The following is a 72089-nucleotide window of genomic DNA, read 5'->3' on the forward strand; positions in this document are numbered from 1 at the left end:
TACGACTTTGCCCTCGGATTTTGCGTTTGCTGCTTTTAGTCTTACCGCTCATCAACTGACCTATCTGGCATGTTAGAACCTTGGGGAACGATTGTTCCAGCCAGTATAGCTTGGTTGGTTCATTAAGATAGGCAAGCCCGACCACCACGTCAAGGTAGCAGCAACGGTCAGCCTTTAAACAGTAGAGGTCCAACACAGAAAACTATGTCATCGAAACGCGCCAACATAACAATATAAAATTTCAGTCCAAAAACCATGAAACAGTTGATAAGCACTAATACTCATGTGATGAAAACCCAGGGAGCAAAACACAATGTGATCTATACGTGGAACAACATTAACAAAAAATAGCCTAAATTTCAACGACATTAAAGGATATGTAGCACTTGATAATTTTAATTTTCAACTATAAACTAACCTTTCGATGATCGATTGTAAAGTATACATCACTTAGAAATTGATTGAGAACCGATTTTGCACCAGACACTAAGGATTGTCCGTACGAGGAGCTAACACGACAGCTCCATGAAATACCACGAACTCTGAAAAATTATTCGTTCTGAGTGAGTGAATTAAGAAGCATTTGAAAAATTTAATTCATCGTGGGAGATTGATCTAATTCAAACCAGTAGACAGTGAGCTTGCTAAATTTACATTCAGACATGGATGTTTCAAACTAGTTTTACAATGTATCCTGTTTCACAAGACATTTACAGGAATCCTGGTGATATAAGGTACCCAAAATATGCGCAACACAAATGAGGCGACGATTTGTGAAATGGTGGAAGATGAGATGTAACGAAGAAAGGAGCAGAAATTGTATTCGGTAGAAAATCTAGTTCCGCTAGAAATACAGTCAAAAATTATTCCTTACAGTTACGGTCAGCTTGTATAACTATTATGAAGTATCCCGAAAAGCTACAGCAGGATCACCAATGGTTTCCATTCTCAGTCATTTTCGATAACATCTAAAGCCATTAAGTTGCGCTATCTCTAGAGTCAAAATCACCGAGTTGGAAAAAATTCAACAGATGCCCTCGGAAGCAGATGGGTGGAAATAGGAAATCGCTGGACATCAGCTCAAAAGGACCAGGCTAGAAAAATATATTATTTAACCAAAAGAAACTAAAATTCCTTGTCTTTAAAAGCCAGCATACAAATAAAATAAACCTTTGACAATCTTATAAGTACATCAGGTTTGCCAGTGTTAAAATGATAACCTGAACCAGTGTTAATTTATGCACTGATTGAGTAGTGACAATTTCATGGGAACCATAGAAAATACTCATAAGACTGATCTGTTTAAATATGGATGGGATCCGAGTACGTGGTTTGACTTGATGATTGAGTACTGAGAACTGAGGAAATACGGAATAAAAATTACAAGAAAATGAGAGTACTCAGTAGTTGATAGAGTTAAAATCAACATTCGGACAGGAACAAATATATGTTGAACCAAGTTTCTATTCCAAATCAACACCATTAGCTAAAGCTAATATGTATGACATACACATGGGTTATGTACATTCAACATAAAACCATTCTAACACCTTAGTGCATAATTTATGCACATTACAGATAGAGTTGGTTAAACGCCAAGATGTTTTAGTTATAGCCGATTTAGGAAATATGAGGAAGTTAGGGACAACAGATTGAAATTATTCAGATTGAATAACGGAATCACTACAGTGAACACTTAAAGAAACCTCGTACCTACCTATAAACTTTTCCAACATCAATCTTGTCAATAGGAACAACTCCACTACAAGGCCTGGAAGAAAACAACACTTCACCCCCGCCACCAGGATATACACCACGTTTCTGAATATCGATTTTTGTTGAGGCGCCAGCACTTAAACCAATAGAGCTGCGGTAGATAGGTAACCACGAATGTACGATCATGTCTACAGACGGATCATAAGGAACATTCGAAACCCCGACTAGTGTTGCTTCAATAGGAGTTTTACAAAACGGTGCAACCATGAGCAGGAATTCCAAATAATAACCGATACCTCGATCATTTGAACATTCGAGGCTGAAACTGCCTCCAATCAGAGTCCCCGGGGAAACAGACACAATAGTACCTATTTAAAACTGAAAAGGCAACTGTAGAAAAAACCTGTATCGTTAATTTTGATTGCTGTCCCATTCGATATTTTGTCGGCAAGCTTCAATAAGCAGACCTCAGCATTATCGACTCCTGGACTATCGTTTTTGTGACGAATACGTTTTAAAACAAGTTTTTTACAGCTGATTAGACTGAGCGCTATCTTCACCCTAAAATTACCATGCCCTTCCAGGAGTATGGTGGAAACCATGAGACCAAATCTGCCTCCACGACCTTGAGTGGATTTGTTCAAGCCCAGCATCCCGTATCTGAAGTGCAGGAGGTTTGTTGGGTTTGTGTTATGTTGTATCAGTTGTTACTGTTCGCACAAGGAAGTAGTCCTTTGACGTATGTAAACCAAATAATGTCGTTCAAAATCATTAAAAGGTGTTATACTTCTCTTTTAGTGAAGCAACTTGTTTCTGAATAATTGTCTATTGGGAACATGCCGTTATACCCGCTTCCTTGAAAATCGTATTAGTTTCTAAAAATGACTTGGCGATAATAAATCCAGTGACATGCAATTCTAGGGGTTGTTTATTTATGTTGGCAGGGAGATGCTCGATGCTATTTGTCGAGATCATAATTCACACCTTCAGAGAAAATTTAAATTTTGCCCAGAATTAGAACTTTTTCTTCAGTATTTACCCAGTGTTATTCTAAAATCCCCTTTTTCGGCTACTTGCACAATCTTTCACTTCCTGAAATATTTCGTTTGATGTAAGTGAACAGTTAAGGTGACTGATATCGAACAGACATTTTTAATGCTTTATTGCGTTTGGTGGCTTTAAAAGATGAATATGAACATATTTCTATCAGTTTACAAACTACGCATCCACAATACATTCAAGTAGAGAGATTGCGGATAGGTAAGTAATTAGATTACAGGCTTCCTCGTGATATCGACCTGAATAATTCATAGAGCGTGTATAATTACGCGCTCCCAATGAGAGGGAGAATATTGCCCACCTAAATCTTCATCCACTGTTAAAAAAATTGCAATCATGCTGTTTTGTCATTCATGTCCAGGACTTGTGACACTTCGGGTACTTTGTGTATTGTGTGAAACTATCAGATAAACTCTTATTCTTCCATAGCTTATTGAGGACAGTTGCGATTCAGAGTTTGTCTCCATACAATTTGTTCGTCATCCTTATCAAAACTTTTGTTGCTTGTCTATTGACGTGGTCTATGATATCGATCTCTCTCCTCAGAATGAGTGCATAACAACGTTTTAACTTTGGGATGAGACTGTGATTACGTCCAACAGTGTTCAAAACAGTTCTCTGTGATGAAACCAAACTGCCTTCATATGAAGTGCAGACTAATGAGATACGATTTTAATGAGGTAAGTCTTTTTGGGCTTAATCTTCATGTGACATTTTGACAGATTATGTACGAAGCCGTTCTCAACTGCCATTTTTCTCTCATTATAAAGATTATCTGATTTTCCAGACTAACTAAGGAACAGGCATCCAAGATTTGGGACAGTAAGACCCATTTTCATCCTTTTCACTTTCAATGGGGTTTCGTCCTGTGAGTTAGACACTGTTCCGTGAAGACTTCGTTATTCTTCTGAACAACATAATTCACATAAACTTCAGGTGGAAGTTTGGTATCCAGCCTTATCTACAAACGATGAACAGATTGTGCCTTCAATCTTGGTCTTAACTGGTTACGGCTGATCTTTAACTTGTCGAACTCTGCATATTTACTTTGATTGTCTTCACTTTCGAAGTGATTCTTGATCCTCTATTTGTCAGTGATTTTTCTGGTTGTTGAATGAATTAAGTTGATTTCCATGTTTCGTTGATTATAAGTGAACCGAGTGCCTAACCTGCAAAATGATTCTATGATCCCCTGTTGTTTCCCTTCATTCAGAATTGCAATGTTTTTCCTATTGATTGCACGAGTACATGGTTGTCCATGACACTGATATAATCAAAAATACATCCTATCGTATGACAACTAGTCAGTGTTCATGCAGAGGAAAATGAACACGGTCCCCGCTTTGCCTAATGAAGTGTTTCCCGTAGTTGCGACTGTTTGTTCTGCAAATGGTGTTCGAATTTTTTCTCAGTTATTTTATTCTTGTGTATGTCTAACACTGACTGTAGTGATTTGGCTGGCATATGTGCTGTAGTCATATTAGTATTATTATAATTTTTAATATGCAACTTATATATACAGGGTGTCCTGCTTGTTGATTCCCACCACTAATTTCTTGATTGCTGATGAATTTGACTGATGTTCATTAATGAGCTTTCAATAATAGCCGTGCTTTATAAAATCTCAATCATACCATTTCGGATTTCAATGCCATAGGCGTGCTGAAGCATTTCATTGCCCATTCGGGAAAAGTAATTAAGCAGCAGAGTTGGTGATTCCCAGTGCAATTGATGTAGTAGTTCGGAATTTGATAAGAGTGAGATGGTCCCACCCATAGACCAACTACAGTTACTAACGGTCCAATGAACAGATAAAGAGGGAGGGTTGGGTAAGGGGTAAACAGCCTCATCATGTCGTAAAAGCATTCTCTCTAAAAAAACTAACCAGAAGAAAATTTTAAGCAATTCAAACTCTGACATTTAAGTCGATGGATATTCATGTAGAAAACATTTGATGCCCCATGGTAAATGCCGAGATTTTTCGGATGTCACGAGGCCGATGCCCTCGTAACGAACAGAGCAACAATTAGGTGGGTACCTGAAATGTCTGGATAATGTGAGAGACTAGAAAGACAAGTTAAATAGCTGCGGTTCTAAGAATCAGTGAAACCAATTAGACTCAAACTGGACAGAAAAGACAAGATTCGGGGGATATGCTGTTGTACTTTGGTCATAAAAAAGAAAATACTTTACACAAAAGAGTTGTACTGATTCTGTCTCAAATAGCACGAAGAACACTTAAAAGATGGGAATCTCATGGAACTAGAATCATCGGGGCATCTCGCAAATCAAGAAGTAGGGGATCACAATGAGTGTTATCCGATATTATGCACCGACTAACGATAGCAATAAACACTATGAAGACCGGTAATATGATAGGATGCAGTCGGCGGTGAGACGTGCTCAGGAAAGGATTCAACCATCCAGATGGGATACATAAACGCCATGGTTGTCAGAACCTTCAGTATGAACGTCAGGATAGTTCTACTGTATGGAACTGAAACTTGGAAAAAATATTACAACCATCATCAAAATGGTACAAGTATTTGTAAACAATTGTCTATGCAGGAGACTCAATGTTCGTTGGCCGGATACCATCAGCTGGGACATTTGTAGTACATGTTCAAGCCATAGAAATTGGCGTTTCAAGATTATGACTCCTGTTCAATTATCAACACTGTCCCCGAACGTCCGTATTACCACTATGATGTTTACTACAACCATTATCAAAAAGGTACAATTGTTTACACAGGGTACACAATGTTCGTTGGCTGGACACCATCAGTAACAGCCTACTGTGGGAGGAGGAAATTAGGATAAAGTTCCGGAGATGTAAATGGCTTATTGCGAGAGTTATCCAGCTTCATTAAGAGGCAAACCCTGAAGTGGAGTCCGAAAGAAGAAAAGACACTTTGTATCGGTAATCGGAGGCGAACTTCTGAAGAATGAATAGCAGTTTTTAAAAATTCGGAAAGGATTCCCCAGGACGGAGTCGATTTTAGAATCCTGGCGAGTGGCCTATGCTCCTTCACGATAGGTAAATTTTCAAGTAGGTAAGTAATTAGGTGTTCGCTCCCGATACTCTCTAGTCTTCAAGTTTTGTGTTAGTTCTGGTTATCGACACATAACTATGATGGCTTATCCGGGCTTATCTGTTTCAGTGAACCCTATGTTGCTGTGGACGTTGTTCATAAAACCTTATGCATTTTATCCATCACTTTTGATGATGATGATTATGAGGTTCTTATTTTCTACCTGGTCACCAATTTATAGATTTCCGTTTGGTTATGAATGCTACTAAATATTGTGAATTGATCCGAACAACAAGACATCGTTTCAAGCATCATATGACAGTCATCCTGGTTCATTTTTCAGTACTCCCCGATAACTTTCTTGCAGCATGAGTATTCCCAACATGATTGGTTCAAATATCTATTTGCAGAGATTCCAGCAACCTCTCCGAGCAGATAATCAAAGGTTAGCAGTCATACGCCGAACAACATCATAAGTTTTGGTTTAGTCAAACACGACCTTATTGTCGATAGTCCAGAAACATACAACAGAAAAATTGAGTAACGAAAGGTAAGTTTCTAACCGAAGTCACATAATGAAAGCTTGAACGAGGAAGACTGAAGAACATGAAGTGCGGTTAGAAGAGATCTGGATGAAGGTTAAGACACACGCTTTCACACAGCTACGCGTATATAGCATCTGCCAGGGAAGTCCTATTCACTGCCTTCTCGTGGCGGGAGTGTTGTTTACGAAACTGAGAAGACGGAAAGCGAATGTCTGGCGCTTTAATCGAGTTGGTGGACACGGCAAGCCCACCTAGGGGAGTTGGAAAACCCTCATTCCAAACAAATGGTGCATATGGGCTCCAGGATCCTGAGGGGACAAATGGCATATGAATCAATCGTTCGTCACCGGCTACCATGGGACTACATCTCCTCACGATGCTCCACTGCCTTTTGAACCAGACCTTTAGGTCAAAGGCTCCGGATGTGGGCCCTAAGAAAACCACCTGTTTCAGTTTGGGCACCTGGGCAGTATCATAGCCCTCACACAAATCTCATTTGATCTGTGTGGCGCATATATATCTGGTGCCCCTTTGTACTAATATTTATGTTTAAATAAATAAATAATGTCACCAGAAATAGCATACACAGGAGAAAGTTTCCAGTCATATTGACCACGGCAAACTTGAATATAAATCCGCGCATGCTCTTCATTATGAAAAAAACGACTAGTCCACACATCATCAGTACTTTGTATCCGTATTAAGACGATGATAACCAAATATATCACTTAGCAGGCGACTAACACTATCAGACGACCGATAATAGGGTAGTATTTACATAAAGCGGGAATGTTTTCCGAAGCATCCTTCAAGTACTGTTGGATGAAAGACCGGAAAACAATTATTCTATGTGTGGAATGCTGGATGAAAGTAACATATCTGTCAGTGAAATCCTAAACTTTATTCATATAGGACAGTTATACGACCTGCAACGAATTTTCAGCCCCAACCTATTTTGAAGCGTGACGCTGGTTAACATACGGACATACTGGAAACATGTGATTAGGTCAAAATACGCTAAAAGTTAACAATTACTGGTCCGAGCTATGTAGGAAAATGCGTGCCTTTTACTTGAAAACTGCAAAAAAAAACAATCATTACGAAAGCCTGGGAACTTTTTGTGATAGGGTTCAAAATCGATTTTAATGTAACGGATACCTTCATTTGTCATGATCTTTTCTTAATTTTTATACAGCGAATTTTTGTTTTATCACTAATTCTGGCACTATGATTTCCAATAGTCTGAATTTTTATTGTGTTACAGATTTTCTTCAGGTATTGAATTATGTATTTATCTCTAAACCGTAAACCTAGATTATGGGACATCTAGATGAACAAATATTCCTGATTCTACGTTGTTTACGAATGACTGACTGTCGAAATAATTGACTAAGTCCAATTTAAATATTCGCACTATCCGAGAATTTAAGGGAATAAAAATGTCCACTTATTTTCTAATCAAATATTATTATTAGGTCATAGAACAAATGACTAAAAATCGAAAGTACTTGTCATGAAAAAAATTAGGATTGTTATTGACTAAACAAAGTCGAAACAAAAGGAAGATAAGTATAAAAAACGTCCTTTGAATTCTTCATTTGACTGAATTCTGTTTATTCATGTAACTAAATACACAGATAATAAATTCCAATTAACCTCATATTTATTTGTCATTACTTCCTTGATGAAGTAAGTCTTGACGTGAGCTCAACACTAGCGCCTGTAAAACGAGAATTAAAATGTAAAGCTTTTCAATAAAAAAGATTCGGTTAGAAAACAAATTATACGATTCATGAAGTGAAAAGTGCTTATGAATGCTGGAAATTATTTCAGTGTCATAGAGTTCCTTAGAGCACCTAATACATACATGTGATCTTTTCGATTATTCCATTTTAAGTGTGTTAAGCTGCTTAAAATAATGGAGCATGGAACGTAACATATTTTAACTGAAAATCGGGCTGTATAATAATCTCTAGAAGTTATTGAAATACTACAGATACTTTTTTATTTATCAGGTACCAGTTGGTGCTGTTGTTTATTGATATAGAAAGAAAATTCTCTTCCAAATTTTTTATAACTTAAATGAATGTAACATATACCTATTTTTGTGTTAAGTGAGAATAACACAGTTCATTGAACCAACAATACTGACTCATTATTGATTGAACCCCTCTCCGATTTATCAAGCAATGAATAGAATCAGTGCATTAAATTCAACTTAGTAAGTTGAAACTCATTCTTTAAATCATACTAAGTCAATTCAATTTTCAATTGTTTTAGAAATTTATTGATGCAATTAGTAATATCACTACTATAAGCCACATCATTTACATCAGGCCTAGCGATACAATCCAGTTGGTCAAACTAAACTAGAAGCAGTAACGTCAAGATTTGAGATCCAATGGTTGAAAGATGATCACCTTAATTAATAAGCCAATGAATCACACTCAAACTTTAAAATAATTGGTATTACTAGACTTCATAAACAGTGTGATTCAAAACCAGGTACATGAACATGTACTTGGTCAATGAATTAGATAAGCCAATCTTGAGATAATGACGGAGTGTTTTGTTTGTAGAATTGGTAGAGATTATTCTAAGGAGACTACTCTCTAAACGTTGATGACACAACTGCTGCAAAAAATTATTGGTTCCCGAACGATTTCATGGTGGAATGACTACAAATAACTTCTACTTCAAATAAGTGTGCTTTCATGACAGCATCACACACGTAAAACATAACATCTGTTTATCGGCCACCGATAACAGATAACTAATACAAGTTTAAATGAGAAAATAACAACAATTAAAATAGATAACACCTTATCCGACCTGTGCTCAAACTGTATCTTACACTTTCGAATTTATATAACAGTGTGTTGACAATGGTTGAATATCAAACATTAATAATGGTTCTCATTAGTAGTATCTTCACACTCAAGGCATATGGATTCCATGACATAGTTTTTATTGATGCAAATACATTTTACGGTTATTTATAACCTTTGTGTAGACAGCTCAATTTAGTACGGACTCAGTGTTCAAAGTCTGTCAGTGTGTATTGAGTTCGTGTCTGGCGGATGATGCTGACTGTAATCTTATATGGCAATATTGAATAGTTCAAAACATACTGTTCAAATTTTTTTAGACAAACAAAATTAGACAAATTGTTTAACACTGTGGTATAAAATGAAGCGTCACTAATATCTAGTCAAGTGACACAAAAAAGATAAGTCTGTGAAAAAAAAATCAAATTACCTTATTTGCTTCAATAGTTTTTGTCCAGTCACAAGCACCAATCAATCTCACAGCTTCTAATAAGATTTCCCTAACTTGACCAACACTTTTACGAAACTGTTCCAAAACCATATCAACACAGACCTGGTAAAAACGGAATAATACATCAAAAATGAGTTTGTTGGTATCAATGCTAAGGCTGTACTTGATAGTTTCAAATAAATTGAGCATTGTGTGGACAGTAATTAATATACATGTAAACCGAAAAAATGATTTGTCTCATATTCAATAAAACTAACCTTTAGATGGTTATAGAGGTTTTATGATCGTCGGAAATCAAGGTCATCCATTGGTGAATGTGAATTGTTTGATTGACGGATAATTTTTTTTCCTAGTTTTGCTTAATTATCCATTACATAACAGACTGTATCCAATTTTATCCTTGAGAAAACATTTTTTTTACTAAAAGTAATAATTTTATTCTATTCAGTGAAATAAACTAGAAATCAGTTCCTAGTTCGTCAACTACGTTTAGTAATTATTTAGTTTTTAGTTTTTTAAAGTTTCATTAGTTCAATGCAACATGAAAACATCAAGAGATCAGTAACATATAATGAATAAAAAGCATTGTTATAACAGATTTAGTTAATAGTCCCACAAACGTGGCCTAATTCTATGCTTAAATTATTATCCATCAATCAAACAGGAAACATGAATGACAATGGTTCCAGTCAAAAAGAAACCAGCTAATCATGTCATCCAATTTCTATCAGAAATTAAACTACAATACCGATTGGTTATCCATTTATTTAGTGAAAACATTGGTGTTTGGTTGATTAGTCAACAATAAGAATTGTAATATGTTTCATGTGTTAAGTAAATGGTTAAATACTCGGATTTGCGTCACACCATTTTGTGGAAGGAATAGTAATACTACCTAACTGACCAGACAGAAATAAGTAGAGTTCGATTTGGATCTGAATCTAATGGTTGAAAAAACTGAGTGTCTTAATTAATAAATCATAGAAATTCCTAGGTTTTTTTTCTACTAAGTAAAAATTAATAACGATCATGCTTTAGTTTAGGACTTCCTAGAAATGCAATGTTTAAGAATGAATAAATATCCTCAAATTCAAAGCCGAATACAATCACAATTCCACTGCAATTCACAACCCTATACTAAAAATATAACAAAATTATTGGACATCCTTATGTGTGTATCCATAAAATACTATTCAAAAATAGGCAGTAAATATAACTTTCTCACATGTTCCTCATCTGCTTTCCAACAATCGAAATCTGTAACAATTGCTATAGAAGCATAACTTAAACCAGCTTCGCGAGCCAATGAAACCTCAGGAACTAATGTCATATTGATCAAATCGAAACCCCATTTTTGAAATAACAATGATTCGCAACGAGTTGAGAAACGTGGACCATTAATAGTAATTACAGAACCTTCAGTATGCACACACGGATGATTGCTAATTGTATCTGAACTACACGTTTTATCACGAATAGTTAGTGATAGATTTTTAGCTGCTTTGATTAAAACCTGGAAAAATAAAGCATACAAGAAGTTGGTGTTGAACTCCCGAATAAGTTAATTAAAACAAAACTTTACCATTTACAGTCTCAGTCTGGACTTATCGCCATACCTCAGATAAAAAGTCAGTGATTTTATGGACTGATGACACGTCTTGAGTTGGCTGCCCATAGTTTTGTCCCAAATTACTCCTACACCATTCAACATTGTATGTTGAAGTAGGAGGTGGTTGGGAATATGTAATATATGTTCTAACCGTCTCAGCTGATGATTCACTACCCCATCAACCTATTTTCCATCTTTGTTTAGTACTCTATGTTTAACTTTAGAACTCATTCAGTCCTTCTAGGATATGTGAGTAATGCTATGAAAATACCTATGATAAGAAACTAGTTGTCTATGCATGTCTTCGACTTGCAAAGATCATAATTTACAGCCTTAAGATACAAAGAAAAGTGTTGTACAGTATACACGCACTTTGGTTAACAGACGGACATTTCACATATACCATGAGTGACTAACGTTTGCAAAGGCCAACTGAGCTTTACGAATCCGTACCGAGATTTCCTCAGACACTAAACCACAAAGGCTGATGAGATTTAAAAGATGAGTGGAGTAGTCAGTATACTCAACAACTACACTACCTACTATCGTATTTAGCGTTGATGCAAACTAATCCTGAAGCAACATTTATAATTTTGAAGGATAGAAACTCATCACGAACATGCTTATGTTGTTGTCCAAGGCAATCAACAGATTTTGAATTTTGTCAGCGTCTTTACCCAATAGTACAATATCATCAGTGTATTTTAACTCGATAAGTACACCTTATAGTAGCACATTGATCCCGTCAATCATCTTTTGTGTAATGTTTCATAACTCTGGTGTCTCCTCATTGCGGATAAATCTTTCGCATTTTACTAAAGATTTCCGTAGGAAGGCAAAACACAATGAGTCTTATCTCATCCTTTCCAACTCAGTCTTCGCACGGAGTAAAAATAATTTGCCCCCGAATGCATTGGTACGGCCGAGAGTGGGAAGGGTCCGCTCTCCCTCTCGAAACGCTCTCTCACAGCTACGCGTATATAGCATCTGCCAGGGAAGTCCTATTCACTGCCTTCTCGTGGCGGGTGTTGTTTACGAAACTGAGAAGACGGAAAGCGAATGTCTGGCGCTTTAATCGAGTTGGTGGACACGGCAAGTCCACCTAGGGGAGTTGGAAAACCCTCATTCCAAACCAATGGTGTACATGGGCTCCAGTATCGTGAGGGAACAAATGGCGTATGAACAAATCGTTGATCACCCACTACCATGGGACTGAATCTCCTCACGATGCTCCACTGCCTTTTGAATCAGACCTTTAGGTCAAAGGCTCCGGATGTGGGCCCTAAGAAAACCACCTGTTTCAGTTTGGGCACCTGGGCAGTATCATGGCTTTCACAAAAATCTAATGAGATGGCAACTACTTCACGGAATACGATGCTCTCTCCAATCAGAATTCAGACAATTCCCATTCACTTGATAACACTCATTTTTATTATTATTACAATTATCATTTTTTTTAATATGCTACGTCACTTATCTTCCTCTATCCCCACTTCATGTACACCCATTTTTCAACTTATACAGCAGCTCGCCCATGGTGGAAACTCTGTTCTATCTAAACGATCTCCAGTCACTGTCTGGTCGAAAGTGAATGCTTCCACTGAATACGTATAGGGCTGGCTATGTCTTTAGAAAGTCTTAATATCGATGTTTGTTGTCTATCCGAGACCCGTATTCAAGACTTTGGTGAAGTACTATACATTCGCTCTCCATCTGTCGCTCAAAAAGGCTTGTTTTACGTGCGTTTATCCGGGAACCCTGTAGTATTTTTATCTGGCTTTGCTGGCATTGGTGTTGCACTAAGCGCTAGAACTGAGGCAGCATTAATCGATTGGATCCCCATTAACAGTCGGTTATGTGCTGTTATATTAGAAAGCTCTATCAAAGTGAGGAGAAATCGGCGTGAGAAACGATGTCTATTCGTCATCTCCGCCTATGCCCCGACAGATTTCAGCCCGGATGCAATCAAGGACAAATTCTACCACCAATTAACAGTTCTTCAGAAAGGGCGTTCGACAGATATTGTAGTAATAGCCGGAAACTTAAATCCACCTGTAGCTCCTGGAGCTACTGCCGGTCCCAAGCCCGGATAAAGGAGGAGGGTTGGACATGGGGTTAGCGACCTCATCCCGTAGAAAGCTAACTCGCTAAAAAAACGCTGACCAGAAAAACTAATTCAAACTATTTAAATCCTACCCTGGGAGTTAGATCTTCATTTAGAAGAGTTATGACGTCCCATGATGAAAGCCGAGTTCCTTCAGAAGTCACGTTGATGCACCTTCTGACAACCAGAGCAACCATTTATTTAAGTACATGGAATTGCTTGTACGATGTGGGAGACCAGAAGAGTCTTCCAAATTGCTGCAGAAATGAGGAAATACAACCTAAAGGTGTTTGGGATCAGTGAAACACATTGGACGCAGGTTGGACAACAACGACCATCTTCAGGTGAGCTCCTGTTATACTCCGACCACGAAGAACAAAATGCCCCACATACACAAGGAGTTGCATTGATGCTGTCCAAACAAGCACAAAATGCACTTAAAGAATGGGAATCTCGTGGACCAAGGATCATCAAAGCCTCATTCAAAACGAAGAAAGAGGGCATTACAATGAACGTCATAAAATGCTATACGCCTACCAACGACTACGATGAAGACGTTAAAGACCAATTCTACGATAGGTTGCAGTCGATCTTCGAGAAATGCCCAACAAAGGACCTGACTATTCTGATGGGGGATTTAAATGCCAAGGTTGGAATGGACAACACAGGATTCGAAAACATCACGGGACGACATGGACTGGGAGAAAGGAACGAAAATGGTGAGAGATTTGCAAACCTATGTGCTTTCAATAAACTGGTCATAGGCGGCACTATATTCCCACATAAACGCATTCACAGAACCACATGGACTTCACCGGATCACACAACGCAGGGCCAAATCGACCATATCTGCATCAACAAAACGTTCAGGAGTACGATGGAGAATGTGAGAACCAGGAGAGGAGCTGATATAGCATCAGATCATCACTTGCTGGTCAACAAGATGAAATTAAAACTTAAGAAGCATTGGACAACAGGACGGACAACATCACAAAAGTTTAATACGGCTTTTCTTCGGGATACTGACAAACTCAATGAACTCAAGATAGCCCTCAACAATAAGTTCCAGGCCTTTCATGATCTACTCAATGGAGAGGGAACTACTATGTAGAGCAACTGGAAAGGGATAAAAGAGGCAATCACTCCAACATATCAGGAGGTTCTGGGCCACAAAGAACACAACCACAAGGAATGGATCACTGTTTATACACTGGATAAGATTGAAGAAAGGAGGAACAAGAAGGTAGCAATCAATACCAGACGAAAAAGAGCAGAAAAAGCCAAGGTAAGAGTCGAATACACAGAAGCGAACAAGCAAGTAAAGAGGAGCATCAGAACCAACAAACGTAAATATGTGGAAGATTTAGTAATGACGGTGGAAAAGGCTGCAAGAGAAGGAAACACAAGACAACTGTATGACACAACAAAGAAACTTGCTGGAAATTACTTTGAACCAGAACGACCAGTGAAAAGCAAAGAAGGCAAGGTAATCACCAACATTGAAGAACAACGGAACAGGTGGGTAGAACACTTCGAAAAACTCTTGAATCGATCAGCTCCACTGAACCCACCCAACATCGGAGTAGCACCCACGGACCCCCAATAGATGTTGGCCCACCAACAATTGAAGAGATCAGCATGGCCGTCAGTCAAATCAAGAACGGCAAAGCAGCAGAACCAGTCAACATTCCGGCAGAGGCACTGAAAGCAAATGTAGCAGCAACTGCGAAGATACTCCACATTCTCTTCAATAAGATTTGGGATGAAAAACAAGTACTAACAGAGTGGGAAAGAAAGACTTCTGATCAAAATACCAAAGAAACACGATCTCAGCAAGTGTGATAACTACAGAGACATCACTCTTCTCTCAATACCAGGAAAAGTCCTAAACAGGGTTTTGTTAAACAGAATGAGAGACTCCGTTGACGTCCAACTTCGAGACCAACAGGCTGAATTCAGTAAAGATTGATCGTGTACAGACCAAATCGCAACTCTACGGATCATTGTGGAACAATCAACCGAATGGAATTCATCACTTTACATCGACTTCATTGACTACGAGAAAGCTTCTAATAGCGTGGACAGGACAACACTATGGAGGCTTCTTCGACACTACGGCGTGCCTGAGAAGATAGTCAATATCATACAGAACTCCTATGATGGACTAAACTGCCAAATCGTCCACGGAGGACAACTCACCGACTCGTTTGAAGTAAAGACCGGTGTTAGACAAGGTTGCTTACTCTCACCCTTTCTCTTTCTCCTGGTGATCGACTGGATCATGAAGACGTCAACATCTGGACGAAAGCATGGGATACAGTTGACAGGCAGGATGCAGCTTGACGATTTAGACTTCGCGGATGGTCTGGCTCTTCTATCACAAACGCAACAACAAATGCAGGAGAAAATGACCAGTGTAGCAGCAGCCGCAGCAGCAGTAGGTCTCAATATACACAAAAGGAAAAGCAAGATTCTCCGATACAACACAACATGTACCAATCGAATCACACTTGACGGAGAAGCTTTGGAGGATGTAAAAACCTTTACATATCTGGGCAGCATCATTGATGAACACGGTGGATCTGTTGCACATGTGAAGGTGAGAATCAGAAAAGCAAGAGCAGCATATTTACAATTGAAGAACATCTGGGACTCAAAACAATTGTCAACCAACACCAAGATCAGAATTTTTAATACAAATGTCAAGACAGTTCTACTGTATGGAGCGGAAACCTGGAGAACTACGAAAGCCATCATCCAAAAGATACATGTGTTTATTAACAGTCGTTTACACAAAATACTTCAGATTCGTTGGCCAGACAGCATCAGCAGCAACCTACTGTGGGAGAGAACAAACCAGATTTAAAGCGGAGGAAGAAATGCTAGAAGTGGATAGGACACACATTGAAGAAAGCACCCAACGGCGTTACAAGGCAAGCCCTCACATGGAATCCTGAGGGCCAAAGGAAAAGAGGAATACCAAAGAACACATTACACCGAGAAATGAAGACATGCATGACAAAAATGAACAAAAGTTAAATAGAACTAGAAAGGAAGGCCCAGGACAGAATGGGTTGGAGAATGCTGGTCGGCGGCCTATGCTCCATTGGGGGTAACAGGAGTACGTAACAGTAAGTAAACGCAAGTTTTCGTATTGTCTGCTCTTAGTTTCGTTTTTGGTTGTTGATTAACTGTTTTCAAGGCCAGACACAGCAATTATCTGTCGTTTGCACTATCTTATGTTGCAGGAAGCCCTTTATATTTCAGACTTTCAGACGCACGAAGCGCCACAGATATACGTATATTACTCAATAGAGAATCGCTTTTCAAACAAATCGCTGTTTTGTGAAACTTGATTTCGTGTATACCTTAATCGTGTGATTAGACGCTTCGATAGGTTTAGCAACTGTCAAAACATTTGAAGATTGTTTAACATTTTCAATCCAAACAGAAAAACCATCAACACGTGAGATCTTGTGACATAAATATTAAAAAAGCATCACTGAAGACAAACCAAACAAAGTTGTGGAATTTTGAAGCATAGTGCCAAAGCACTAAAAACTGTCTTGACCAAACAGCTAACATCTCCAAGTGAATTACGTTACCTCTTGACTAAAAACACGAAACAGGTCTCCCTAGTTAATTATCCGAAAACTCACCTGACGTGTTTCTTCACAAAATGGGTCTGCCATCGGCATATGTAAGACTCCTTTCAGTGAGCCAGGCCCACTTCCATAAAACGTAAGCTCTCGATTTTGAGTATTATCGTAAAACTGGTTAAGAACAACGAAATCACCAGGTTTTTTGTCTTTCTGCAGACTACCACAAGCGTTAGTGGCTAATATGTGAGTACACCCAAGTTCTTTTAACGCCCAAATGTTGGCCCGATAATTGATCTCGCTTGGCAGCAGTAAATGTTCCTTTCCATGCCTGCAAGACAAAAATGATCAAGTCATTCATAACCCATGTCAGTGTTATTGAACAGAGTAATCCTTAGCCTTCATCACGCACAAAAGTACGTATACAGTATGAACTAAAATTCATTTCAATAACATGTAGATTAAGGTGAAAATATTTTTAAAAGTTTGTGCAAAGTTTCAGAGATCCAATACAGATAGTTGTTGCACTCAGCTCCAAAAATACCTTTGTAATTATGTATGAATGATCACAATGACTTATACGTCCAGCGTTTGAAGATGTTGATGTAATTATCTGTAGAAATATTTCTCTGGATTAGACCATTTAGCTAACTTTTCCAAAACTGTTTGGTATTAAGTTGTGGATAGTTAGTTTTTAATAAATCGAAAACAGTATGATGTAACAGAAACTTATTCAAAAATGAAACATTGGTTTGGGTGATGAATATCTAGCAAATATTGAAAATAGATCCCCTTGTTCAAATACCACGAATTATGTTGGACTGAAACCATTCAGTTGACGCTTGATGGTCATACATACAGACAGTTTATTTAAAGGGAGATCCAATAACTAGTCAAGTCAGTATACATATTACATACCGAATTCAGTACAAAAGTTAACAGCTTCTTAGTTAGACACTAACCAAGGTCACTAAGTATTCACGTGGCCAATCTTACTAACATCAATCTTTCTGAAAAATTTAAACATTTATAGTCAGTCGTCAAAGTCAATTCATTTACAACTAAATGTGCACGAATATTAATGTATACCAGTTCATTAAACAATTAAAATGGTGAAAGCATTTTGACCTAATAGTTTTACAAATTCAAACAGACTTATAATATTTTTTTTAACTGAAATGAAAATATTTGCCACTTAAGTTACACATAACCAATTCTTAACTAATATTCAGATTCACTTTTTATTCATGTAAAGTGCTTCTATAAGACTGGTAAGAGTTTCTGTGAATAATTGTCACATATGTATATACTCACGTGAGAAATGAGATGAAAAAAATCAGTTACATGTACCAGCAGCCAAAATTATTCATAGCGAATCGCGCAACCTTTGGTGCTGTCAAGCGATTAGTCTCGCAGCAAAACGTTGTCGTGCGAGTAGTTCTGCCCAACCTTTGTTAAACACGGTATTTTCGAGCTGAAGATGTTGGAATAATCGGCTAACTTACAGCATGCTACCGAACCAATGAGAAACGGGATAAGTTGTGGAACAACTATCAAAATAGGGTTAGGAATGTGTTATGAATTAGAATTGAGTGTCAGGGTTGAGGTTTTCATCACAAACTGACATAAACCGCAATGCATGAACCCTAAAAACATATTCTATTCATTGCATAATAAGTCATTCATTAATCTTCGGCATCTACTAAATGGCCGAATCGGTTAGCACCTCAAGGTCGTTCGACAGTATACTTCAGGTTTACCGAATACTGTTTGTACTGACCATTGATGTACTTACAGGATTGTTCACATTCAAAAGGAATACCGTATAATTAATGCAAAGGTTTGGTAACTTTTTTTGGACAAAGTCAAGATCTGACGAATTCACATATTGTGAATTAAAATATATATAAGCAAGCAATACTGTTTTCAATTAGATCCTCTTCAGGCTTTACTCTAATATACAGCAATATTTATATACATATGCGAAATCAGTAAACCAATCACGGTAGTTTATGAGTCAGTGATATCAGTCGAATAGATTACATAAATAATCATAATAAGTGGAAAGTACAGATTGATAGTGTGATGACAGTTGTACTAGCTGTGATAAGAATAATAAAGGCTTGAATCCATGTTTCATAGTAGGAAATAGGTCAATGATATCTATACACACTGAAATAACATTAATAAAAATTATGATTACGCATTAAGATGATTGAACAATGAAGCGATTATAAAAAATAGGTGGGAGGGGTGGAGAAAAATAAACGAACATAGAGCATGGAAAATAACAATCCAGCTGACAAGTCCCAAATAGGAGGAAACCCGCGTCCTGCATTCCACTGCTAGCCACTATCCATCTTTGCTTATAATGCTTGCGACTTAAGGCACTATCGAGGCAATCCGCACAGGATGCACATTTATGCCAATAAGAGACCGATCAATTGTAGACCTAAACATCAATGGGAAGATTCAAACAAACAATACAAAATGAATTTAAAATCATCTATTGTTTACTAGTACACCTGTCGCCAGACTATCAATTTGTATTTTTCAATTAATGTTTATTTATATAATCTATTCCACTGTTATCACTGAATCATAAACTACCTTGATTAGTTTAATAAGTTCGTATATCTATATAAATATTACTGTATATTAAAGTAAAGCCTGATGAGGATATAATCGAAAACAATATTGTTCGCTTATATATGTTGTTCCAAAGTCAAGATCATTACTTTACGCGTAGTAATATTTCAAAACACCATTCTTGATGACTTTAATAAATCTCTACACATGATAACTCAAACGTTTTCGTATAAAGCACTGTATAGCTACCACTAGGACTGATTGAGAAAAGAGATGATCAGTAGCCAATTTCATGTTTTCCATAAACTGTAAAGTTACTTCGATAGTGGTGTAAATTGCATAGCACCCTTTTATTCCTTTTTTTTATTTTTTTTTACCCCCACATGAAAATGTTGTCACTTTGTTTTGTGTGGCATATTTCCTGACTATTAATAATGCCGAGCCTTTTAGCATAATACGTAGACATTATAGATAAATATTTACCATGATTTCTAACCATTAGTTTTTCCGACTTGAAAGTTGGTCACTCAGGCTTCCAGCCATTACTTTGATTTAAAACCCAGACCAAGCGTAAAACTGACAACAAAAAATGATACACGAATGAATATGCGGGTCTAAAAGGTAGTAAGAAAATGTAGATAGGTACAAATCGGTTAAAGATGTCCTATAACTAGATAAGGCCAACATCTGATCACTTAGAAAAATAGCCTAGAAAACTATGAGGAGTGGATAATGGACTATAACAATAAGTTATTTTAGTGTTTGTACGCAATCGTAATTGATTTGTACATGACAAAACGTTTAATTCTAGTTCTGATACAATTAACACATGTACGTCTGTGGTTTTCTCAACCTTATTCCCTGGTCCAATGACAGCTACCAGAGTACGTTTAGGACAGATCTTGGAATCGATATATTATTTTTATTATTTATTATTTGAACATAAATGTTGGTACAAAGGGGCACCAGATATATATGCGCCACACAGATCAAATGAGATTTGTGTGAGGGCTATGATACTGCCCAGGTGCCCAAACTGAAACAGGTGGTTTTCTTAGGGCCCACATCCGGAGCCTTTGACCTAAAGGTCTGGTTCAAAAGGCAGTGGAGCATCGTGAGGAGATGTAGTCCCATGGTAGCCGGTGACGAACGATTGATTCATATGCCATTTGTTCCCTCAGGATCCTGGAGCCCATATGCACCATTTGTTTGGAATGAGGGTTTTCCAACTCCCCTAGGTGGGCTTGCCGTGTCCACCAACTCGATTAAAGCGCCAGACATTCGCTTTCCGTCTTCTCAGTTTCGTAAACAACACTCCCGCCACGAGAAGGCAGTGAATAGGACTTCCCTGGCAGATGCTATATACGCGTAGCTGTGAGAGAGCGTTTCGAGAGGGAGAGCGGACCCTTCCCACTCTCGGCCGTACCAGGGCTTTGGGGGCTATATCATAAAATGGATTCAATACAACAGCTTATTCTAGTCAAATGAATAGATGTGTCACAAACGAATCACTTTTGTGAAAGATGATTACCTGGGAAGCACAACACACGGGACACCTTTAACAAAACCTTCAGTAAGAACACCTGATGGATTTCCGAATGGAGTAGTTACAGTCCGAACTTTTGCGTTTTTTAATAGATCTGGATCGTCGAATCCAGAACCTCCAATAATTCCAACCTAATATGTAAACAGTAAGGATAACCACATTTTAGATAGGGTGTGTCTGAAGCTTTATTAAACATATTTGAAAATAAATTAACATAGCCGTATATAATGATGAATTATAAAACTACGAATTGTGGGGATTTGTTAAAACTAAATATTTATTGTTCACACAACCATGAGCTTTTAAGGAAATATGTAAACATAAAATGTTTTAACAAAGACGTAAAAATATGTCAAAGTTCAATAACTAATTTAAATGAGACAGTTTACCCAATAATAACCATTTTTCGAACTTACCATAGACCTGGTGAAAAATGTAAATGAAAACTCCACAGAAAACGGTGAATATCAGTTCGGCAACCGATCGATTTCCAAACCTTTCGAAGAATATGATACTAACTTTACCAAAATATAAAAGTTTTTTTAAAATATGGTTCACCCAATTGCTTGTTTGAAAATGTAACCCATTAGAAACCAATCCTACATAAATTCATCAAACTTTACATCCGTCCAAATATTTGTTTCGAGATTTTATTGAAACTACTTTCAAGTAACGATACCAAACGTCTCTAGAAACTAGGCAGCTGTTTAGCTGACTGTGACAGGATATGGTAGTATTTAGTTAGTTTCAGATATAAATAGTATCTAGTGTTGTGTTTCCACAAACAGGGAAGCGTAGAATTGTAAACCGTAAAACAGTCCACACGGTGCTCCACGGACTTCTGATGCCAACCTTAAGGTGAAATGAACTCCGCGGAAACAACCTCATAAAGACGCGTGGCCAGCCTCAAGCAACAGTAACCGGTAAGTCCAATCATAAAAATTTAATGGCAAGTAAGACTTCATTCGTATTTTATGTTAAATTTTACATTCCTAATGAATGCCTAAGATTTATTATATCCAAAACCCAGTAAAACCAGGTCCTTTAGGTGTCATTGAGGCTTCGACACGCTGTTTCAATATGCCACTGTGTAACAGACATAGTGGTGACGCCTCAGATGCTACAATAATTTTCGCAGTAAATTTCAGTAACCTTTCAACTCAAAGTTGAGTTCAATTTAGAAACCAATTTTTTATTTGTATGCTAGGTTTTGAGCCAGAGTTGTGTAAGTTAATGACAATACCTGGTTGTATCAAACATTTGATATTTGACCCACAGACAGCTACAACTATACATTCCAAATTATTCTTAAATTTTTCGATTTTTCTCTAAACCAGTAACACCCTACTCCATTGGAAGAGTCTGGAGAACCAAATACTTTAATGTATTCCCCTGTTGCTTTTCTGCTTTCATTAGTCTCCTTTTGGTTCAAAATTTCACTCAATAAGCTAATAGGTATGGGATAAGTGGAACATTATTGCTAAAAACATGTTTACTGTGCAAAATTTTTATGAAACTTAGCAGACGAGGTTATAATGGGTTTTGAGACGACAGATACTTAAATCGATATACCTTTAACCGTAACAGATGGTCTAATTTTTGATGTTCATTCCTACCTAGTAAGGACAGATAAGTGGGCTAGGAATAATCCTTCTAGTACTAATAATGTAGAAATTCGGTTGCTCCTTGAAAGTATCAACCTATGTTAATCCTAGCAAGTTGTAGCACTATAAAGGTCCAATTTCGCTTTGAATGTATCAGTAGAATGTGCTGATATTACGTGTTCCAGCAGAGAATTCCAGTAATTCACTATTCCGTGCGAAAAACAACTCCAGACGTAAACGATTTGATCTCACATTTTGAACTTCCTTAAAATTTCCTTCCAAATGATGCCCTACATGGATGGAAACGATAAGACAAATAAATTCCAAGATCATCGCTTAGTGTACGATAAGCGAACATTAGATCACCTGTAGTATCGGTTGTTATGTTAAGCCCATATACTTTATTCTAGTTGCTGGCCAAGCCAATTCACCTGTACATTGAGTCATCTTTTGATCTTGTTAATCATTTGCTTATTAACCTTGAGTACTTTTTATATGAGCGTATATGTGTGCACACTTCGTATCTTATTCATCATATGTCTGTCACTCATTTTTGCCTGACTATAAATGTTGACTAACGCTTGCTTAAATCGAGTTGGCTTCCCAGCCATCTCCAATACGCATCATCTTTCGCCTCTCTCTCTCGCTTGCCGCTCACTCGCTCGTTCATATTCGCTCAGGTGTTGTTAGCTTTCGAACCTGAGTTATTCGACAATAAACTGTAGTTGCTGCTATCCTTTGTCTTCTGATTTTACGCGCCGTTAAGATTAGAATTATATCGGTTATCGAAACGAACGATTAACGAATCGCGGCACTACACACCCCGTAACCTGCGGTAAGATAACGGAAATAGGTTTAGGGGTAGCAGACTGTCTTCATGAAAAAGACTGGAGAATACAGCCTCATAGAAATCGGGTATGATACCCTAAACATTTTTGTCTTAGTACTTAAAAGACCTCTGAAGCCTTTGCCTGAAATAAACTCAGGTCCTATGTTTGAACTAAGACGTACGAAATTAACTGAGAAGGAATTATGAATAAATGCACAGTAAACTATAGGTACCTCCCACAAATTCCATATGCTTTCCAGGAAAATGGGGGATCTCGTGGGTTTTTTTCTTGAAGAACATAAATGGGTTTCCCCAAACTTTCGGAAAATATTTGTGAAAACCAGGAATTATGGGCAGTTCCCTCGAAATGCAAAGAAACATGGGGTAGTATCGAAAGACAAACATAGATTTTTCCAAAGAATTAGAAAATTTTGGACAGACTAAGGAAATATTGAAGAGAACCCAAAAAATTCATCCATTTAGTTAAAGGGCGTTTTGGGATTTTAGCTGATATCAGTTCGTGATGAGAACTTTGAGTCCAATTCCTAACCCTAAACACTAACTGTAAATCATAATCCTTATTTTTCATATAAGTTTATAACTCATTTAGCCCTAGCAAGTAGGTGTATATTCTCAAGGCCACTTTTACGTCGCTCAAAGGTTGTCCGTAAATTATAGTCTCACCGAAAATCTGTTAACTAGCCAATAAGTAACATTATATGAACAAAATATAAGTTACCTTAACTTCCGACATTTAGACTAGACACGTGTATGTAGGGCAATTTGGGATAAGATTGCAGAGTTATCAGTAACTGCCATTCATAGACCGCCAACTGTCCTAGTAACCAATCAATTAAATGTGACAATAGTGAGTTCTTGCCAACATCCACCATCCTTCTAATATGCAATATATTTATCACGAGCTTGTGTAAATTTATCAACTGCTCCCACTCACTTCTTGTCGTTTCAGAACGGTCATAGGTATTCGATAATGTCCAATAAGTGGTAGTCTGGCCAGTGGACTGAACTTGCGAAGTCAGGATTCCATTGCTGTGAGTCAGTCACAACGTAGAACTTCGTACGTACGTACATCAGTTCGAGTTGCCATACCACATTAGCACAGAGGTGAAGTTGTTGATTCACATCCCATAGTGATAGAAGTAGTAAGAGTATTAGCAGTAATCCGAAAGATTAGGGTTTGAAGATGTTATTCAAGGGATACAATCCAGTGGAACAAATTTGGAAAGAGAAAAAAGAAAGGGACATGAAGAATTCAAAAGATTAGAGCTTGTCAGAACACAAAAAGTGGATGCACCTTCGCCATCGCAAACGACTCTGAGCCATGTCATTCCAGGTCTCTAACCACCAATTGTTATCATCTCGCGGATCCCAACCAGGTGGTCTACACCTACCAACATGGCTCAGTCAACTTGTCAGTGACTTCATGGATTTATGCTACGAGAAGACCGTTTCAAGGGATAAATAATTAGGCAAGTTAACTAGTCAGTAATGCAGATGGAATTGTAAAAATAAAAGGTTAACAAGTTTCTAATACGTGGTGATTATGACACTAGATAAGTTGGGCGACTAACAACAGACATAGCTCATCGAGGAGAAGATAGTACATAATCGACCTGTCGAAGGTTCTTCGATCACTTCGGCTTAGAGAACATTTCAGATGCAGGTATCCCTCATTTAGGAATTGCAGGAGCGAGGCTTGGTTTTTATGTCCCAATGTACAATCTTTCGGGAGTCAACTCTAGAATCGTTTTGATAATATTCTGATAGAATGTTCGTGTTGGGGTGATTTGGGATACTTGTACGTTGTGTGTCATTATCAGACTATTGTTTACTTTTCTTTAACTTGGCGAGAGTAATCTCGATTACAGGAGTCCGTATTTGTAATATTTGTTCCCTGGACCCATCACTTTGCGTTTTTTTAGCGAGTTGGTTTTCCACGGGATGGGGTCGCTAACCCCATGCCCAACCCTCCTCCTTTACCCGGGCTTGGGACCTACAGTAGCCCCCGGAGGAGCGCTAAAAAAACGCTAACCAGAAAAAATTATTCAAACCATTTAAACTCTGCCCTGGAAGTAGAAAGAATGATTATGACGTCTTATGATGAAAGCCGAGTCCCCATCACTTACTTAGTGACACGTCCTTGTACTCGGTATGAGAGATTTAAACTTCTTTTGAAGAGGAGGGTTGAAACGACATTTTAGACTTCCAAGTGATGCCGTGTGTAAATTCCAAGTAGCATTAGATACAACTCCGAAGTGACTGTACTAAGTTATCTTCACATAAAGTGAGGAGTTGCATCATCTTTGGCTGCATTTCAGTGTAGTTTTAGCCGATGTTTGTGGTCTATGTGGTTACTAGCCCCAGATCACTTTCTAAGAAGACAGTGAGGTGAGGAATTTCGCAGATGGCGTACGTTGTCTGTTTTGAATAGGGTGGAGTGGTGATGACATGGAGTTTTAACGGGTTGTTTTAACATACTGTCTACCTTCCACTCCCCTATTGTTGTGAAATCGTTGAGAAGCTGAAGTGAATACTTCTAGCCTACCCTGGACATCCACGTGTTCATGTCGTTTATTAAGATAAGTGAGGCTGAGATAACTTCATCTTCACTGTCATTAATGAAAATCAGGGGGAAGAGTGAACATAGGAAGGTCTCCTTAGTCAACCTCGATGCAGGACATGCTGCTCTGAGAGCTATTTCGTTGCGTAATTGGAAGTCGGTCAGTGAAAGTCGTCATCGGTATTCTCGCCATATGTTTGGTACGTGGTACTATATAAAAAAGTATAACATGAATCGGTACCTTTTGGTCCTACCATCTTGTACGGCTGTCTCAGCCTATTAAAAAATAAGACGCGTGAGATATGTCTTCGTTGAACCTGTTTTGGGCTTCATGGAGGGCTATGTTTTTTATGTCTTCTCATCTGGTTATTCACTAATTTTTCCATCACCTTTGACCGTATTTTGAGTAATACGACTGGTCTTCAGAAGACATGGTCTATCCTGTCGTCTTCGTTGAAGATTAGAGTCGGGGTAGCCAGTCTTCATTCCCTTGGAAGTTGGCGTGGCCTTAGTGGTTCTCTGTACTGTTCCAGTGAACTGATGGCCTCCACACCTAAGGATTGCAAGGCAGATGTGATCGCATTCTGTCGACTTTCCTGGGTGCAAGGTGTGTAGTTTTCTCAGAACTGGGAAGTGAGATGGGTAATTCCCAGGCTATCAGCTGACATTAAGGCCGCGGAGTGTTCAATACATGTAGATTCCTGTTTTATTTGACCAGCGAAGTTGACATTCAAAATTTTTGTCATCTATAGGTTTGCAAGATCTTCGCCGTTGAATTCTTTAGGAGCACAGACCTCCTGTTTCTAAGTTTTCGTCCAGTCATTTATTCATGAAGACAATTCCAGATACCTTTTATTTTAGCTCATAGGTTAGTCTGGTATTATCTACTTTCTCTTTCAACCTTGGTTTTGCGTCTGTTTCCTGGTGCGAAGGGAGATCCATGGTCGGAATCCTCCAGGAATAATTTCCATTTGTGTCAAGCCCTCTTTTTTACCCGTAGCAAGGTTTCTGTGCTTCACTATAGACAAGATATTCTCTTTCCAAGTTTTGGGGATATGTTGTGCTTTATATGATGGCGTCCTGTATTATGTATCTCATAATCTCCCAGTGGCCATTGACCCCCACCATTTTTGCGGATAAAGGGTGAGTTGAAGATTCATTCTTACTGTTGTGTAGTCTGCTCAGCGCAGCAAGGGTGGGTAGCATTTTCATCGCCCTGAAGTACTCTATTGGTGAACCCGATGAAGATAACCGTGGCATGATCACTACTCATCCTTGTTGATTGGACATCTAGATCTTCGACTGGAAGCTAGTTATTTGGTAACAAGCGGTCAAATTCTGAGGATTTTTATCTCGTCATCCCATCTCGCGACGTCACTTAAATGTTTGGTCAGTGCCAGACATCTAATGGCTATGGTGATTCCCTAATTAAGTCACCGCGTTGGGCTCGTTCACTGCTTGTTGAGGTTTGGCAGCAGAGTGTTGGTGTCTCCGGCTAGAAGTTTCTGGTAGAAGCCTAGGCGAGGTGGTTAAAATAGCACCTACATGTCGTTTCATTTCTGGGCGTTAGAGCCTTTGAGAACACTTATGTCTTTACAATCAAGCCGTTTGTGGTGACTGCATTTAATTAACTTTGATAGAACTTTATCATGCGTCAGTTCAATGCTGTGTGGTACTATGGCTTTGAAATGGTTCTCTGTGTACACTCCTACTCCTGTCTTGTGCACCTCATCACACTGAAAAAGTGTCACGTCTTGCATTCCCGCTTTTACGTCCGCAATGTCCTGAAAGAGCCGTGTTTCAATAGGAATTTTGTTTTTTGAGTCCAATATTAGAACACTTGTTTATTTTACTCCTAACATACTCTTTAGGCTCCAAATGTCACTATAGAACCACTTGGGGATTTGTCTCGACATCTGTTGCCCCTTTACATCTGTAAGATCCAAACCTAAATTCCAATAGGTCTGGATGTGGCCGAATAACCGTTAGATAGCTTTAGACACTCGTGTCTCAGTTCAAATCAAAACAAGGTATATATTTGACACGGTTCTGTAATTCGTTATATATACAAATGTACAAATTTACCTAAACGAATATTATCACCCAGTTATTCAACCAACAATTGATACAAAAATATTCAATCTAAATTACAATAAATAGCAAGGTGATAAGAAATATATGAAAAATTACCAAAAACACCAAAGAATAAGCGTTATTCTATCCTTTCTGGATAGATCAAGGGAGATTCCGTTTGAGCGGTTATTTTATAACACCAAGTGTTTCAATTTCTGGGAAAGTGCTCCAAATACAACCAAAAATGCACGATCCCAGTCAAGTTCAAACCGCACAATCAAAAAGCAAGCAGCCAATATGGCAGATGCCAGAATAATAGCAATTAAAACAAACTATATACAGCTCAGTAAAGAACATGGAGACTCAATAAAAAACGATAGTAAAACCAAGAAAATTGAACGTTACAGTCTTAATTAGCATAATAAATGTTAACAGCATATACAAATAAAGAAAACGTAAGGAAGAAATCACAAGTGTATGCATGGAGGGATTTTCACTTGCAAAATGGATCCAACAACATCAGCATCTGCTCACGGAGTTCTGCGCAAAATACAGTTCACAGTGTGTTGGCCAGTTCTGTGGGTATCAAAGTCGAAGAATGTTTGTTATCACATCGTGACCCATAAGTGGGAAAGGGATGCGATGCTAAGTGCTTAGTTGTAGAGTCGATGTCGCTGTTTAAGTTGAGTAAACTCTGTTGTACATATTATGTAGTTAATTATTTGGTGCTGTTTCTATGTTCTTTACGTGTCTTTTGCTACACACAACGAATTTTTCGGTTGTTATCAATCTTTGCTTTAGGTAGGCTGCTAGTAGTCCTTATCGATACATTTTAAGCAATGATAGACACGTTATAACTGTGCAGGCTACTCAATAAACCTCAAAGTGGAGTGAGTAAACATTTGGCGAGAAAGTACATAATATGTAAATTTAGGAAGAGAAAAAACAATAAAATAAATGAATACGTAGAATTATGGTCTTATTCAGTAATTGTACATTTACCTTTGTTACTATGATAATAGACCTAATCCCAAAATTGTGGGTTCGTCATGATGTGACTACCCAACCTGTAAGATTTGCCATGACAGTCAAATCATTCTGTTTACTGACTCTTTTTATTATGACAATCAGCAATATGATGCATAGCGCTTCCATAGAACACCTTTAAACGGAAGAGAAAGTGATATATTTGACACAAAAAGCAAGAAGTTATATAGAGTGACCACGCCCGCATGACTGAGCCATGCCATATCGGCCGACTGTTTCCACCTTAGCCACTGTTGATCTTCTCTTGGTGCTATATATTGGGTGTGAATTTTCTCAGTTGTCTCATTCTCAGCTTCAGGGATCTTGTGTTTAGAACCGATGACACGACACCCCTCCCACATCAGAATCAACATGTTGTTTCGATGCCATGTCGAGTGATATTGTCGCTCACCTGTGGTTACCGTAAGAATTATGAAAATTGCCCGCATATTGTTATGATAAATGATAAATCAAAAAGAAGGCGGGAGCAAATAATTGGGAATTACGTTTAACAATTTCAAAATGTTTGATTTAATTCTCAATACGCTCAAAATGAAAACCTACGTGAATATCATCTAAGAGTTAAACAAAGTGGGGTTATAATAACGAGGAGTGATTTAGTGTAGAAACGTTTTAACGAGTCACATTAATATGCATAGTAATAACCGTTTGTTAATAGCCGAACTTTTGGTCAGTATAATTATGTTGTGCTTGGAAATAGAAAACTATCAACATTGTATAAATGCTGACACTGGTATTATCTTTGATGTGAACTAAAAAGTTAGTTTACGTTTATATCAGTTTGTTGGCAACATCAGTTGATTTCCGATTGAATTACTGGAGGGACAAAAGTATGACCACAGAAAATAAGACTTCCGAATAGTGCTCTAGTTAGTTAGTTAAGTTTAATACATTTAATTTATATGTGGGGAGATTTTCTCTACGCCATCATTGCTTAACCATGACAGGATTTAACAAAACTACTGATGCTTAAGCATTGTTAACGAAAATTCTCTCAATACGTGACAGATAGATGATGATAGTTCGTTGAACGTGAGTGCTTCCGCAAGATACATGCTCTAAACTAAACTAAAGAATTACTTATGTTCATACATACTGGTGGATATCGCGAACAAGCCAGTAGCAAGTATCATGTTCGGGGTAATAAAGAGATCGATTTGTATGAACCTGAGTGACTGTAAGTTGTTGAGAACAACTAAGCTCATATGCCACACATATGTGTAACATGGTGTTGCACAATGCTTTCGGTTAAATCAATCTTTGCAAGATGATGAACGCTGAGTGCTGCTCGTGTGATTATCAGGGAGAGCATAAGCTGTAACCAAGAGGAATACAACTCCCGACTAATGTCTATGACGATGTCACGAACCTTTGTCAATGTTTGCTTAAATTAGACTATGTTTTCAGTTCGTAGGAGGTTTGCGCGACTGTTTATACTGACGATTTGCATGCATGATTGTGTCGTTGAGCCCCCAGTTAGACTAACAGTGTTCCGAGGTGTTTACTAAATGAACAACTGATAAAGTTACTGAAGCCATGTATTCTGGATAAAGGTAACCATGAGAAAACGACACTATGTAATGTTACTTTGAAGTCAGTTTGTCGACCGAGGTTGTGTTAAGTGTTCCTTCAATCTCATCAACCACATAACGTGATTGTCAAGCCATGACAATGCTTTATGAAGATACCTAGAAACAATTATGAATAACTAGATCTAGTACTGACTGTGGATTAGCTAGTCAGAAATATGTGTTGTCTTAGGTGATTCTGGAAAATATCAGAAGTTTGTAGCATAAACGCATCCGAGCTGCTTGACTATATTATAAATTGAGTTCCAGAAATATTTGTTCCCATGGTATTGATTTTATTAGTAGGATCAAGATTTTTTATTTTGAGCGCTTGTTTGACTGATAACTGTGTGATAGTTTAAGTTATTATACAAGCACAATACGACGATACCTTAATGGAGTGCCTTTATTATCTAAGCTATGCTCAACGTCTTTTTAGGCAACTAATATGAAAGCTCTGTTCTTAAAAACCAAAATCATTTTGTAAATAACGACTATGATGAATTTAGCAGAAAATGTTAAAGGCGTCTCGAATCATTGTTAAATTAAAATGGTGTAGAAATGATATATATACAAGCCAGGTAGTGTTGGCGCTAAGACATGGGCAGTCGGAAGTTTAAAACCCAGTGTACTCGCCTTATGTAAACGCTTTTCTAATACCTTGCTATACCCAACAGTATCTAGTCATCTTTCCGAAGTAAAATGAGCCATGTAATGCTATATAAAAATGCGATAATGTGCAACGAAAATTTCGATTCATAGTATTCCTCGTTCATTTTTCACTTTTTCCTGTTGTTTACGAGACGGAAAATAGTGAAGTGAGTGCACTTCGAAAAACACTCGAAGTTGCACAAAAATGCATGAACTGTGAACAAAAATCTTGGTATATATGCTCATTTTCACCATGCCCCTGCAGGAAAAATTACGGTATTACATATTGGTTCTTGGGCTGTTCATGAAGATATTGTCTAGACACTTATGGGACTGTTAAGAACAATCGAACTTTTGATTGTTTGTTCTCGACAATTTGACATGAAATTTGAGGATACAACCAAATAGTTGTGGGATACCCGAAATGGGATAAAATGAAAACTTATAGAATGTCCTTCGTTCTGCAGTTATTCGCGTGTTCCTGAAACTTTTTAGTTCTTTCAGAGCACGTTGTTTTGAGCAGGTAATCGGCTAAAAGCGTGAGTTTTATAAAAGGGCAGTGAGTTCGCACGTGTTGTAAATTAATTTTGCTGTTGTATATTTATTGTATCGAAAACATACTTGGTCGGTTTTACCTTGAACCATTTCAGTTAAGGTTTGAAATTTCCTTGAAATCAGTTTCGTGGTACTTTAAAGGTATTTACTAAACTGGTGATTATCTTGTGTATTTCATCATTTCTTTTTCAAAATGGTTGGCTATACTCGTAAATGTGGGCAACCTAAATTTTTCTTTCCTGTGGATGGTGGAGTGCAAGGTAATAAACCGAAAAAGTTGTCCTACATTATGTGTAACCGTTTAAACCCACCGCATACAACGGATGCTGGAAGCCTAACTCCTATTGACTTAATATGTTTTGGTGTTTGAGTAAGATATTCCTTATCCAAGAGGTGATTAGCTTTCTGTCGTAGACGAACAAGACAGGTGATGATGGCCGAACTGGTAACTTGCGTACTGGCAGCGAAGACCGCATCAATCTACTACGGGTTGTCGCAGGACGAGCCCAACACCCAGGTGCAGGAAATAGACAACAGTGTAGAGAGAAGGAAGAGAAAAGAAATTTGCGACAAAAACGTCCGCTTGTCTGAAACGTCTGTTATGGGCTCACACTGTAACGGTTGATTTACCAGTATTTGGTCCGAACTAAAAGCTTACGAACAAAAATTTGTCCGACTAGATCAGACTACGTATAGCGTACAAAGCGCTTTCGAGTTACTTGTATTAAATCATATCGAAAAACAAAATCTGTATCTAATTTAAAATGTTCTGGTTTAAGAAAGAGGACTAATTATATCAAAAGTACGAAATACCTCAAACGGTACAGCTTATGCTATACAATCAAGGGTTTCTCTAACACAAACCAGCGTGCCAAACAACAAAAGTAGTAGTTAATAAACAAGGGCTCGGTACCTGGAAATCAATGAGTATTCCCAACATGATTGGTTCAAATATCTATTTGCAGAGATTCCAGCAACCTCTCCGAGCAGATAATCAAAGGTTAGCAGTCATACGCCGAACAACATCATAAGTTTTGGTTTAGTCAAACACGACCTTATTGTCGATAGTCCAGAAGCATGCAACAGAAAAATTGAGTAACGAAAGGTAAGTTTCTAACCGAAGTCACATAATGAAAGCTTGAACGAGGAAGACTGAAGAACATGAAGTGCGGTTAGAAGAGATCTGGATAAAGGTTAATATACACAACATGGAATAGAAAAAACAGATGGCAGTACGGTCCACCTAAATGCTGTGGATGGATTTTCAGCGTTTTCTTCCCGTCACGCAAACTCTGAGTCACAGAATACTCCATCATATCCCAAAGTAAGTCTAAACCCTAGCGTGGTTGTAAAAATTTGATCTTATCGAATGCTGATGGCATCAATTTTCTGAAATCAACCGACTCAGATCCATAAACATCAAAAGAAGAACCCTTAACAGTTTTTAAAGGCAAATATTGACAACACATTCGAATACCGAAGATACGAATTTCAAGGAGGTCATATTCGTTCGTAGTTTAATTTGGAATATAGGGAAGTCCAGAGAAAACATTTTCGCTGAATCACGATCTTGATTTAGTGTGATCTGCCATCAATAATGTGCAGTCAAAAGAGGTATTAGCAGTATATATTACCTACGTACTAAAATTCGGTGTTGGGTTGGAGAAGAGACCTAATCCAAAAGGACTTTGAAGTCAGGAATCGGAAGTTTCAATAAAGTTGGTGCTATACAGAATAACACATTCAAAACTCGTAATTCGACTATTCGTGTCTAGCCAGACCAATTGATTAAAATAGAAGAATATATTTATGGAGTTAAAAATATCATGTGGAAATTGCAGAACAAGGTCTTTCGAGTAATCGTATTTTGAAAGCCAATATTTATGAGACCTTCATGGGTAGGAAAGTTATGCTAAAAAACCTTAAATATATGCAATAAAATCCTCTGTGGTCTTAGAAATAAAACGTCCGAGGTGAAGTTGATGATGAATGAGTTTGGTCACGATACAATGTTTATCACAGAAACGTGTCTTATCGTAGATGTAGAATGTCTTCTCATCACTGCAGTATACTTTCACTTGTGCTTGTCAACAGGCCACGAATCATTTAATTTTAAATACTGAAAAGTACGGAATATATGTTATAAGACGATAGCTAGAGGCCACACCACTTACAAAATACGGTCAGCATATGTTAGCCGTACCCGCCTCAAACGATGGTTTTCGTGTGTTAATAGAGGATTGAGGCGTGGTAATGGAATTTCTCCATCGTCGTTGCATGAAAACTCAGATATGCTAGCTGAATCAGGTTAAGCCAAAGCTGAAACTTTATCAAACGGTTTTGCGGAAGTCTACTCCACGGGTATGGCCAACAATTCTTGCCATTTTCCTTCCTATGTCAGTGAGTTACCGCGACTGCTTAGGTCGTTGACACTACTGTTTGCAAATAATATAAAAATCTGGGGAAAAATAAGTAGTGTGGCTAGTCATTTTGATCTCCAAGCTGACTTAGACTAATTAGTTGGATTGCTTAATACTTGGTGCTTAGAAGTTAATTCTCGAAAGGTTGTGCTCATGCAAATTGGACATAGCAATATTTGCCAGTATACTATCGACGGTGCATCGCTTCCGTGAGTGCAGGAATACAAAGACTTATAGGTGACAGTAAGTCACGACTCAAAAACAACTGAGTGTTGCAACGCAGCAGCCGCCAAAGGTTTTCAAGAGTTATGGTCACTTCACCGAGTATTCAAATGCTTTACCGGGGTGATGTGTTGGATTTTATATCCCATCTATGTAAGACGATATCCAGAGTACTGTGTCCAAGCAGCCAGTTCATGTCTTATTAAGGATACTGACACAATCGAACGTGTGGGAATAAGGTTAATGAAGGGTCTTTACAAATTTCCTTTACGATAAAATCTTGAAACTCTTGATCCTTGTCCCTTTATCGTGTCTCGGAACGCAGTGATCATAGCAACAGGGTTTAAAAACCGTGACCTTATAAATTCAGAGTGGGGTTATTTTTTTGTTATGGAGTAGTTAATACCTGAAACGCCTTACCCGAACAAGTGGCATCAGCACCGTCAGTGGAAATTTTTAAGAAGGTCAACCTTCACTGAAAAACCAGATGCAAAGACCAACACTCGCCCACCAATATATTGCCCTTAATAATAAATATTGAAACGGCTTATAGCGGTAAACTGATCCTCAAAATAAATAGTTCTGTTAGTTTTCGACACCGAAGACAGAGTCATTAGTTTTGCTGGACACACCCTAGCTGAAAGTCCTCGGTCACTCAACCGCATCAGATCACGAGTGAGCACGCTGTGCTAATCATCTCTCCCAACACGTATCCAGCGTAGTTTGGACGCTTTCCCAACACATCAACAGCACTTCAAACAAAACTTCAACCTCCTTCATTCCTGATATATGATTTTACTGGGTTGACATCCTTCGACAATAAATGTGTTGCTGACAAATGCGATATCAAACCGTGCATATCCGTGGCATCTTTAAGCTAATGTTTCGACCCTCCATAAACTTGGACTTGACCTAGAGAAAAGGAGACACACATTACTTTCATAAACTCTTTAGGTTTACTTCATACTCGACACGACTGAAATGAAAGACTAAACCTGGTGGAGGTACCCCCAGTGAGAGTAAAATGGTTTATCCGGTTACAGAGGGCCATATGGGCAATGGTCGCCTAGGCTCAAGTTCCGTAGTAACCAGCCAAACCTGAAATGTACTGTGGGCTAATTAACAGGGGCGGCCTTCACATTCTAGACTCCTTAACTGGATGGAATTTTACCAATAGAAGCCAATAATTATACGGCACCTATATCATAAGAGAGTTTATTTGTAAGTAGTGGACCCAGGGAAAACTTTTCAAGCATTTTTATCATAAATATGGGTTCGGTAGGGTATAGAGTAGATCGTAACGTGAAGAATGCTTTCCATGGAAATATGTTAACCGTTAACCAGCGTTAAGTGTATATGTTCCAACCTTCACAATATGTCAAAAACTCACTGCATCTAACTGACTGAAGGCTGGTAACAGTTCAGTAGTTGCGTGAGTTGCATGAATTAACAGCTAATCAGAAATATGTAGCGTCCTCTAGAACAGTTGGGCAATTTGTAGCGTACGAAGTAATTCTTGAAGTGGTTGGTATAGATCAAATTTATACCACGAAGATGGAGGAGCAAGTAAAGGTATTTTGCCAATATAATTGATACAGCTATAAATGTTTTACAAATTTTCCAACAGACACTCATGGGAGTGAGCGTCTGGTCACGTTTACTTGGTTCAAATATGAAAAGAAAGGAGATCCAGCATGTATAGTTGTTAAATTGAATGTTGCAATGTCAATTATAATTAAAACTAAAACTTTTTTTGTTGAATTGTGTTAGATTAATCAAGTCTGCAGTTAAAGCAACATACCTGTAAGCAAGAATCATGTTTTGTTCTTTTCGTGTTTAAAGAACGGTGTGCGAAAATACTGAAGATCTTAGGATGAAGCAATACAAATTTCATATGGTTCATAAAGAACAGATAGAGAGATTCGATACCACTTTTTAAATAATTTCCAGGACAAAACATTTTCAAACCATATATTGATTATTTGGAACTTTACATTGATGTTTGGAACTGCAATTGATCAGTTTCTCTCGAAATATGTGGATCTTGCTCAGATTGCCATGATAGAAACATGATCGTGTCCATGAAGCTGTAGAGAGATACAAACAGGGCATTTGTATTTAACCTGCATGTTAGTGTCCCGAAGTTGACCCCGATATGCTGGAAGAACAAAAAAAAGCTATCTGGAATTCCGAAGCTTCAAATAAGCTAAAAATAAAACAAAAGATATGTGATTTTGATCTACAGGCAGCTACTATTGTGGTCTTTACTATAATAAAATATCTGTTGGCATTGCGAAGTATTGTGTTTTTTTAAAATCGTGTTTTGGTTACGTAGTTTATATACTTTGTTACAAAAATTTATTCAGCGCTTATGGATGTAACATTCTGTGCACTGTTTCTTTCTTTTGATTGGTCGCTTCATTTGACAAAACCATTGGAGCATGTGCTATGGAATTGCGTTAAAAAGTCGATATGGTTGTTCTTTTCACACTACTGTATAGAAAATTTTTTGTTCTTTAACGATTATGATGGACTGAAGTAGTGGCGCTGAAACATTTTGTTGTCTAGGTTTATTGGCGTTTGATATAATTTTTGAAACGTCCATAAACTGACACCAGTATGACGTTAATATAATCACTAGAAGTAGTTGAATTCTTATGATAACTGCTCATTCCCAGTAATGTTCATTATTTACTCGATCAACCACCAATCAAACTTCAGCGAGCAGTCTGTGTGCAAAAACGAAGTTATTGTACTTTTAACCTAATTCATTCGTGTAAAATGTCAATGGCGATAGTTATTTAGCCTCACAGGCATGCTTCAGATGCCTTTTTCTTCGCACGAAATGGTTAGTACATGGTTTACATGCTTTCTACTGAAGATACTTTTGAGGGGGAATTCAAATAAGGGGGATTCTTGCTGATGAGGTTTCGGTGGAATATTTGCATCAAGGTGCAGTAGTGTGGTGGTCGTAATGTCTATCATCTTAAGATCACCTCCTTTACTCACATAATCTTGCGAGAAATATCCGAGATGATGTCTACTTGTACGGAATTTGTCCCTAGTCACATCTATTTTCTCCTCTGTCCTTGAACTCGTTCCCAAGGACTATCTTTTTTTCTAAGTAGCGAGAACCATAATTTATGAATTGAGATCCTCTTAGAGTTTCGAAGTGCTAATATCAGTTAACGGGTTATAACACCAAGCCATCGTCTAAGACTAAGATTTGGATTTACTTTGGTTGCATCCCCAGTGTAGTTTACCCCGAAGGTGAAGTAGGCTTATATTTTGTACTATGGAGAAATTTTTAGGAAAAAAATCTCGGGGAATACAAGACGTTTATTTCTGATGGTGTTGGATGCTTAACGTAGCACATGGATTGGATTTAAACCACAAGTCACTAATCATTGACATTACTTCTGCTCGTAATATACACTGAGATGCCTTATGGGAGGTATCAGGAGCCCCTCGCTACTAGAAACAATGCTTGTGAAGCGAAAGGCTCTTGTGTCACATTCACGAACGATGGAACCATTGTTTAAACGTATCACAATTTCCATGACCTGTGTTTCAAACGCACTGACTTATTTACCTTGCCGAGTTGTTTCTTCCTTTGTGGGTTAATCGCACTATCCTTTCTCATTATAATAGATCCAACTTCTTATTTGATTCTCTTATGTCGTGTCTTTAAATACTGGTTTCACTTGACATTCGTCAGATTTGTTGTGAATCTGCTGCACAGCCCCATAAATACCGAGTTATTTCGAGTTACTTCATGTAATAAATATACCTAAGTGAATAAGACCACCACTGTTTATTCCAAAGTGTTCATTTTTCTGTTCATTCGCTAAGGTTTGGACATTGTTTTCCTCCTAGTTCAAGGATGCTCCCGAATTGGAGGTAAAATTAGTCGATTTTGTGGAAACTCCATTGGGGATTTTTGAGGGAATACAACAAAACACTCAGAATTTTCATTGGTTTTCAGCTTCCATTCGAAATGTTCTCGTTATATGGGTAGGACTGAGGAAATTTATTCCGAATTGAGAGGTTGGGTAGGTTTGTATTTGTCAGGAAATATAGGTTAATACCCACACAATTACAACAGTCTTCTCGAAAATTACCGATACTGATAGAAGTTTTCAACTTGGCCATCACCCATATTCTCATAACTAACCGGAGATGTACTTATAGTCTGTTTTCCATAATCACTATGGTACATCTAATCGTTCAATCTAAACAATACTTTGAAATCCTGTAGACTCTACCGAGAGATCTAAAATTCCACACACTTTCGTGTTAGAGCGTCTGCAAACCTGTCATTTAAGCCGGCAACGGTCAGTTTTTCATCAATGATGTTTGTTTCTGACAATCGCCTTGGTGTATTCCAAACGTATGAAAATGGTATTTCATTTTAATTCTTTGGTTGGATATAATTACTAGCCCATATATGAATCAATCTCATCTACTTTCACCCTCAGTGATTAAGGTTTTCTTAAATCCTCAGATCTTATTTATTGGTCTCTAAGTCCATTTTTACATAAATGTTTCTCAGTTCATGTTAGTTTGTTCGACTACTTTTTGGACTCTGAAAGGATGGTCTCTTGTTTTTCACTGAAAGTTTTCGGCTGTATCAAAAATCTGCTTTCCTTCAAGTCTTTAATTATAGGTTTTCTAAGCGCTGCCCAAATGCTTTTTATCAAGGTTGTTTTCTACGGCACGGGTTGCCGACCCCATGCCCAACCATTCTCCTTTGCCCGGGCTTTAAAGTGCCATCTACCCTAGAAGGTCTACAGGCGGAAAAAGACAATTTAAACCATTTGAACTCTGCCATGAGGATTGGACGCCTCATGGTGGAAGCCAAAATTCTTCAGAAGTCACGAGGCTTATGTTCTAACAACCAGAGCAACAGTCAATGTAGATATCTGGAATATCTGGACATTGTGGGAGATTGGGCAGACTATTCGAATGGCTACAGAAACAAGGAAATACAAATTGGAGATTGTCGGAAACAGTGAAACCCGGAAGATTTATAAATTTGTGTGCTTTCAACAAAATGGTTATAGGAAGCACTGTATTCCCCCATGAATGCATACACAAAGGTACATGGGTCTCACTGGATTACACTACGGTGAACCACATAGGTCATATTCGCGTCACTAGAAAACTCAGAAGATCAATAGAAGTTGCGAGAACCAAGAAAGGAGCGAACATAGCTTCAGATCACCACTTCGTTGTGGCCAAAATGGAACTGAAGCTAACGAAGCACTGGACAATCGGAGAAACAGCATTACAAAGATTTAATACAGCCTTCCTTCGAGATACTGACAAACAACGAATTCAAGATAGCTCCCAACAACATGTTACCAGCCTTGCAAGATCTATTCAAAAATGAAACTATTATGTCTACAAAGTATTTCATTAGACCTAATGCCAGTTCGTGATTAAAACACCAAACCTAGTTTTATTCCCTTAATGCTAACCGTTATATATATCCGTTTCTAATCCAACAAGCGGTTGACATTCTGCTTGTAGAATTGGTCAAGGCCGTACATATACTTTCGTCCCATCATGTGCGTTATATTTCTGATCTTAGTCTTTCTGGATGAGAAGTGGCCTTGTGCTGTGTGATGTTGCAGCTCCATTCTACCACTTACGTCATTGCTAACTCATTTTCTCCTTCATGGTTCAACTATGATCTCATTTGGAATCTCTCGTACTATTTTGTTCTCATGGTATTTCAAACTTTATATTTTACTGGGTTATCAATTTGATTGTTTCATAGTTTACTTTTGCTATAATTAATGTTTCCATTATCGTCTCAGACTTGACACAAAAGAAATAACGTTCTTCATCCACAAAAAATCGTTTGTCTTATTCCATACAGTAACTTGTTCCGAATGCAGTGTAAAACCATTGTTAAAGAAGGTAACATTTACTGCACTTTTAATACTGTCTTCTCAATGTGTTGTAAGCAACGCTAATTTAAGTCTGTACGCACTTGTTGAGCATGCTTAACCATTACGCACTTCAGTGTTTACTGGCGACGTATTTCGATTTGACTAATCGAACCTAGTCATACTTTTTGAATAACTGCTCAAGTACTCGATTGATAAAGAAACTTATATAATATGTTTTTCGCTTGGGATCGCACGTTAAATTTCTTATTACAGATGTAAATTAAGAATAAACGTTTTCACTCCGTTCACTACAGTAACAAGTTAACTAGCGTATGATGCTACTTCCAAGTGTATCACGAGATTTGCAGATAGCAATTGTAAAAGCTTGTAAGTTGCTCATATTCATCTCATTATTTTAAAGACCCTAAAAATATAAAATCTTGTGATGATTGGCTTAGCTTTCTTAATCATATGGAAAGAAAAGTTAGATCATTGGATCGAGGGTCAACAACAACTAACATACTTTTAAATTTATATGAAAGTGCTATAGATGTAAGTTAATACATCAACGATATGTATACGTTTGTATACTAGTCATTAGACGTGAATTGGTCAGATGAAATGTATCTTACAATTTTTATCAGAAGAGCAGTTTTAGCATCATATGAGTAAGTTGTTTATTCTAGTTATAATTTAAAACTAGAAATTCGGACTGTGGTCCTGTACTTCTAAGCTTATGTTCTATAAATGGACGTCGAAATCCACAGTTGATTGCCGCTGTAGCGTATTATTATTTCAAGCAAGGTAAGCATATGATTATTATTAGCTCATTAAAATTTCCAGGAGATAAGAATAGAGCTAAAGGTCTTTTAAACTCTACGAAAAAGTGTGTCGACACATGTGGGGTGGAACTGTTATGTAGAGCCGAAAGTATGTTAGATACAGACGATGATTTCAAATCGTTATTGGGACCATTTTATTACAAACCAGACTTTGATTTTCAAGGTGAGATTTTTATGATAGATAACTGATTATTTCAACTAGACATAAATTGTTCTCAGGCAAGTTCAAGTGGAGTTTCTTCAGTTCTGGATTCTACTTGTCCAAATGAGTAAGTCTATGTTAACCGCTCTCGGAATTGGAAACATTACATATTATCACACATGTGTGGTACTAAGCCCATCGTTCTGGTGAATGCTATCATAATATCAATCCTATGCAAATTTGCTTTTTGTATTTTACGATTAGATACTTCTTACAAAGAGGTCTCGAGGAAGAAATCATATTCTAGCCAAATTAATACGTAGCAAGCTGTTGTTGAACTATTAGACAGGGAAGTCGTAGATCTTTTATCAGGCATAAGACTAGGTAAATTATATTCGTAAAGATCTCAGCATCGGAGATTAAGTAGTCTCAATATCTCAGTCGGAAATGTGGCCCGAGCGTCGCCACAGAAATAATCATAATCGATGTGTTAACACAGGGCCTTGCACTTAATCACTTCATTTTTGACTTGTATGTACTACTGAATAATCAAGTACTAACCAACTTATTCAGTCTCTGTCAACATAAGTTGTACCACATTAAAGTATTTAGCTACTTTGGTATAGTTGCGTTCTATTTTTCTAACTATGGCACAGTGCATTCACTTCCAAATTCGTTTTTACTTTGAATTCCAGTACTTTTCCATACATACCCTTCCATTCTATCTTTCCAAGGGATATTCCCAATGTTCAGTCTTTCTCATTACTATTACCACATCATTTGGATTTCTTTTAGTATTCATCTAGCCATGGTAATATGGTTTACCTGGCTCTAAATTGATTATAACTGACTGACTGATTTAACTCTATGTATTAGAAATCACTATAGTTATTGCAAAGTTCCTGTTAGTCTAATACAATTTCATATTATATATTTGCATCTTTTGATTTCTTTTGCTTAAAAACGTATGTAAGATCATTTTACCAGAGTTGCTAGTTTATATCTCAATTGTATCGAATCAGAAAATTAATAGGTCAAGTTCACAAATTCTAAATCGGTGGTTATAGATTTTAGACTGGTTGGTTCGTACATGTGTACATTCTATTCCGAATGGATGCTTGAATACAGGATAATTCATATTTCATTTTAAGAATATCAATCAGGCAGCATCTAATGGATTTTTTAGTTTTACATATTTCTTTTAAACCTGTAGAAATGTTTTGACTTGAAAAATTTTTCTTCATAAATTAATTCTAGTCACACAGAAGAACGTTATCAGTCTGTAACAGATATCAATTTTGAACCGAATGGAAATTCACCAAACATTCCTAGTAATTGCAATCCAGTTGAATCAATACAAATAATTGGTCCAGTCAGGGTAGGTTATGAGAAATACTTGAAAAATCATGGGAATATAACTAAATGAATGTAGATCTTGTTTTTTTTAATAATTTTTTATTTTCAATATCGATTTTCAACAACTAAATAGATTGAATGATGACATGAATAACAATGTTCTTGTATGTATATCTCATGAATCAATTGAACTGGCACATTCGATAGTAACAAATATTTAGAAAAGTTGGATTACTACTAGCTGTGCCATAACAATTAATAATCACAAAAAGTTCATTAAAGGTCCCAAACCTTATTTCCCTTATATTCCAATTAAGAAAACAATAATTGATCTCCACTATCTTTTACTCTGAAATATATCTAATACTAATAGAAAGAAACTAGTAAAGATATTATATTTGAAATAATCTCAGCGGTTGAAATTTAAATAATGCCAACGTTTCATCCAGAAAACTTGTCTAAACTTCTTCAGGGTGATATTAGCCTATTTTTATCAAACTATTCGTTCTAGTATTGATGAGTATTCGTATAAGAAATTAACTTTGAGAAACAATTCCTTATCAATTTTTGACGTAAAAGTTATTTCGTTAGATCTCCCCAAAATCATGTCTATTTTGACTAATGTTTTGTTTTACCGTATCTTTGTATGTGTGTGAATGATAAATCTGTGGTTCAATGAAACCCCGTGATACCAGATATCAACCTATCGTCGGTTTTTATGGAATTTGTAATGTTTTGTTTCATATTCAAGGTCTGACACTAAAGCAAGGTGAACTTGTATGTTCATGGTGAGTAATCAAACATCTGGAACTTATTTTTCAAAAAACGTGTGAAAGTGTTTCCCTCAATTTTTCAGGATTTATCTAATTCTTCCCGGTCCTTCAAATCATCAGGGCTTCCAGAAGAACTGTCAGTTACTTCAGGTAAATTATTCTTCTATTCTTGTACTCCTTTACTTTTTTGGTCATCAGGTTTCAGGTTGGGCTCAGTTGACATTCTATAAATCAAACAAACTTCACAATATAGGACTCGACGATACAGTTCATTGTTTTGTATTTTACATAGCTTAGTTGAGGTTATTCAGCGTCTGGTTTCATGTCACGTTTTGGTTTCGTCGCCCTAAGCTTTCTGCCAACTCACTCCCACCCCAGCAAACATCGCCTTTTAAGGTTGGTGATAATTGCTTTCATGTGATGTATCTCCCAAAAACCGAAATCGGTGAAGACACTATTTCATTAACCGATCTGCCAGGCTGACAAAGAAAATTTCTACACTGGAAATAAATATATATATTTCATCATGCTTTTTGTTATTAAACTAAGCAGATATAACGATAATAGGCATCAATAAAATATTTAAAGAAATAAATTGTTCTAAAACCAACTGTAGTATAGCGACCAGCAATTCTTCTACTCCTGGTTACTTTATTTTACCACAGGCCTATCCGTGGTTCATGTTTCACTACTAGAAAGTGGCTGAGCAATTTATTGCTTGTGAAATTAGATTAGCGAATTTTGTGTCAAGTTATCGTAACTGTAATCTAAAATATATTTGGAGTTTTCTCCCACTTTAAAAGTTTTCATTTAGCTTTCCTGGTAATTATTAATAAATTCGGTGTCAGCTAAGGTATGTTACGGATGTCCATAGGTGCCTTAGTCTGAGCTTGCTTCTATAAATCCATTGTCCAGTTGATTTTTCTCATATCGATTAAAATAACGTGCTACAAATGTTTCGTTTCTTACCCATTTGCAATTTTCGGTGGTAAAATAGGTGTAACCCTATGTATATATATGCGCCTTAGTCTGCTGTACAAATTTCGATGAAAGCAGGTTTTTCAAGGCCTTGGTGAAAAATGAATCAAGATGACACTAATCAATTGTTGTGTTGTATTCGTTATATAATGATCTCCGTCGATGTATCATTGGAAACCAAGGAACACTGCATAACTAATCTCATCCTAGTATGATACACCTGGACAGTGTACACCCGCGATCCGCACCAAATGGGACCTGGAACCATCAGGTCTTGTAGCAAACACTTAACAAACTAAACCAATCCCCTTTAAACCCCTTCAAGTAATCAATTAAATTAGCAATTGATGATGTAGTTTGTGTGACAAACTGTTATGTCCAGATGAAGAATAACTGAATGGTATCTGCTAGGAATTGCTTATGGACTGTTATATATGTTCCTATTGGATAGTTATTAAGTCAATAGATCATATATGTATTAATGTTTCTTTTGTCACAAGCCTTCATTCGACCCATTGGCTACTATTCTACGATTTAGTGTTCGACATTTATTCCCAACCTATTAGTCAAATTGTTCTATACTCACAATCACTTTTTTCTTGATTTTATATAATTGATACTTCTCATTTCATTGCCTGATGCTGTCTGGTCTGCTTGTATATAAACCACGTATGTCTGAAATATACGATTCATACGGGGGAGGCGGATATTGGGCTTAACGGACATGTCTAGGTGAGAAGCTGCTAATATAGAGGGCCAATAAAGATTCCGAGTTGACTCAAGGCTGCTGGTGCTTGTTGGCGTGCCATTGGTTTAGCACAGGGACAAAGTCGTAGAAGTCGGTATTCTGATTGGCTATTTTGCCAAGTGATAATTAACAGCGTCATTAGTCATAACACAAACATAGTCTACTCTGTAATACCAAACTTTAAGAATTGATAAAAAAATCAATGACTAGAGAAACCTGGAGTTAAGATTTGTTGTCAGTGTTCCGAATACATCCACTTTTTATTTATTTATGAAATCAGATTTTACGGTTGTAATTGTGCCATATGTTTTCGATGATATGTATGCACTGAGGTTTCTAACATTGTCCTCCACTGTATGTGTTATTTTGTTGAATTTTTTCTGTTGATGAATTCACTCGTATGGTTATGTTTCTTATTTTAAACTAATAACACTAATATTGTGTAACACATATATCATTGGATGATCCATCTCAGCTACACTAAATTTTCGTCACTGTTTCAAATATAATAATTTCTGATCTTAATATAGCCTTTTATCCCCTGAACGTCAATGTTTATTTTCTTTTGTTCATAACTTGATCTTTTCTCCTTTCTTTCTCTCTCTCTATACTATCTGTTTCAGTCACAAGTAATCCAAATATGAAATCATTACAACAGCCTGAATTATCCACCATTGTTGGTTCTATTAAATTGAATGGAAGCTGTGAAAAGGTGTTTTCACTTGATTCGGTATGCTTTTCCTTATTTTATGACTAGTATAGTACGGGAAATGTGTGTAGGATGTATACACTACTAGTATGTTTAACCGTATATAATCTTAATTGTTATATACGTTTTGTGATTCGCTATTTTAATTGGTGTAGGCGCTAGTTGAAAGAAAGCTAGGGAGTAACCAAGCTAAAATGTAGCATCAATACGTGAAGTCATTAACTATTGAACTGAAGCGTGTTAGTAGGCGGCAGCTACCAGGTTACAGTGGCTTTACTCAGAATCAGTTGCAATGTCTCGGAGGCACTCATTCTTTATATTCCCTCAGATGTAGAGTTTCATAATTATTTTATATTTCTTATTCTATGAACTTATTCTTCCTGCACCGTTTCGTTCTTGCCTAATTTTTTTTACTACCTCTGATTCTGTTACTACTTTTACTTTTTTGGTACGTGTCTGGATGATCTCATCTCGTTATGTTGATATGATGTGGCAACTTGAACAGATACATATTTGTGCGAAGTTCTATATTGCTCATGACTGACTGTGTAGTTTGTGACAAATTAGAAAAATATATTTATCTTAGGAGATTGGAAATATGTAAACTTAACGTTTTAATTCTTTCAAGCGCCTTAATTAAACAATTAATCAGCCATTTAAAATTATTTATCTTCTAAATTCGTGATTTAATAGTTTTATACAGCTTGGAAGTTTAACAAAAATTGGCGTTCTGGTAGTTTTCCAATGATTTTTTTATTGTAGGTATCATTACCAAGTTTTGATTTGATAATTTTGAATAAATTGAGCATTGGGTAGATTGTTATAAATAAATAATGTATTTGTAATATCCCAATGAGTAGAAAAATTAGATTTTTTCTGACGTTTCGTGACTCATTTACAGTGGACACATACAAACAAAATTACATACATGTCACTTATGAATCACCTTGACCGCAATGAAATGACGTCACATTGATTTATTCAGACCTGTTTTTTTGATTGATCACCTAATATTCTTGGATTGTTCCGTTGTACTATTTAAACTTGGATTAATGTGAATTTGGTTATTTATCCTCTGAAGAAGTGGCTTACACTGAGTCACGAAACGTCAGAAAAAATCTAATTTTTCTACTCACTGGGATATTACAAATATATTATTTATTTATAATTTTTTTATTGTTTTTTCCACGCACCCATTTTTTCAAGGTACATAGTTTTTCGTACATCCTATGCTGTAATAGCAAGTTCCACTTCTCTTTACTGCATGATCGACAGTTACTTTCCACATACTTATTCGTTTGAGATGTTTCACAAACTGTATTTTAGAACTTTTTGGATTACGAAGAAATCTAGGAAATCAGTATCATCATATTTGTATGGGTTTGTATTTCCTGTTGTTTATGTTACGGGCTGCAATCCGTTAGTGTTTTCGGCATATGTTCATGTTGATCGGATTGCCTCGATATTGGCATTTAATCTCAACATCCCAGTAAAGTTGAGTAATGGTGGTCAACAGTGGAATTCATGACACGCCTTTCGTTATATTTGAGACTCGTCAACTGGGTGTATTTGTATTTCAGTATCGATGTTCACACTGAGATTTGAACACATTACCTTTCGTTTCACACAGCAATTCATTATCCACTAAACTAATGAGTCCATACAGTCACTGACCAGCCTAATAAAAAACTATCGTCGCTTTGTTAATCTTCATTGAAACCGATCTCTGAATGTTTATTATTATTATTTATTCGAACACATAAATATTGGTACAAGGGGGCACCAGATACATATGCGCCACACAAATCTCATTTGATTTGTGTGAGGGCTGTGATACTGCCCGGGTACCCGAACCGAAGCAAGTGGTTTTCTTAGGGGGCCACACTCGGAGCCTTTGACCTAAAGGTCTGATCCACAAGGCAGTGGAGCATCGTGAGGAGATGCAGTCTCATGGTAGCCGGTGACCAACGATTGGTTCATACGCCATTTGTTCCCTCAGGATACTGGAGCCCATGTGCACCATTGGTTTGGAATCAGGGTTTACCAACTCCCTTAGGTGGACTTTTCGTGTCCACCAACCCGGTTAAAGCGCCGGATATTCGCTTTTCGTTCTCTTAATTTCGTAAACAACACTCCCGCCACGAAAAGGCAGTGAATAGGACTTCCTTGACAGAGGCTGTATACGCGTGGCCGTGTGAGAACATTTCGAGAAAGAGGGCGGGCCCTCCCCACTCTCGGGCGTACCAGGGCATTCGGGGGCAAATCTAAGTACTGTTACTCAGTAATCATGCAAGAAATCTGTCGTCATTTCCCAAGGTCATAGGCTCGATCTTTCTTAAGGTAATCATTGTACAATAACGTTGCTCTCCAATACTCTCCGGTCTTCCGTTTGTTTTATAGAGTACAAAAATTTTATTTGAACAAATATTTAGGCGATATCCTTAGAAGTTGCGTAACCGCAGCTTCGTGAGCACTGTTTTCTGCGTTTCTGTGATACATATAAGTTAAGTAGATAGACCCATTATAATTACTTTATTCATTTAATGTTTTTTTCCACCTAACTATCCGGTAGCGACTCAACGCTTTTGTCTTTTAATCACCTCAATTTATTATTCAGGATAAGAAATTGATTTCTGTCAGTGTGCAAACTGAGCTGGTCAATGAAAGTGACCAATTTATAACTGTTAATGGTAAAAAGTATCGAGTAATTAATGAATTGGGACGGGGAGGTTCATCGGTGGTAAGTAGTTGACCTAACATTTACCTTTCTTATTTATATGTACTTTTCTTTCATATAGTTTAATCACGGAGTTCATGATTAATATATATTCTGTCATGGTCTGTTAATAGATCTAACACCTCCTGTAGATCAAAACTTAAATAGAAATCAGGTCAGAAGACTTATATTCTGTTTAAGTGAAATTGAAGTCCAAGTTGTCAAAGATCACACCACGTTCATCTATTCATGATCATAGTCTGTTTGCATGAACGGAGACATAAAATATACATTTCTTCTATGCTGTTCGTATCCTACTTTTTATTTCGTTATTATCGACGAGAGTAGTCAAGATAAAGTATGTTAGAAGTTAGTAAGAATCTATGTTTTTCAGCATCAGCTAACTATAAACTGGATTCAATCAAGGGGGCACACTTTTGTGAATTTATTTTTATATTGAAATACTACTCCACTTCTCTTACTAAATATTATACATTATTAGTGCTTAATGAATATCATTGTGGTGTATGCTACTTATGTTGACAGATATAAGTAGTATATGGCATGAGTCGGAAGTGAGATGATTGTAAGCAGAAGATTGAGAAGATTAAAATGAAGAGAAGAGAACTCAAAGCAGTCAAAACAACAACAGGAATGAGGGAACGATGAAGTTTGTAAGAGACAACTGATGGAGGATTTGCAAATGATGTATTGTTTTTATATTTCACGAAGATACTGCAATCTTGCACTAAACGATAATTTGGTTATCTCCAACCAATTCGTTGTTTACTACAATATATGAGCAACGATAAACTTATGTATAAAATAATAGATCTTTATATCATTTCGTGTTAACAGTGTTAAATAAATTTCTGTTTTCATTTTTCATGATATAAAGCAGTTAAACTCTATCTTTTGATAACTTTGTATTGAAATAGTCTACTTAGTAAATACTCAAATTTTATTTCAATGACTCAGTTCTCATTGTCTACTTTAATAAATGTTTTTTTTAATTGTTTATCTGAAATCTACTGGTAAACTTCACTAAACTCTTCTCTGGCTTCATTAGCACCATAGAGAGAGGAGATAAGGAGAAAAATAAGAAAAACAAAATTCGTCAGTACCATAAATTTGCCAAAAATTCTCATCTCTGGTTGTTTCATTCACTTTTAGGTGTATTGGGCTATGGACTCCGATTTAAATCCATGGGCAGTGAAAAAAGTTGATTTGAAAAATCTTACACAAGAAACAGTTACGTCGTATATAAATGAGATTGAGATGCTTAAAAGTTTGATAAATTCTGACAGAATTATCCGACTACATGATTAGTAAGTCATAAATCTTTTTCTTTCTAAGTCTTAAAAGGAAAACGAGATATTTTAATTAAAAAGTCGCAATCATAAATTCTTATTTGTAAAAATTATCTTCTGTGAAGTAATATATATAGATAGATACCCACTTGTCTATCTCATGGCCTTCCTTTCATTAGGCCTATGGTTTACATACTTATTGGTTAAGGTGTTCGACTTTTAGCTATTAAGTCTTAGGCTCCTACAATTAATTTTGTTTACGGTAAGTTTTGTCAAGACGTTTAATTAACTTATTTAAAAGACAGTGTTATTCGCATAGTATATATTTGTCTGTTTCTTCGTAACATTATGATCACTATCATGTCTGTATAAACGTGTATGCCTAATCACATGTGACATCCTACGCACATATCTCTCTAGCTTAAATGTTAATCGCTTAAATATCGCTCGATGAATCGTTCTCTTCCCCATATATATGCTTGATTCGTTTCGCCTCGATTTGACTCTGAATCCGCGTCTGTATTCTCTTGCTCGCGCGCATTTACCTCTCTGCTCCAACTCGTTCGGTGTGCTTGTAACTTTGTTATCTGTGCTATCCAATAATAAACTGTAGTCGCCGCTTCGTATTGCCTTTTCAATTCATACAGAGTTGGAGTTTATTTAATAACAGTTATCAGGGTGATTGATAAACGAAACCTCGAAGCCAGGTCCTACAAGCTTGCACTCCGGTTTGTGCAGCTGGGACATATCATTAGCCTTCACACTTGGAGTACACCTTAAACCTAAGTACCTGATGAATGAGTTTATTTATTTTATTTTACTACTCATTGGCTTGAGAAATTCAAATATTTAATACATTTTAAGTTTTAGGACCTAAATAGTGGTGCATTACTTACACCTCGCTATTAATTTCTGAATATTAATCGTAACAGCTGTTTTTTCCCTTTTAAAATTAATTTCCCCGTTTTTTACTGTATTTAAGAAATTCGGTCTTTGTTAAAGTTTGTTTTCTAACTCCCCTTCACTATATGCCATTGGACAAGAAAGGATCTGATCAAGGCTATGCGAACTTTCGAGTCAGATCCTCTATGTGTTTCTCATCTTTTTAACATAAGCTGATCATGCACATTTATTGTCTTGATATTTGAAATCTTTAAAATTTCTTTTTCAAAAATTTATAGTCACTGTACATCAGAAAATCTCATACTTGTTATGGAGAAAGGAGATTGTGATTTGAAAAGTGTCATTCTTAGCTTTTGGTCTGGTGGTGCACGAAAACCGTCTCGTTCACCATCAGGTATGCTTACATCTGGGATTGTATTCTATTGGGATCAAATGTTGCGGTGTGTGAAAGCACTTCATGATCGTCGTAAGTTAATATCTCGTTGCAATGTAGTTTTTCCGGTAGAATGTCTAATGAGGAGAAGATGTTTTTGGATTAAAATTATCGCGGATGTGCATAACAATATCTAACTAGATCTAGACAAAATATCAAGAAGAGTTGAATCTGAACAAATTTATAGTTGATTGACTTTAGTTCACTAATGTCTTAGATATAACAACTATAAACAAATTGAAAGGTAGCTGAAAATAAAACAAGAAACAACCGTTTATTATATGTTTAATAAAAATACAAGCTAATTCACTAGTAGTAGCTAACCAAGTTTAAGACTTTTCTCTTTCCGTTTACAACCAATAATTTCATAGATTCGCTTCTGGCAATCTATAATTTCCCATACGTATGAATACCGAAATGTAAAATTTTATTTTCAGAGTACTATTTGTCTAACTTTGAAAATTAGTAGTTTTATATCGTGATATCCTTCGATTGTTATTCACTGTTACACAAATTTAATTTTAATAATTTCTTTGACATGACCAATTCATTGCTTAGTTTCATTTTTATTTTTTGGAACTTTGGATAAATTTATGTAAATCCGAAATAATGATTACTTCTGCTAAATGTTTTATATCCTGATTATTTTTTCTCTACTCATTCTAGGTATTGTTCACTTAGATTTAAAACCACAAAACTTTGTTCTAGTCTATGGACAATTGAAGCTTATTGATTTGGGGATTAGTCGTCTGTTACCAGATGATTCAACGACTGTAAACCATTGGTTGAAGTTGGGAACTTTATCTTTCATGAGTCCAGAACAATTGGAAGAAGCTGCTGCTGCTACTCCTTCATCCTCATCTGGCCTAAATCAATCATTTTTCTTGGGTCCTGAAGTTGACCAAGAAAATCGTTATAAGGTTGTTTCATAATAATGCATTTATTCCATGCTGCTTATTTTAATAGAGATATTTCTATCATCAGAGTTTACTTCTCTGATATGGATTGTATTCAGCGTTCGTATTCTCTTTTTCACAGTTTTAATTTTATAATGAAACCTGTCAAATAAATATAGAATACTGGAAATTTTACTGCTGAGCCTTTGATCAGTGAAGAATACAAAAATACGTGGCTCTTAGCGCCAATATTGTGCTACTCGGTTAGTTATAAGCTATGTATAACCTGATGCATATGTGCATTGCTTCACATTACCATCACATCAACACACTAAGGTCGAATTATCACAGTAAGTACCAGTGTAGTAGTTTTTCAAGGTTTAACACAAAAAGAATAAACAGATGATGTGATTTGCGGAAAAAGAATAAATTTGTGGAATAAAACACGCAAGACAAATTTAGACATCATTATCTAAGTACATACAAAAGGTGAATGGATCTGCGCTACTTCGAATGATTCTGATCCTTATCACTCACGGTTATGTGATCTAGTGATACTACCCATTTGTCCAGACCAAAATAGATGAGGTAGGGTTAGTTATAGGACCTAACAACCTACTACTTGTTGAACGCCGAGTGCTTTAGCTACCAGGCCGTCACTCCTCAACTCATTGACACAATTTCTTATTCGTATTAAAGTATTATATTATCACTGTAAAAACAAATTTTTCGTTAGTTATAACATTATGAAACTGAGTTATTAAGCAAGATTCCGGTATTTCTGAAATATAGGACATATTATATTTCATATTCTATTAGTGTAAGCAAATGATACCAGTAAATTACACAACACGATCGAAATATTTTCAATAATTACTCTGTCCTTATCCTCCATCTAAGCTCATAAAACTCTATCCACAGGACAGCGTACTCACTTACGCCTGTTACTCCTCATGGAGGAGCATAGGCCGCTCACCAGGATTCTCTATCCTGGACAGTCCTTTGCAGTTGCTATTGATCCTTCTCATGTCTGCTTTTAATAACCGATGCAGTGTGTTCTTTGGCATTCCTGTTTTTCGTTTCCTTTCAGGATTCCAAGTTAGCGCTTGTCTCGTGATGAAGTTTGATGATTTCCTCAATGTGTGTCCTATCCACTTCCAACATCTTTTCCCAATTCCCTCCTCAGTCGGAAGTTGGTTTGTTCTCTCCCACAGTAGTCTGTTGCTGGTCGTAGTAGTTCTCCCCCGTTTCAGCTCCGTACAGTAGGGCTGTCTTGACGTTCGTATTGAGGATTCTGACTTTGGTATTGGTTGACAGTTATTTTGAGTCCCAAATGTTCTTCAATCGTAGCAATGCGAATTTCAAACACCGTTGGGTTTTGTATAATAACGGTTATCAAGGTGGTTGATTAAAGAAACCGAGCCACTACAATGCGTCCGTTTTTCAGTGTTCAATACGTGTGCTATATCAAGTATTTCCCGTTCATTTAGCGTGTGATTGCTGAATGTAAGAGCATAATTTCCACTCACGATCTCATTTTAAGTTTTTTCACGCTATTAACTTTTTTCATCCGGCAATATGGGATACGTTACAGTAGCGTGTTCACTAAAGATATACGTAGATAGCTTTAGATGTTTGAAATGAAATCCCTAGTAAAAAGCATGGCCTCATGTGCTTTATACACTCATTAAATGTACGAAAAAAATGATTGGAAATCCTAGATATTGCATAACTGAAAGTACCCACTCCACTTCGCATACGCTAGTGATTGATATTTGAAGTTGATAATTTCCAGTCATCTATGATATGTAATTACAGATTAAAAAGAAATAATTATGAAACTTCGTAAATCTAAACCATATGTTTTGGTTATAGACATTCATTTATATATATATATATATATATATATATATATAGGACTCAGCAGTGCTCATCCATATATATATATATATATATAGGACTCAGCAGTGCTCATCCAGGATTCGGCAAACAGGACTCGAACCCAGGACCTTCGGACTCGCGCGAACACCTGACCTCTAGACCACCGATCCGGCATTCAACTGTGTTAAAATCTAACTTCAATCGATCGATGATCTTGCGCAAACCTTCAACCGTTGTCTAAGGTGGATAACTGTCTCACACCGGGCACTGATTAGACTCCACTAGCCATTGCTTATCACTAGAACTCCGAGCCCTGCGTGCGGGATCGTGGATGGTCACTGCTGAGAAGTCCAATACTAGAAAGAAACAGCTGTCCAGTGCTCCCAGGCTTTCAATGATGGCATAAATTAGATCGACTTGTGAATTCAACTGAAAAAATAGTACAACGTCCACAAACCCCCATAAAGAAAGTTTATAGGGAAGTTTAAAGACTGAAGATCTAAATGGAAAACAAAGGATTAATTCACCTGGATCTTTGTGAACAGTTTCATATTACGAATAAAAATGATTTCTTATGTTTTATTTGTTTTTAAATATTCAATAAAAATTTTGTTTGTTTTTTTACTATGAAAGGTTGGTCGTAAATCGGATATTTGGTCATTAGGTGTAATCCTTTATATGATGGTCTACGGTCAATTACCATTTAATCAAGACAAACTTCACTCTCGTCTATCAGCAATTATAAATCCTAGTGTAAAAATATCTTTACCAGCTATCAAGAATAAATCTATTTATAAGGTAGAGAAATGTGAGAATTGTTATATTTTATTCTGTTATCATTCTCTGGTTGAAAAAAAACAGTATAATTAACAGAACGTGTCTTTGACCTATTCTGTGTATAACATTCTTTCGAATATAAATAAATCCCTGTTTAAATAATCATTATCTAAAGTCGTTAGATAGTAATTTCATTTAGTACCAGTTTGGTTACGACTACGACTGAAAAAAGACGTCTATGTTTCCGAACTGTCTATTTTTATCTTATACTTATCAGTAATTGTTATGTAATTTGTTTATTTTAAGGCTTGTAGTACAGTACTCAATTTTCTTGGATTTATTGTGTCAGTCAACGTTCAGTACGAACATAGTAAAAGGCGGACGATTCAACATGACTGTATGAATTTCGATAACGAATAATAATAGGAGTTAAATTTTAATTCATCAGTCAACTGTGATTGAAGGAAATTGTAAAATCAGATAATTATCACCGATTAGCATTCCTTTTAGATTAGATTGTATATTACATGTTACAGCAGTGTTGACAGTTAAATTTGATGATTAGAGATATATACTATAAATAATAAAACTGGTGTAATTATTATTTTAAAATCACTATCAATATCAATCTTGGTTATGTAACATCCTAGTACTTTGTTCATCAGGCAACACATATATAGTGCGAATTCTCAAATTCATCGTTTCTAACACTTAATTTAGCCATACATTTACTGTTCACTGTTATATATGTCGTCCTATGTATCGATTGTCATAAACACAGCCCTATTGAATCTAACCCATGATTAAGTGTATAAATGTCAACTTGATTAATGGTACTTACTTAGTTTTATTGCTAAACAATTAATCAGTAGTGATATTATCTCCTAAGTTTCAATATTCTGTGAATATCAGGTAATTTCAAGCATCCTTTTACATGAATACCAGCCACTTTAATTACGAACTATGTCGAACGTTATCAAGTTTGATAACCTTGTGTAGATTTCCATGTTTACAATCCGGACGTGGATTCCATAACAATTTGTCGTCAGAAAGAGAACCATTAAAAAGCAGAGGTAGGATTAGGTGAGCGTATCGTTCTAGTTTTTAATAATGCGCATTCACACATAGTATCTCATGTTTTCTATCTCACTGGCTATCCCGCGGACCTCGATTCATGGTGAATATTGCATTTAAACACGTACTACGCGAATTTTTATTATATCCATGGTATTCTTTTACTGTTTATTTTCTAATTCGTTGTAGGCCTTAGAACGGAGTTTAGTTCGAAATCATTTAGAAAGAGCATCTGTTGATGAATTGCTGAGTTATGAATATGTGTCCAGTACGTCAGCTGCTGACTCATGGTAGTGTTATTTTCTACTTTTAATATATATATATATATATATATATATATATATATATATATATATATATTCAGAAAAGAATTAACAGGAACACACCAGTTTACATTCATGATTAGGTTGTGATACCAAAAAAGTCCTATGGGAACAGTGAATAAGAGCCTGATATGATTTCACGTGTATATAATTTTGTTGTAATCTTAACTCATCAGTGTTGTATGTATATTCCTTATTTCTTTTTTTTTGCAAAACTTTTGTAGATATCTGAAAAAACAGTTCATTATTGTCTGTACTTGGACGTATTTTTTTCGTATATAAATGCACATACTTCTTATTTGTATTATTTTTTCACATTTCCGGTCTTACAATTTATTTATATCATTTAGTAATTTTATTACTTTCCTTTGTTCATTCTTTTTGTTTGTCACAATTACTTTCCTGTGTTTACATTGTTTTCGTTTATTTCCTCCATCCAGTTATGTATTTCCGATTATCCCAAAACTCAACCACAATCAATATGTTGTAGTGTATAAGTCTATCATAATACTTATCACCATACGATTGATTGGATATTTACGCAACGAATTGTTTTATTTTTTATGACAACTAATAAATTATGTTTTACAAACACTTATCACATTTTCCTAGTGTGGCTTTGTTATACATTCAGCTAGTGATTTTTCATAAGTTTCAGGTCCCCAATCCAATCACTTAACTAGATCACCCTCCCTACTCAATAGACTTGGACCCCTGTATTTTGGTTTCGTTTACAGTCTAAAATCATCATGCATGGAACGACTAGATGTAAAACGACGAAGCAGCCGGAAAGTCTGACTTTTAAGGACTTTCGAGAATGTTATGAGAAATGATTTAAGTGAATTATCATAAATGAGGGGTATACTTGGGAGTAAATAAGGTTGGTTTACCCCACTATACAGAGAAATATTTTTGTGATCTCAGTCGACGTATTTATTAGACGGACTAATTGACTTGGGAAGATTTGTGTAGTTTGGCGTTGGTGTTCTATATCATATAAAGTCTGAAGTTGACATCGATTGCGGCGAAAACTATCTTCGAAGAAGGCTGACTGAACTGAAGTAAAGGAAGCGGATTTAGAGATTGCGACTCACTGGTTAGAAAGTTTCAACTTATAAGTTATTCCAACACATAGGTACATAAATCTTGGTATTCACCCTTCCCGTGCTTACATTTGTCTAGTCGAAAATATCGTTTGACTGGAAATGTATCGTTGTCACAAAGAACTACACGATGATTGGAATACGGTGTTGCCGGGTCATTATGGGATTGGAACAGTATAGAGTTGTGTAATTTTACAGTTACTGCATCGAACTAAAAAGTAGAACAATTACGCTGCCATAGTTTAGATGATCAGCAGTGTGAAGGAGCGATCAGTGACCATCTGTTACATTTGTGTATGTTGCAATATTCTATGCTATTGAGGAGACATTTGGAGATTTTTTTGAATTAAATCCCATACCTCGAGCACAAGTTTATCTAAGAAAACAAAGTGTTATATGACTTACTTCGTTATGTGGATGGTTAGTAGGTTTTGGGGAGGTGGATTATAGCGCCAAGCGAGTTTGCGAATTAGTTACGTTCATTTGCTACTAGTATCTGATTTTGGCTTGACATACTGAGTTTGATGGAAATGGGGTATGATTGCGATGGCTTTGATAAAAATTTTGCATGGGCCAGTTGTCAAATGTCGACAAAGCGTCTTCATCTGAGCGTTTAATGTGGTGGCATTCAGTTTCTGAAAATCAGCCTAAGTATATGTTTGTTTATGTTTAGTAATATGATAACATTTAACAATTCATGAGTGGTAGCGGCTATTTTTAGCTAGGATAAATTCCAGTCTCCAAACCTGAATAATCGCTACACTTTTAACGCGTCTACTTATCATCTCACATTAAAATGCTTCAATTAAATTAAATTTTTAGGTGAATTGAGGTAAAGGCGATTGCAACCATTGATAATTTCAAATAAATTGAGCATAAGGTAGAGAGTTAATAAATATATATTATTTGTTATATCCCCATGAGTGGAAAAATTGTATTTCTGACATTTCCTGACTTAATGTAAGCCACTTCCTCAGAGTAAATAAACAACCGACATTAAATTAACAGAAGTTTAAATAGTGCAAAGGAAACAATGAAAAATATTGGGATATAACAAAAAATATATTTATTAACTCTCTACCTAATGCTCAATTTATTTGAAATTATCAAGTCCGACCTTGTTATGGATACCTATATTGCACTAATGTTAATACTTTCAAAGATCATAGTATTCACATTGCATATTGATAATATCTCATACAACATTGGACATTTTGACCAGTCATTTTGTTAATAACAAATTAGAATGTTACAACTTAATTTACAAATCTATTTCTTTACTATGAAGCGTAAGAGTATTGAAACTAGTCGGGAAACCAGTTGAGGTTCGAAAGTGCTGAGAAGTTATCAACCAGTAAAGTTATCCTTCTCGTTTGTGTAGACGGATTTCGGCTTGTCACTTAAGTAACTACTTAACACACAATTATCTTTCTCCAATATCCCTTTATTTACAGTTATTTCTGTGAGAAATTATAGTGAATTAGCAGAAGAGATAAATCTGTATTTGATATTAAAAAGTGTATATGTATATTAAACACAAATATTCAAAAGAATAGACATAAAGAAAAAGCTAGCTTCATTGATGTCAATATATATAAATATATGTAGACTTTTATACGTAAATTAATAGCGAACAAGAGTAGAATTCACAAAGAATAATGCTGTATATTAATAATGTATCATTCGTATATCAACGTGGAAAAGAAATTAGAGCTATCGTACTATAACACATAATTCACCATACATTTTACACAATATACGGCATAGATGTATGAGTGTTAATAGGTTTGCAGTCGATTATGTAGACAGAAGTGCAATTTAATGGTTCACCATAATACATGCCTGCTGAATACCGATAGCAGTAGTTTGAAAGCACCTCACAAAAATAAGCAATGGCTTGGTGCACTGTATTTGAACTGAAACACACTTCTAAATTTAGGAATATGATTGAGAATTCTTAAAACTAACAGGAAATTGAATCGGATAATAAGATTAATGAAGTAAATAAATGCCTGCAATACACTTTACACACATTTACCCAATAATAAGAATATATAAATATGTACGTTTCTGGTAAGATGAAAGACTTAAGTGTATTATAGTGATATCAGCAAGAACAATTTTTATGTATAATAAGAATTATCTGAAAAGCAGGATGGTAACATCTCAAAAACGAAAAATAATACACTCGTTAAGATGAAGCTGCATAATTAAATGAAATGTCAGGAGACAGGGAATAAGTTACAGCCAATCAATTTTAAAAATAAACAGCAGGAAAATTCGAAAGACTATTGAAACGCAGGCATTTGTCTACTTTCTACATATTCACGTGAGTTGATTTTGTTTTCTATTATTTTCTTTTCATAGTTCAGATCCATTCTGTTTGTTCCAGTTTATTCCTGTGTATATAATTAGCATTGTAGTCTTATTAATAAAATGCATAAGATGAATGTCCATACTTTATATGAATTAAAATTTTAATGGTTTTCGGATTTAGAAATGTATTAGGAAGTGAAATCAGGAAGAAAAACAAATAAATAATCAATTAATTAATCAGAAGTTATTAAACATTTAAATATTTATTCTAATAAAATAATGAAATATTTCTTCTAGACGAACTTGAATATAAATATATATGTAGTGCATTCGAATTTTGTTAAGTTAGTACAGTGGAAGGCAAGTGTTGGTACTGTACTTGACGCTACTCACAAAATTATTTGCAAGTAATGTGCAGAGTGTGAAGCATAACCCGCCATGGGAGCTTCTAGGAAATCTCACTAGATATTGGCTGGATTTGTTGTTCTCAGACTTCTGGTTCTCAAAGACCTTATTGAGGAGTATCTTAGAAACTGAAGAGCCGTTTCATACTAGTATTGGATTTTTCGGCAGTAAACGTATGACTTCGTCAGAGACCAAACGAGGGAATTTCAGGTTTCTCAGCGAACATTTCACCGTTACAAGTAGTGCGTCAGAGCGCAATGGTGCAATTTCAGCTTCAATCAATTTAAGATATAGCACAATGATCAAAAATGGAGGCTCCTGAGTTTGATACATAGAAAGATCAAAGGTGAGAAATGCTGGTAGGTCCGATATTAGAAAATAGGTATTTAATCCATCGTTATTTTTCTTTGTTCCCCAAAGGAGGTTTACTATTTTTTTTTACAAAAAGCTATTACGGATCAATGTCATAACTAAGTAAATATGATATGAGAAAATTCGGTTATTGATTAATAAAGATGCTTATGAAAACAATAAAAAATGGGAGGAAACAAACGGACAGTTAAAAATGATTGTCACTGATAAACGTTATCTTATTATAAAAAGTTAGAGAGACTAACATACAAGGTGAAAAATTCAATGGACACCTTTTCAAATTATTTAACATTATTCAAGAGAACTTAATAAACTATGGAAGTACTTTTATAGATATTCAAAATGAATTATTCTCAATATCAACTAATAATTTGATAGTTATCATTATTGTTATGAACAGTTTGTAAGAAATCGTTCAAAAGTGAAAAAGTAGTTTTCATTACAGAATGACAGTATCAGTTGATATGAGATCTTTCATCAAAGTAATAAATGTTCAAGTATATATATATATATATATATATATATATATATATATATCTTGTTTCAGGACAAAGAAACTACACACATCAATAGTGAGAAAAATTGGAGGGTTTTGTGTGATCTGGTAGATAAAGCATATGCTGTTTTAATCAGTAACTCTTGGCTTCGAACCCTGATTCTCCTATGTTTCAGTTTAAGCAATCACATGGTAATTTTCTCTGGCTTTTAGGCAGAGTAAATATTCATCTCAAAAGCGAGCACGTCGTAAATCAGTGAACCAGTTATTATATAAGAAGAACCTGGTAAATATGTGCATCGGTTTAAACTGCCAAGCCACTTTAGCACAGCGAGATATAATTATCAAAGTTAATCTCAGATTAATAGAAGTATCAGCGAAACAAGGGACAGACGAAATGATTTGAAAAAGAATTAATTCACAGAATAAAAAGTTATATTAATAATCCATACACTTATGGTCTAGGAGAAGATCGAAAGTGAATATACCTAGGCCACAGTGATTGATATTGAACCATGCCACACAAAGTCCCCAACCCTTGGTTACGATAATCATGTGGTCTCCAACTAGATAGTCTGAATCTACAAAAGTGCTTCAGTTCAACAGTGAATCACTTCATAGACTGATGAAAATTTTTGGTTAGAATGTTACTAGCTTTCTTCCAACCTGCACGAACAAACAGTGTGCATTGAAGCAGGTGGTGGTTAAGGATGTGTAATACATGACCTATCTACTTCATTCGAACAAAATCCACAACCTCATCAACTGACTTATCGTATGTGAATAGTACTAAGTGTCTAACCTCATGACTGGTTACTCGGTAATCTCATAATATATGAGGACTATACTGTGAAGGCATGTATGATCAAGTCTCATTAATTGCTAAATATCATCTATTTTTAACGACCACGTTTGATATCTGAGTACGTAGGCCTAAACTCTGTGAGTCAGTTAAATCATTTCTTTATTATCTAAATCAAACAAGAAATAGTCAAACATCATGAACATGATAATTATTGCATAACGTAATAAAATAATTGTAGTTTGATTATTTTATACAAAAAAATTATGGACCATGTAAAATAGGATATGTATTTTGCAAAAATGGATTGATATTGTGTAAAAGAATATTTATTAAATGTTCAAGAAGTTAACACAACATCACAACAATGACAGAGAAAAACTGACAAGCTGAAGGCAAAATGAAGCTAACTTGGTATCTAATAAAAACACAAACCATTGGACGTCAGCTCAGTGGTCCACAGGACAAGCCCATCCATTTTTATAAGTAACAATTTCTATGCTATCTGTTCAACAGAAAATTTGTTTGAATGTTTGCTCAACTATGATGGCACATCATCACTTCGAATATATATATATATATATATATATATATATATATATATATATATATATATATATATATATATATATATATTGTAAGGAGTTGATGAGAACCTAAACACGCAAAGTGATTTCATGTTATTGTGCTGTAATCTTTGTTCTTATCACCATGATTGAAAAACTAAACAGATTATATACACATATATGTGCATTAACTAAAATATATGGTGAATGTGTTTAACGCATGCAGCTACATTAGATTCCCCAAAAAGTTTAACTTTTCACATAAAAGTATTTATCCAATATTTTAAGAAGTAATTCAAAAATTCCTCAATTATATTACATCACCATGGGTACAGGAAGTAAATCTTGCATATCGATTCGAAATATTTATAGATGTGATAAATAAGCTCTAGAATAAAAAATTGACATTGGTAAAACATTCGATAGGCATCGTGTAACAGCAATGAAAAAAGTGCAGTTCATACAACATTAAAATTTGACAACTACTGTAGTTGATATTTAGACTGTGGATTACGTATCTGATCAATAAGGTCAATGTGACGACGACAATAAATAGGACAACAATGAATATATAGGTAAATAATTATATGTGTACGAGGATCATGCATTCTATGCAACCGAATATATACAGATATGGATACATAAAGGATCAGCAAAGAGTGTGTATATATGACAACTAAAATACTATTAAATTAAATAATCCAAACAGTATGATATCTTTACATACTTTGTGATAATAACTGGTCATTTTATTTCATTATTCTGATCGTGTATATAATGTGTGTACACACTGGGATAAATTTATGGATAGCTATAAAAATACGAAAACACACACACATACAATATGCACATGTGTGCTTCTCATTCTAACTCACACGAATACGTTTACATTTAATAATCTAGAAGAAAATATAATTAGTTGTAAGGAGAAAAAAAGGCAAATAATGATATGAAAAAGACAACATTAAACAAAATTGGTGACATATTATACAATAAATCTATTTTATTACAATCATATCAGTAGGTAGATGTAAAGATGAAATGAAAATTATCATCGATAAATAAACAACACATCGTAAATGTTGGAATATTCATTTGTTTCATGTCTTTTCTACGAATTCAACTTCAAGTGATTGAAAGTGATAATAATAATAATAATAATACACTTTAAACGTGTCATGTCAAGAGTTTGCGCATGGAATTGAAAAATAATATGGAGATAAACAAAATATAGTTATACCAACAATTAAGAATAATTACATTGAATTAATTTAAATGACTATCATGACGTAGGCGGCAGTTAAAATAATTTAAAAAATAAATCACTAGGTTGTTTCATGTTTGGACTCCACACTTCATGATAACTTTAAATTGGTTGTCTAGTAGTAGTATAGATGTAGCTCTTAATATTGAAAATATAGTTGATACTTGCGACCAAGTACATAAACGAGTTGTGTTACAATGGAGAAGACTTATACTACAGGTGGATGGATATTTTTGGCGATGTTGTGTTTTGCAACTATAAAATATTTATTTAAATAAAGTGTCATGAACTCGAAAGAAACAAGATTCTATCAATATCTGCATATGACTAAGCATCATATGTGGGGTTTCTTAGAATGTTATTTATTAAACTTATCAAGTACACATTTATAAACTTGGCTTTCAGATATACTTTAGGTACGGTGTTAAGCGTCATCACCCTGCATATCTGAAAAGAATTAGATGATGGGCAGAACGCGAAACTGAAACCTAGTGTTTGAAAGTTATCGCTCTGGTCTATATAGGAAGAAATATCCAGTGGGATTTTCCAGTTATCGCAAAACTTAATATCACTCTTATATACCCATTTATTCAAATGAGATTATTTTATACAACGTTGGCTAATAAAAAAAACAATTACAATAAAAAACTCTCTAAATGGTAAATTATAAACATGAAAGAAGTCGTGTAGTATTACAAATTAATCTAATTTTACGTAAACCATGTATAAATAATATCAACTGACAATCATCTATTCAATAAAGGTTTGGTGATATCGTTAAAAAACTACGTTTCGCCTTAGTATGTGACTTCCCAAAATTAGGCATCTAGTCCCATACAATCAACAACTAGTTTTCCAGTGCTTCTTAATTTTCAATAGTTGTCTAACTAAGATCTGTCCGTTATATAAACTACAAAATCTCAAGTAACTTTACCACAAAAATGACATATTTTTCTATGTGTATTTTATGCTATGAACATATGGTATGATTAACTGTTGTTCTATTTTAATAAAAGCATTCAAAATCAGAATTCCTAAAGTAGAAATAGTTTTTCTCCAGCATTCTCTGCTGTTGAATAATTGGTAATTACGGCTTGTTATTTTCAATCACAAAATAACTCATAAATACATTAATTGTTTAAAATAAAGAGTATGTTTATAAGCGGGAATTATTTTCAGCAATTTTGCCTTCAACTTTTAAAAGTATTGAAAACTTGTTTTTAATGTATTACAATTGGTATTATATTAGAGAATAATTATAAAGGTCCTAATTATATTAATCAGTGTGTTTAGATTAGAAATAATGAACTTCATATACACTAAATCTTAAATCAATTACAAAATACGTCATATGAAGCCAGAAAGTTGATGAGGGTATAATCACTAGAGTGGAATCATGTGAATATAAAATTAAGTAAGAGAAATGTTATTTTGTTGTTATTTTGATCAGAAGTAACGATAATCCTAATGTCATGTGAATTTAAAGAGAGATGAATGAGTAATCATTGATATTCTATGAGTATGGACATAACAAACCTAATCATAAAAACGATGTTGGAAGGTAAAATTCTTCAATATGAATCTGACAAAATCAGTTAAATTAAGAACGAGATAACTTTATATTGTGTGGAAGAGCAGACAAATGGGTTGAAATAAATATGATACAGTAATATAATATAAAGTAATATAATAATAATAGGTCACATAGTGTACCGAAAAAAAAAGGATTTCAATTCCGATTGATCATCATGTATGACACTGTAAGATTAGAACTGGCTGGCTTATTGTAAAAAAAGTAATTTCTACTCTGAGGACTATAATGAAGTTAGAAAAAAACATAACACTTTGAGTTCACGTAGATCTAAATCCCAAGGAAATCGCATTATCAACCGCTTATCATAGTATGTATTGAACAAAATGTGACTCTTAAGAAGATGTTTTGTGTAGATTTGTCTAATTTGTGAGTAGTATTTGTCACATTAATTTCAGTGGAGTTAAAAACTTACGCACCGCAGAGGTTTAAGCAATCTACTAATTAGAACTTAATCTGTATACAAAAGTAACGTAATCAATCTCCCATTATACTCTAGTCTTAATCCTTTTTACCATATTCAGCAACGCATCATTATCATTCCCCTCTTATTTTTTTTTTCTATGATTAATCATTTGTCACTATTACGATACTAAATAATTTGGTTCTCTCTAACTACCGATTGGACAATCATCTCCCGTCTATTAAGCATTTTCATCTCAATATGTTTCTCATCAGCGTATAGATCATTATCTAACTTCTTTTCGGAGTAAAATTCATACCACAATAATTTTCTTGATATTCACACATACTCCATCCACTGTTAAACCTTTATCATCCCTTCCAAGTAAAATTAAGTTTTAATGGTGGTCATTGGTTATTATAGTTTTGATATGGCTTTGAAGCGGGATTAATCTGTGCTTTTACCAACAGTTTCACAAACTGATGAGAACTCCAGTCCTACAGTCGCCATATTTTGAATACTGAACTGAATGTCAAAAGCAGAAGTATGTTCAAAACTACTGAAATAAATCTAATGTTAAAGGTTAACCATTATTTCTTCTTCTAAAAGACTGATTGATACCTACCATATGTCATTTGTGCGATGGTGAGATGCACTTATTATTTTTCAAGGTTGTTTTTTCATAAGATACCTTCAATGTAACAAATGTAATGGGGATGTTCAATACAATCGTTAATCCGTAAAATTGTACTTACTGCCTTGAAACTGAACATGGGATACTGTGTCTTCATTTGCTAACCTTTTTTTCAGTAATAGCGAAGCTTCCATTGGAAATTTTACTACAAGATAATTGTCTGATAACATCAACACCTATGTGGCTGTTCGGAAATACAAATTCAGAAAGAAACAACCTATATAAATTCTTATGCATGACTTTTTTCTACCAATTAAAATTTGAACATTTCAATGTGCTATAGGAACCTAACACTGTTGGTAAAACTGTTATGATATGGAAAACAGGATAATCTTTTCACGAAAAACAAAACTTACATGAATATGATTTTGATCATTATTCTTTGTTATATTCGGATGACGAAAATGAAATCTCATTGGGAGTGAAGCAAATGACAAAGGAGTTTGAGTGTTATTTGACACTGATAGATCACTTAATAATGATGATGGTGATGGGCTGGTGTACAGATTAACTGATGTATTGGAATTTTGACTAGTTGGTGGTAAAGAATCATAAGTCATACTACTACTGCTACTACTACTGTTATTTGAATAATCAGATAAATGTGATCCAATTAACAGATTAGATAAATCTGTCATAGAATTATGTAGTGCTCGAGCACGAACAGATCTAGTAAAATATGGTTCTCTGGAAGTTTTATTAACTGAATATGTAACTGTTGGTGATGATGGTTTAACTGCTGCGGCTGCTGCTGATTGATTATTTCGAATGAATAAAGGATCTTGAGAGTACAATGTCGTCCTAATGAAAAAGAAATATAGTATTAACATAACGTGTTTATGACTACAAATGATCTAAAAGCCACTACTACTAGGATACAATGAGAATACACATATTTAAGTCAAAGTGGAAGCGAATGAGTTTATTTAATAAAATTACACCTGTCTAGTATTATTTTCAAACGAACTTTACAGTAACAGTCATTTGTATATATGCTTTACGACAACTAAAGAAGATCACGATAGATTACTTTATAACTATATTATAAGTTATATTGTTCAATCAACAATTAGATTACGTGTACTTGAAAAATAAAATAGGGTAGTTGAGGATGAGAAATGACTTAAGTTTGCAAATTCATGCATGGAATCTATTTCAGGCGAAGCTGGTTTGCAAGAAAAAGTAAACTTGAAAGGTGAAATATACATAGATTAGAAAATTATGCATATACACATATGGGACTAGTCAACCAATCACAAACACACAAAGACTGCTTACATAGGTAGTCGGATTGTCTTTGTTCCTGGAAATTTTGTAGAATGACGACTGGAAGGAGTATTGACAGTTGAATCAATATAATTCGTTTTAGTGAAATAATCACTAGAAGTGGAAGATTTTTGTTTGCATAAGCGATGTCTTTCTTGTTCTTGGCGGACACTTTGTCTAAGATTATATGTCGGGGTTTTTATTGAACCATGACTCTTATTATTATTATTATTGACATTAAAATTATCTGTATAATTCATTGTAACTGGATTTAGAACATCACTAAAACTATATCGATTATTGGTAGACAATGGAGAATATTTCATATTGATTAATGGATCTAATTCACTTTGTGCAACATTGTCATATACAGGAATATTAGTCAAATCACTACTGTGATGACCATAATTACATTTTGCATCATTACAGTTATTGTGTATGATATCAGCAGAAGTAGCAAATGGGACTGTATTCCCCAAATTAAGAGATTTTTTTATTGTTGATGATGCACGTTTTATTGGTACTGAAGTATCGCTTGTGATAATTGTAGTTGTTTTCATTGATGGTGATACAACTGATCGGTTAGTTAATAATGAAACTGAATTACCCATCAACTTCTCTTTTTCAACAATATTTTCAGTAATAGTTAGATTATTATTATTATTATTATTATTATCGTCAGTAGTCGGTTTAGTACGTTTCACTCCAATTCTATTGCTATAAAGTACAAAGACAAACAAATAACAAACCAAAGTCTATGGAATTCTGAGCATAAAAACTCAATGTATCATTGATAATTAGAATAAAACTATAGACTGACATTTATTTATTACGTTTGGACAAGTGTAATTATTACGTAATACAATCAAACACTGACTAATAGTATTATTAAATGAAATTAATCAGTTAAAAATTATTATAAATTAAGGTGTACACAATATAGTTATTAGGTTAAATGACTTTGAAGACCAGAAAAACGTAAACTATACACATTTTTATAAAAAATAGATGGAAAACAGCTAGCAGTGCAATATGAGATACAAATTTTATTCCATTTTGAACTTTTCAGTTGGATAAACTTGTATGTCAATATTGATGTAGCTCAGCGGATGCTGGGAGTTTGAAGCGAAAGATACTGAAGTAAAGTCTCAATGTGGTCACCAAAATTTGAATTCAGGTACACCTAGATGACAAGTCTCAAATAGGACGAAACTAGCGTATTAAATTTCACTGCTAGCGACAAACTATCTATTCTCTAAAAGCTTATGACAAATGGCCTGATGGAGGCGATCATGATAGGATGAACAGATGTTAAGTAAGATTGATTAAAATAATAATTTGAACCGCTAACAATAATGATGTGAATTGCATGTGCACCGATAGGAGAATTTTGCCACTATTTATTTATTCTGGTTATATGAATACAGAAAAAATTTATTCATCAATACAAGACTGAGATTATGATATCAACACGATGAACTGATGTAATATAACTGGACGATATGACTGCTAAAGAACCACTAGTTACAACTTCAAACATCTCACAAGCCAAAATTCTTGCCCAGTTAACAAGTTACTCTATTAGCAGAATAGCAGAATCATTTATAACTGGTAAGTACGTGAACAATTAAAACGGTCTTAAACTATTGCTTCACACAAAAGTTTGGAAGCAGCCTATCATTAAATCCATAACGTTTGATGTTATTTAAGGGGATTCACTTTCAATTTCATCATAGTATGTCCTCTTCTATGGGTATCATCATCTAGAACATTTTATTTACTTGATTTTGACGAGTTTCCACCAGAACAAATCAAACGATTTATGTATAAATCATGATGACATGGAACCAGATATGCGCCTCTAAAAGAAAGTATTTGGAAAGGAATTTTTTATGAACAATTGTCGAAGGATTAATTTTGAAGAGGCGTATGATTCGATAAATGTATCTCAAAACAATCGGATATAGTAAACTCACGGTTTTTGTTGGGAATGGATAAAAACATGATAGAGTTTTTCAAGTACTGAATTAATGGATTTCTCCATTTATTAGAAGTAACATCTTAGCATGTAGGGTTGTATCAGTTCGAATAAATTTCAACCTCACAACTTATCCGATGATAAATTCCGTAGGTAGGACTAAAGTATACTGCCGAACCAATCAGAAGCTTTCGCGGGTTTTCAAGGTCACGGCGCTAAGTTCGGTACCTGATGCTTACGTACGATCGGTTTACAGAGGATTTTAGGGAAGACGTGATAATTCAGCGTCTACAAGGGAAGTGATCATACGATTTTGGCGCGAAATTCAATTATCCATTTGGATAAATAGAGTTTTGGCATTATAGCTGATGTCAGTTCGTGATGAAAACCCTAAGTATAATTCCTAGCCTTAACCGTGAACTTTAAATCATAATTTTAATTCTTCACACAGGTATATACCCTCATTTGGTCTTAGTTATTATGTCGACACTCTCAGAGTCACTCTAGCGTCGCTCAAAGGTTGTCCATAAATTATAGTCTCACCCATAACCCTAAACCTAAACCTTAACTCTAACCCTAAACCGTAAACCATACCAATATACTAACATTAGTGAAGCTATGTGATCGAGGCTAAAAGAATTTTTGAGACCTTATCATGGTTTCAGAGGTCGACTACTATGGAGCCATATGGATGTGTTCCTGTACAGTATGCACTATGATTTTAGAACTTCTGAACCTATATCTGACCTTGAGAAGGTTTTGATCCATGTAAAAGAAGTGTTTCCACTTTAATTCTTTGGTTTTGTATAATAAATTTATACTGTACACCAACTGTCTTCTGATTGGCTAATATTTCTCAAGGTCATTTAAGATTCGTTCAAAGGTCGGCAGTATAGTTTAGTCCCACCATTCCGTATACTTATTTTTAGTTGAAATAGCTTTGAAAAAAAAGGTTGGACAATATCAAGAGATTTGATAATACAGATTTTATGATGCACAATGCGCATTAGATTTTAACTGTAACAGCTTATTCGCGCACTGTTGCTTACAGGGATCAATTTAAGATCATTTTATCGTTTCAATTTACATAGCAAAATATCCAAAAACATTTTTATCTCACAGCTTCAAGTTAACCAGAACCTGAACAGAGAGTACTGTCTTTAAAATGATCTTGAATATAAGTACGCCTTAAATGGTCTTTAAGTATTCAAAATCACGAGGTTTTGTGAGAATTAAGGTTAGAAAATAACGCTGTTGGATCATGGCTCAGCGTTAGAGAGGTTGAGAGTTCGTGCGCGACCAAGTATCCTCTATTCGAATTCTGCGTGCAGGATTGTGGATTCGCAATGCTGAAGAGTCTCAAACTACGTCGAAAGGGGCGTCCAGTGCCTCCAGGATCTCAATAGTGGTGTAAAATTGATCTGCTCATGATCTCATCCTCATTAGATTCGTGAAATAATGGAGAACATTTGCATAACAACTAGATGCTTTTGGTGATGTTGTATTACTTGAGCTGGAGAGTTTAACAGGAAATTTCATTGTCATTCTGGACAACATTGAGGTCCAATACTTCTACAGATGCTGTTCAGAACGACAAGTAACGTACAGCGATTTAATCACTTAATAGATATTTCCCGCCTTATTTTTAAACAAAACAGGTGGTTAGATGGTTTGTGGAGAACGGTTATATTATTAATGGCTTTATTTAATGTTATATTTTTGGTACAACATAGAATTCTGAGGACAATATATTTCAACAAGTTTCCTTTCCTTATTTCATGATCCATCCTGGCGGTAAATATTGAGTGACCCCAAGTTAGATGTTAGCAGTTCAAGAATCGACATCTGAATAATGTACATTCTTTCAATGTATATTCCCAGCCACCACGATGTCTCTGATTGTACTTTTTTGTAACTTATACAGTGTAAGGTCGTAAACTTTTCATAAACGCACCTGAATGGGTTATGCTATTAGTAGACATGATGATGTGTTAAGCAAAAAAACAGATAACTTGTTTAAATATCTAGATAGCAGGAACAGATAGCCCAAATATTCAAGCAGGCCGGCAAAGAATAGATTATCCAATAAGTTTTATTCTGACCATGGAGGAGTAAAAACCAAAATCTAGGATAAAAGAGTTTCCTACATTACTGATTATTGACAGAAAACTTTAATCCCTACAATAGCTGCTACTTTACACACTTGTTGTTTTATAAGCGTACAGTGATGGAAATGTTTGCCACCCAATGGAAATTTCTTTTAAACAGAACAGCACAGTACAAGGAAACTCAATTGTGTTATGAATAGTCTGTGTCACATGTTTTCAACAATATTGTTACATATGTAATAAATTGTTGAACATAAGGACATTATATTTAACCAAAATGAACTTAGAATGTTTTGTGTTATAATAGTTTGTTACTGGTATAAATGAGAAGAGGATATG

General features: G+C 35.6%; 6 protein-coding genes across 6 annotated transcripts in view; 1 reads left to right on the top strand and 5 right to left on the bottom strand.

Annotated features, from left to right (window-relative positions):
• Positions 1 to 2369, bottom strand: part of Smp_102450 (putative rna 3' terminal phosphate cyclase) — a gene marked incomplete at its 5' end in the record, with an annotated part of 12973 nt that extends 10604 nt beyond the window's left edge. The window contains 3 exons of the mRNA XM_018799999.1: positions 419 to 542; positions 1718 to 2084; positions 2120 to 2369. Of these exons, the coding sequence (XP_018653856.1) occupies positions 419 to 542; positions 1718 to 2084; positions 2120 to 2369 (741 nt within the window). The remainder of the gene's footprint in view (positions 1 to 418; positions 543 to 1717; positions 2085 to 2119) is intronic.
• A 565-nt stretch (positions 2370 to 2934) lies between these two features.
• Smp_179100 (hypothetical protein) lies at positions 2935 to 4551 on the bottom strand (the record flags this gene model as incomplete). Its single annotated transcript, XM_018800000.1, has 2 exons — positions 2935 to 3014; positions 4410 to 4551. 2 exons carry the CDS (start codon positions 4549 to 4551, stop codon positions 2935 to 2937), a joined length of 222 nt encoding a protein of 73 aa, XP_018653857.1.
• A 3464-nt stretch (positions 4552 to 8015) lies between these two features.
• On the bottom strand, positions 8016 to 24265 carry Smp_171620 (putative methylthioadenosine phosphorylase; the record flags this gene model as incomplete). The annotated part of the gene is made up of 6 exons (XM_018800001.1): positions 8016 to 8072; positions 9611 to 9733; positions 10857 to 11144; positions 17004 to 17274; positions 21064 to 21209; positions 24251 to 24265. The coding sequence occupies 6 exons, from the start codon at positions 24263 to 24265 to the stop codon at positions 8016 to 8018; spliced, it is 900 nt and encodes a 299-aa protein (XP_018653858.1).
• Positions 24266 to 40851: 16586 nt separating this feature from the next.
• Positions 40852 to 56357, top strand: Smp_171610 (dual specificity serine/threonine tyrosine kinase; the record flags this gene model as incomplete). Its single annotated transcript, XM_018800002.1, has 14 exons — positions 40852 to 40912; positions 40947 to 41077; positions 41120 to 41193; positions 41229 to 41530; positions 41570 to 41636; positions 42767 to 42887; positions 43722 to 43788; positions 45988 to 46094; positions 48691 to 48813; positions 49963 to 50117; positions 51281 to 51468; positions 52102 to 52331; positions 54846 to 55010; positions 56253 to 56357. Exons 1-14 carry the CDS (start codon positions 40858 to 40860, stop codon positions 56355 to 56357), a joined length of 1890 nt encoding a protein of 629 aa, XP_018653859.1. The 5' UTR covers positions 40852 to 40857.
• Positions 56358 to 58995: 2638 nt separating this feature from the next.
• Positions 58996 to 68275, bottom strand: Smp_171600 (hypothetical protein; the record flags this gene model as incomplete). The annotated part of the gene is made up of 3 exons (XM_018800003.1): positions 58996 to 59947; positions 66755 to 67199; positions 67677 to 68275. The coding sequence occupies 3 exons, from the start codon at positions 68273 to 68275 to the stop codon at positions 59918 to 59920; spliced, it is 1074 nt and encodes a 357-aa protein (XP_018653860.1). The 3' UTR covers positions 58996 to 59917.
• Positions 68276 to 69437: 1162 nt separating this feature from the next.
• Smp_171590 (putative dual specificity protein phosphatase cdc14) overlaps positions 69438 to 72089 on the bottom strand; it is a gene marked incomplete at both ends in the record, with an annotated part of 55857 nt that continues 53205 nt past the window's right edge. Inside the window, one exon of the mRNA XM_018800004.1 lies at positions 69438 to 69525. Within this exon, the coding sequence (XP_018653861.1) occupies positions 69438 to 69525 (88 nt within the window). The remainder of the gene's footprint in view (positions 69526 to 72089) is intronic.

Source organism: Schistosoma mansoni, chromosome W (assembly GCF_000237925.1).
Source record: "Schistosoma mansoni strain Puerto Rico chromosome W, complete genome".
Lineage (NCBI taxonomy): Eukaryota > Metazoa > Platyhelminthes > Trematoda > Strigeidida > Schistosomatidae > Schistosoma > Schistosoma mansoni.